We start from the raw sequence: 72089 nt of genomic DNA, 5'->3' as shown, positions 1-72089 counted from the left end.
TACTGTTTCAGACACTTTAGGATAGGGCTACAGGCACGTACTCGACTGTGGCGTTCATGATGCATGCGTATAATATCAGACAACGAAGATCCAAACTCCAAAGATCTACAAGGTATTTGAAATGGATCTGATAGAAAAATGGAGTGCGAACAGCACAAGTCTGAAAAGGAATAGTTCTCCTCGCCATAAGTGAGTTAATGTTGATATTCTTTTTTTTAGGACTGCTGTGAACTCTCAGACAGGAGTGCGCACAACGGCCGGGGGGCTGATCACAGGTAGGAAGCCCTGTCCAATTGCTATTACAAATGTTGTCCGATTGGGCAGCTCGAGTTCAAGTAGGGATTAGCCTTGCTGAAGACCATCCACTAGCCAGAAATGTCAATCTAAAAACAGCACACAACTCAGATCTTTGTGCTTTTAGGTTGTATTCCCGATTGTTGCATTTCCCAGATTCCTGCTGGACTGTTCCTGTCCACTATTATAACTGCATGTCATTATGTTGTATTAGTCACATAGAAGTTCGCTTGCAACAGGTAATGAAATGACTAACACCCTGTTTACTGTATAACATCTTTTGTCACAGTGTGCACACCGCTCACTGGGTTCATGGCCTTCTTTCCCAGTGACTTGGGCGTTTTGGCATCTATACAGAAAGCACTGGACATGTGAAATGTAAATGTCCGGCATATGCTTTTGTTGGCTCCCTTTCAGGGGCTGTCTTTCTTGAGATGTCTGCAAACTCTTGTGCGTGCCTTCCCTCTCTCTATGCCCAAATCTCTCTGTTTATGACTATGTTCTCAGTCTTATTTTTTATTTATTTAATTTTGTTGGTTTAAATTCAAACCTTTAAAATATTACACAAAACAACACAATCAACACAAACAAACATCATCATCCTCTGTCCCCACCTCCATTGTCATATTATTCCAGCTTGTTCAACATAAATGAATCATCTTAATTTTATTTAGGTCCTTCAGTCTGCTGCCGATCGAACATATTGACAAGCCGATTCATGGAATAATTAGCGCGGCGCAAGTGGGCAAAAACGTGCGAATCGCAGTGGAATAGCGAAATCGCAGTGAAAGTGCGAAAATCGCACGAAAAGCAGCGCACGTCGATTCATGGAAGTCCGTGCGCGAGAAAACCAGCGGATGTGTGATAAAAAGTGCGCCGCGCACGTTGGCGCACAGGCCATCTTAACAGCGTGCGCCAGGTCACAGCGAAAATCGCACAGGCCACAGCGAAATTCGCACATAGCGCGGCGCACGCAACAAAAGTAGGCGGAACACGGGCGTAACACTCGGAATGGGGAACAACTTGCAAAAACGTGGGCGTCACGGGGGAAGTACAGGGCACAAGTGCGCGGAACGCCCACACGCTCGCCTACAACACGTATTCATGGAATAGAATAGGGCAAAAAAGCGCACGCTCAAACCAGCGCACAGGCACAAACACGACCGCCACAAGAAAGCAGGCGGTAGCGTCTCTGCGGCTGTAAGAAATGTGCGCCAAAAGGTGCGCCAACAAATAGCACCCATATACTGCCATGATGAATGTCCTATACTGTGGCCCTCCTGGACAAATGACGTGCAAAGGGGTATCCACAAACACGGACACGCTGACAAAAAATACGTGTGCGTGTATACCGGGGTGCGTGGGAAGTCTCACACGCGATTTGGCCGGGTACGTGGATTTCAGGGGTGCGCGGGAAGTTCCACATGCGATTCCATCAGGGTAGGTGTATTTCAGGGGTGCGCGGGAAGTTCCACACGCGATTCCATCAGGGTACGTGTATTTCAGGGGTGCGCGGGAAGTCCCACACGCGATTACAGCAGGGTACGTGTATTTCAGGGGTGCGCGGGAAGTTCCACACGCGAATAGCCTGGGCGCGTGTATTTCAGGGGTGCGCGGGAAGTACCACACGCGAATAGCCTGAGCGCGTGTATTTCAGGGGTGCGCGGGAAGTTCCACACGCGAATAGCCTGGGCGCGTGTATTTCAGGGGTGCGCGGGAAGTCCCACACGCGATTACAGCAGGGTACGTGTATTTCAGGGGTGCGCGGGAATTTCCACACGCGAATAGCCTGGGCGCGTGTATTTCAGGGGTGCGCAGGAAGTCCCACACGCGATTACAGCAGGGTACGTGTATTTCAGGGGTGCGCGGGAATTTCCACACGCGAATAGCCTGGGCGCGTGTATTTCAGGGGTGCGCGGGAATTATCACACGCGATTTGGCTTGGTACGTGTATTACAGGGGTGCGTGGGAAGTTACACACGCGATTAGGCTGGGTGGGTCCTCACAGGTGTTCCCTGTACACCCTCCACGGCCCCTGCAGGCAGCCCACAAAACAGGGGACTACCCTGCACACCTGCTCATGTTTCCCACCACCCCCACCCCCCACCATCCAGGGGCACCCTCCACCAGGCCCCCACTCATGTCTCCCACCCCCCCCCACCCCCCCAGTCACCAGGGGCAGCCTCCACCAGGCCCCCACTCATGTCACCCACCACCCCCACCCCCCAGCACTGTGGGGCACCTGCCAGCAGGCCCCCACCCATGTCACCCACCACCCCCACCCCCCAGCCACCAGGGGCACCCTCCACCAGGCCCCCACCCATGTCACCCACCACCCCCACCCCCCAGCATCCAGGGGCAGCCCCCACCAGGCCCCCACTCATGTCCCCTATCACCCCCACCCCCCCGCCACCAGGGGCACCCTCCACCAGGCCCCCACTCATGTCTCCCACCACCCCCACCCCCCCAGTCACCAGGGGCACCCTCCACCAGGCCCCCACTCATGTCTCCCACCACCCCCACCCCCCAGCAGTGCAGGGGCAGCCTCCACCAGGCACCCACTCATGTCCCCTATCACCCCCACCCCCCCGCCACCAGGGGCACCCTCCACCAGGTCCCCACTCATGTCTCCCACCACCCCCACCCCCCACCATCCAGGGGCACCCTCCACCAGGCCCCCACTCATGTCTCCCACCACCCCCACCCCCCCAGTCACCAGGGGCAGCCTCCACCAGGCCCCCACTCATGTCTCCCACCAACCCCACCCCCCAGCACTGTGGGGCACCTGCCAGCAGGCCCCCACCCATGTCACCCACCACCCCCACCCCCCAGCCACCAGGGGCACCCTCCACCAGGCCCCCACCCATGTCACCCACCACCCCCACCCCCCAGCATCCAGGGGCAGCCCCCACCAGGCCCCCACTCATGTCCCCTATAACCCCCACCCCCCCGCCACCAGGGGCACCCTCCACCAGGCCCCCACTCATGTCTCCCACCACCCCCACCCCCCCAGTCACCAGGGGCAGCCTCCACCAGGCCCCCGCTCATGTCTCCCACCACCCCCACCCCCCACCATCCAGGGGCACCCTCCACCAGGCCCCCACTCATGTCTCCCACCACCCCCACCCCCCCAGTCACCAGGGGCAGCCTCCACCAGGCCCCCACTCATGTCTCCCACCACCCCCACCCCCCCAGTCACCAGGGGCACCCTCCACCAGGCCCCCACTCATGTCTCCCACCACCCCCACCCCCCACCATCCAGGGGCACCCTCCACCAGGCCCCCACTCATGTCTCCCACCACCCCCACCCCCCCAGTCACCAGGGGCAGCCTCCACCAGGCCCCCACTCATGTCTCCCACCAACCCCACCCCCCAGCACTGTGGGGCACCTGCCAGCAGGCCCCCACCCATGTCACCCACCACCCCCACCCCCCAGCCACCAGGGGCACCCTCCACCAGGCCCCCACCCATGTCACCCACCACCCCCACCCCCCAGCATCCAGGGGCAGCCCCCACCAGGCCCCCACTCATGTCCCCTATCACCCCCACCCCCCGCCACCAGGGGCACCCTCCACCAGGCCCCCACTCATGTCTCCCACCACCCCCACCCCCCCAGTCACCAGAGGCACCCTCCACCATGCCCCCACTCATGTCTCCCACCACCCCCAGCCCCCAGCAGTGCAGGGGCAGCCTCCACCAGGCACCCACTCATGTCCCCTATCACCCCCACCCCCCCGCCACCAGGGGCACCCTCCACCAGGCCCCCACTCATGTCTCCCACCACCCCCACCCCCCCAGTCACCAGGGGCACCCTCCACCAGGCCCCCACTCATGTCTCCCACCACCCCCACCCCCCCAGTCACCAGGGGCACCCTCCACCAGGCCCCCACTCATGTCTCCCACCCCCCCCACCCCCCACCATCCAGGGGCACCCTCCACCAGGCCCCCACTCATGTCTCCCACCACCCCACCCCCCCAGTCACCAGGGGCAGCCTCCACCAGGCCCCCACTCATGTCACCCACCACCCCCACCCCCCAGCACTGTGGGGCACCTGCCAGCAGGCCCCCACCCATGTCACCCACCACCCCCACCCCCCAGCCACCAGGGGCACCCTCCACCAGGTCCCCACTCATGTCTCCCACCACCCCGACCCCCCACCATCCAGGGGCACCCTCCACCAGGCCCCCACTCATGTCTCCCACCACCCCACCCCCCCCAGTCACCAGGGGCAGCCTCCACCAGGCCCCCACTCATGTCTCCCACCACCCCCACCCCCCGCCATCCAGGGGCACCCTCCACCAGGCCCCCACTCATGTCTCCCACCGCCCCCACCCCCCCAGTCACCAGGGGCAGCCTCCACCAGGCCCCCACTCATGTCTCCCACCACCCCCACCCCCCACCATCCAGGGGCACCCTCCACCAGGCCCCCACTCATGTCTCCCACCACCCCCACCCCCCAGTCACCAGGGGCAGCCTCCACCAGGCCCCCACTCATGTCTCCCACCACCCCCACCCCCAGCACTGTGGGGCACCTGCCAGCAGGCCCCCACCCATGTCACCCACCACCCCCACCCCCCAGCCACCAGGGGCACCCTCCACCAGGCCCCCACCCATGTCACCCACCACCCCCACCCCCCAGCATCCAGGGGCAGCCCCCACCAGGCCCCCACTCATGTCCCCTATCACCCCCACCCCCCCGCCACCAGGGGCACCCTCCACCAGGCCCCCACTCATGTCTCCCACCACCCCCAACCCCCAGTCACCAGGGGCAGCCTCCACCAGGCCCCCACTCATGTCTCCCACCACCCCCACCCCCCACCATCCAGGGGCACCCTCCACCAGGCCCCCACTCATGTCTCCCACCACCCCCACCCCCCCAGTCACCAGTGGCAGCCTCCACCAGGCCCCCACTCATGTCTCCCACCACCCCTACCCCCCCAGTCACCAGGGGCACCCTCCACCAGGCCCCCACTCATGTCTCCCACCACCCCCACCCCCCCAGTCACCAGGGGCACCCTCCACCAGGCCCCCACTCATGTCTCCCACCACCCCCACCCCCCACCATCCAGGGGCACCCTCCACCAGGCCCCCACTCATGTCTCCCACCACCCCCACCCCCCCAGTCACCAGGGGCACCCTCCACCAGGCCCCCACTCATGTCTCCCACCACCCCCACCCCCCCAGTCACCAGGGGCACCCTCCACCAGGCCCCCACTCATGTCTCCCACCACCCCCACCCACCAGCAGTGCAGGGGCAGCCTCCACCAGGCACCCACTCATGTCCCCTATCACCCCCACCCCCCCGCCACCAGGGGCACCCTCCACCAGGCCCCCACTCATGTCTCCCACCACCCCCACCCCCCCAGTCACCAGAGGCACCCTCCACCAGGCCCCCACTCATGTCCCCCTGCCCCCAGGTCCTGACGATACACAATCATGGCAGTAATGGGCAGCATACCCAGCACAAACACCCAGGCAAGGATTGCATCCACCCACATAGTGAATGCAATTACATGACACAACCCCAATGGCAAGTATGTAAATGAACACATGTCCGTCACACACACATACATAATGGCTGCAAGTGAATGTCAAAACCCATATCATGACATGTATGAAACCAAAGACAAAATAACACAAGTGGAAGTAAAAATAAAAAATGTATTAAAGATCAAAAATAAGTAAACAAATCAAACATACAACTATGTGGATAACAAAATAAATGGTCCATGTCGGAGAACACAAGTAAAAATCAAAAAAAGAAAAAGGAATACAAAAACAAATGTTGACCAAAGCAATATCAAGTAGAAGGAAAAGAATGAAAAACCATTTCCACATGGTGAACACAATAATGAAAAAAAGAAAATGTTCCTTCAAAAAACAAACTAAATACAGGAATGTACCAGGGTCACCAGGGGCAGCCTCCACCAGGCCCCCACTCATGTCTCCCACCAACCCCACCCCCCAGCACTGTGGGGCACCTGCCAGCAGGCCCCCACCCATGTCACCCACCACCCCCACCCCCCAGCCACCAGGGGCACCCTCCACCAGGCCCCCACCCATGTCACCCACCACCCCCACCCCCCAGCATTCAGGGGCAGCCCCCACCAGGCCCCCACTCATGTCCCCTATCACCCCCACCCTCCCATCACCAGGGGCACCCTCCACCAGGCCCCCACTCATGTCTCCCACCACCCCCACCCACCAGTCACCAGGGGCAGCCTCCACCAGGCCCCCGCTCATGTCTCCCACCACCCCCACCCCCCACCATCCAGGGGCACCCTCCACCAGGCCCCCACTCATGTCTCCCACCACCCCCACCCCCCCAGTCACCAGGGGCAGCCTCCACCAGGCCCCCACTCATGTCTCCCACCACCCCCACCCCCCCAATCACCAGGGGCACCCTCCACCAGGCCCCCACTCATGTCTCCCACCACCCCCACCCCCCACCATCCAGGGGCACCCTCCACCAGGCCCCCACTCATGTCTCCCACCACCCCCACCCCCCCAGTCACCAGGGGCAGCCTCCACCAGGCCCCCACTCATGTCTCCCACCAACCCCACCCCCCAGCACTGTGGGGCACCTGCCAGCAGGCCCCCACCCATGTCACCCACCACCCCCACCCCCCAGCATCCAGGGGCAGCCCCCACCAGGCCCCTACTCATGTCCCCTATCACCCCCACCCCCCCGCCACCAGGGGCACCCTCCACCAGGCCCCCACTCATGTCTCCCACCACCCCCAGCCCCCCAGTCACCAGAGGCACCCTCCACCAGGCCCCCACTCATGTCTCCCACCACCCCCACCCCCAGCAGTGCAGGGGCAGCCTCCACCAGGCACCCACTCATGTCCCCTATCACCCCCACCCCCCCGCCACCAGGGGCACCCTCCACCAGGCCCCCACTCATGTCTCCCACCACCCCCACCCCCCCAGTCACCAGGGGCACCCTCCACCAGGCCCCCACTCATGTCTCCCACCACCCCCACACCCCCAGTCACCAGGGGCACCCTCCAACAGGCCCCCACTCATGTCTCCCACCACCCCCACCCCCCACCATCCAGGGGCACCCTCCACCAGGCCCCCACTCATGTCTCCCACCACCCCACCCCCCCAGTCACCAGGGGCAGCCTCCACCAGGCCCCCACTCATGTCACCCACCACCCCCACCCCCCAGCACTGTGGGGCACCTGCCAGCAGGCCCCCACCCATGTCACCCACCACCCCCACCCCCCAGCCACCAGGGGCACCCTCCACCAGGCCCCCACTCATGTCTCCCACCACCCCCACCCCCCACCATCCAGGGGCACCCTCCACCAGGCCCCCACTCATGTCTCCCACCACCCTCCACCAGGCCCCCACTCATGTCTCCCACCACCCCCACCCCCCCAGTCACCAGGGGCAGCCTCCACCCATGTCTCCCACCACCCCCACCCCCCACCATCCAGGGGCACCCTCCACCAGGCCCCCACTCATGTCTCCCACCACCCCCACCCCCCCAGTCACCAGGGGCAGCCTCCACCAGGCTCCCACTCATGTCTCCCACCACCCCCACCCCCCAGCACTGTGGGGCACCTGCCAGCAGGCCCCCACCCATGTCACCCACCACCCCCACCCCCCAGCCACCAGGGGCACCCTCCACCAGGCCCCCACCCATGTCACCCACCACCCCCACCCCCCAGCATCCAGGGGCAGCCCCCACCAGGCCCCCACTCATGTCCCCTATCACCCCCACCCCCCCGCCACCAGGGGCACCCTCCACCAGGCCCCCACTCATGTCTCCCACCACCCCCAACCCCCAGTCACCAGGGGCAGCCTCCACCAGGCCCCCACTCATGTCTCCCACCACCCCCACCCCCCACCATCCAGGGGCACCCTCCACCAGGCCCCCACTCATGTCTCCCACCACCCCCACCCCCCCAGTCACCAGGGGCAGCCTCCACCAGGCCCCCACTCATGTCTCCCACCACCCCCACCCCCCCAGTCACCAGGGGCACCCTCCACCAGGCCCCCACTCATGTCTCCCACCACCCCCACCCCCCCAGTCACCAGGGGCACCCTCCACCAGGCCCCCACTCATGTCTCCCACCACCCCCACCCCCCACCATCCAGGGGCACCCTCCACCAGGCCCCCACTCATGTCTCCCACCACCCCCACCCCCCCAGTCACCAGGGGCACCCTCTACCAGGCCCCCACTCATGTCTCCCACCACCCCCACCCACCAGCAGTGCAGGGGCAGCCTCCACCAGGCACCCACTCATGTCCCCTATCACCCCCACCCCCCCGCCACCAGGGGCACCCTCCACCAGGCCCCCACTCATGTCTCCCACCACCCCCACCCCCCCAGTCACCAGAGGCACCCTCCACCAGGCCACCACTCATGTCCCCCTGCCCCCAGGTCCTGACGATACACAATCATGGCAGTAATGGGCAGCATACCCAGCACAAACACCCAGGCAAGGATTGCATCCACCCACATAGTGAATGCAATTACATGACACAACCCCAATGGCAAGTATGTAAATGAACACATGTCCGTCACACACACATACACAATGGCTGCAAGTGAATGTCAAAACCCATAACATGACATGTATGAAACCAAAGACAAAATAACACAAGTGGAAGTAAAAATAAAAAATGTATTAAAGATCAAAAATAAGTAAACAAATCAAACATACAACTATGTGGATAACAAAATAAATGGTCCATGTCGGAGAACAAAAGTAAAAATCAAAAAAAGAAAAAGGAATACAAAAACAAATGTTGTCCAAAGCAAAATCATGTGGAAGTAAAATAATGAAAAACCATTTCCTCATGGTGAAGACAATAATTAATAAAAAAAATGTTTCTTCAAAAAGCAAACTATATATACGAAAATTCCAGGGTCCATGAGCCCAACACCATAAATGAAACCTACTACTACCTAATGAAAATAATATATACAAAAAAGTGGCCATTGTCCGAGCGGTCCAAAATAATAAAAACAAATAAAGGAAACCTAACACTAACTAACTATATAACTATATACAAAGGCAGCGGGCAAGTCCTGCGGCTCACTTGTTGATGTTGCTGGCCAGGGCATCATCGAACTCCATGTCGATGTCCTGCAGGCGGGACTCTGTCCTGGCCCCGAGGTCTCGCAGGGATAACCCCATGTTCAGCTCAAACTCCCTGCGAGCTTCCTCGAGGCACTCAGCCCGCCTCAACGCCCGACGCATGGAGAACTCCGCCCTGACCATGGCGAGCCGCTCCTCTTCCGCCCGCTGCCGCTCCGCACCTATCCGCTGGACCAACTGCTCCCACACGGAAGACACCACCATCCCAGGGTTGCCCTGCCCTCCGGCCGATGCCTGCCCCTCTGATCTTGATGGCCCCGAGCCATGATGCCTCCCACGTCGAGCCCGCTGCTGCCTCCGACGCCACTGCCTCTGCCAGCACGACGGCATCCAGGCTGATGGAAACCACCGACGCCGTCGTGCACGTGCCCTGCCTGATGATGCTGTCACATCTTCCATCTGCTGGGGTCCAGTTGCTGTGTTGTCCACCCCTGCTGGACCTCCGACTCCCAACTGTGGCAGGGATGGGATCCCCACCGAGCTGGCTGCATTGGTCGGGGCAGGTCCACAGGGGGCCCTGGTGGCATCTGGGCTGGAAGACGGCAAGGAGAACGACTGGTGTATAGCCTGCACAGAGGAGGAGAGGGCCGCCACATTGGCCAACACATGCAGGAAACCCCCGAACATGTCCGATCCCAATTGGGCCACATCGGCACGGTGCACTTCGTGATGACGTGCGTGCTCCTCCCGGGAAGCACGCACGGCATCACGAATCACAGCCGTGCGCATCGCGACCCCAATCAGGACCTTCTCCGCACGGCCAGGGGTTCCCTCGTCCGCAGGTGGAGGGGAGTCAGGTGACATGGACATCCCCTCTACCTGCGGACGGGCCTGGGACGGGGCATCCCTGCTGGTGCATGGTGGTGCACTCACAGGGTCAGGGACAGCGACATGCACAGGCCCCTCCACGGTGACCTGTGCTGCCTCCTGCCCCTGGCCCTGGACTGCACCACTTGCACCAGCAGGGATGCCCCCACCAGGCCCCATGTGTGCCCCAGTGGCGGCCTCCTCCTCCTCTGTGCAAACCACCAACCTGGATGGCTCCTCACCGTCTCCCACCGTAGCAGGCCCCTGTGGGGGCTCACCCACCCCTTCCGCTGCAGCCGTGGGGGCATCCCCGCCGCCTTGCTCCACAGCGCCGTCTCCGCCCTCTTCTTCACTAGCCGCTGCATAGAGGGAGACAAAGAACACAAGCATCAGGGTACTGTACAATGGTCCCCTAGACAGGAAGCAATAGCAGATGACCACCACTGTCAAAGTACACTTCCATCATGTCCCTCCACAACACATGGGTCAGTCCAGGCAAAACACACACAGTAACAGGCATGCTGCATGCCATGGACATTTCCATGCATGTCCAATGGACTCTTGAAACATTCAATGATATGGAACTCACATGCATCATGGCTCATGCCTTTCACATGCACACACTTCACCTCAGTCACATCCATCTGGCCCCAAACACAACAAACACAGCGGATACAAGGGCAATTTGGCTGCTTCACTGAATCTGTGCATTGTCACACACATGTGTCATGCATCCATGGCATGCACAAGTCACAGACACGCAGGTCAGCCACACAGACATGGCTACCACATATGTACCTGGCATCAGCACCCATCCCTCACCCCCACCCATGTCCCGGTACAGAGACTGGCATGCTCTCATGTCCAAAATCTGCATAGGGGTCCCCATGCGGCATTTGAACACATGCAACAACCATGTGGGTCACACATCACTGGTTGCACATGCATTACCATGATGTCCATGCACACATACATGCATACATGGCCTATGGCACACATACAGGCAAGTATCATAGACCCAGCACACAGCAACATGCCCTGTGTCACACAGTAATGCTTGGACACTTACCGCTCAACTCCAGACGGGTCTCCCTCTCAAGGATCTGGGCGTGGAGCGCTGGGCGTACGCGTTCCAGGACCCTCATCTGGATGGAACTCATGCGGCCCCGGCCCCCCTCCACGAGGCGCCGGGCCTTCACAAGGGTCCTGGACCTCAAGTCCTCCCAGCGCTTCTTGATCTTCTGGACGTTGCGGGTTGCCACCCCCTCCGCGTTGATGGCAACCACACAGTCGGCCCAGATCCTCTCCCGTCCATCCTTGCTGGCGCGGGACGATCCAAAGAGGGCATCATACTGCCCCAGGACATGCTCCACCAGGACACCAACTTCGGTGGCAGTGAAGCTGGTGCCCCTCTGCCCCTCTGGCCTGGGGTTGCCACTGGTGCCAGATGTGGAAGTGCCCGACATGGCAACCCCAGAGGCAGGTGTGGGTGGGCAACTGGGTCCTGGGGCTGGGCTGTGGAGCGATGTTTTCCCAGTCTGGAGTCTTCAGTTCCAGCAGGGGTGGACACAGCAACTGGACCCCTGCAGATGGCTGATGTGCAGGCACCAAATGGCAGCAGGCAGGCAGGCAGGCAGCAGCAGATGGCACGTGGGAGGCTGCTCGGGGCACGGGGGGCAGTAACTCGGCCTTCTGGGCAGGAGCGTGGTCTTCCGTGTGTTTTCGCGTGGCCAGCTTGATACGGAGTGATTTGGCACGTGAAAATTCGGCACGTCAGCGTGAAATCCGAGGAAAGGCCCTTAGCGCATAAGCGCGTAAGCACGCATACGCGATTCTATTGGTCCAGAGTCCCTCAGCGCGTAAGCGCGTATGTGACGTGACCCGCACGGGTGTTCCCCACCCAGCACGTGATGACGGAGCACACGTGTAAATACTGCACGTCAGAGTGTCATCGCGTGTAATTGGACAAAAGTGCGCGTACACGCGATTGGCCTATGTACGTGTATTTCAGGGGTGCGCGGGCACTTACACACGCAAGTACGTCAGCGCACCTGTATCCCGTTGTGCGTGTGAATTTCCACACGCTATTGGACTGGGAACTGGATTCCAGGGGTGCGCGGGTCACACGCTCGCCTAGAACACGCGCAAAGCATGAATTTGCGCACTTTAACAATAACAAGCCAGACGCCAGGATGAACATACCGTTCCTAGCAGCAGTGGCAGTGGGCTACCAAAGGAGGAGGAGGAGGATAGTCAGGGCCAGAATATTCACACCCAGAACCAGCCTTTTCGGGATGCCTGATGACCAGGTGTATGGAAGGTACAGGTTTCCACCACACATAATACTGGACCTGGTGAGTGAGTGGGAGGATGACCTCACATCACCCACCCTGTGCTCCCAAACACTCAGCCCCCTGGAGTAGGTCCTCAATGTACTGCACTTCTTAGCCACTGGATCATTTCAGCGGACAAGTGCCATAGTGGGTGGGGTGTCACAGGCCACCCAGTCACGCTGCCTACACCAGGTCTTGAACATCATCACTGCACGCCCATCAGTCCGCAGGCACATATACCTGCCCAGAACACCTGCAGAAAGGCATGCTGCCGCCCTGGATTTTTACGGTGTGGCACGATTCCCCAAAGTGCTAGGTGCCATCGACTGCACCCATGTGGCTCTACGTCCCCCCAGGGCATCTGAGCACATCTATAGGAACCGCAAGCACTGGCATTCCATCAACGTGCAGGTAGTATGTAATGCCAAGGGAATCATCAGCTCAGTATATGCCATCTATCCCGGCTCCACCCACGACAGCTTCATTTACCGAATGTCCACCCTATGCCGGGACCTAGATGCTGGGCGGCATGGCGATACATGGCTGCTTGGTGAGTATGTATGCCACTGCACATGCATGCATGTTGGATACTGAGCAAGGTCACAACCCCACCAATGATACCAATCACCACCTCCACAGGGGACAGTGCCTACCCTCTCAGCCCCCACATGATGACGCCAATTCGGAACCCCACCACGCCACCCGAGGTAAGATATAACACAGCCCACATTACAACCCGGGGCATAGTGGAGCGCACATTCGGAGTGCTAAAGTCACGCTTTCGCTCCCTTGACCGTTCTGGCGGGCAGCTGTTATACGCTCCCCCAGTAGTGTGCAGGATCATAGTGGCAGCATGTGTCCTGCACAACGTTGCAACACGCCGGGGCCTGGCCGTGGACATGGTGGTGGCCCCACATCCCCAACCACATGCACAGCCGCTGCGCATGGGAGGGGAAAGGGCACGTGGGGAGGCAGCCCGTACACAGCTAGTGGCTAATTACTTCACATAGAAATCACACCCCTGTGGAGTGCACACTGCCCTGGCACATTCCATCTGACAATCAATGATGACTCAACCTGACACTGATCCTGAATGTCTGGAGAATGAACCGTGAATACCATATCAGCCTGAGATTGCTCACCTGGAAGTGTCACAATGTGTGCATCCCTACCCACACAGACACCACCAATGCAGTTTTGTGGAGTTACACATTCAAGCAGCTAAAAAGAATACCCACTTGCAAAATGCAACAAGAGGACAGTGCCATGTCAGCCAACCCAACCCCAGCACCGCCACACGACACACCGTGCCATGTCATGCTATTTGCAGGTAAACAAAGTAATCCCCACAACATGACACTAGTGTCACTATGTACAGTGTCCCTATTAGAAACCTGCAACACCTGAAATGCTCACAGCAATGCCGGACCAACTACATACTTGAGCACGTACTACCATTAACATGACATCACAAATTTTACATATTAGTAGTCTCACCACCTGGAAATGCCTGCACTCCCACCACCACCAACTGTGCAGTGTTGGCGCCATGTAGAGTTGTAGGTGCACTGCTGCCAACATGGACCCCATCTCCAGACTAGAGGTCCTTGTGTAGACATGAGGAAGGGACCTGCAAATTGGGAGGTAGACACAGAAGATGAGTTACACATCAATGCAACATGCAGTGTACAACACAACAGCAGTATGCACTAGGAATGTATACACAGTATTGACTACAGACTGCCCACACAGCTCATGGGAGTCCAACGTCACTGTGTAATTCACTGTCACTTGGGCACACCCTTTGCAAGCCCATGGAAACGGGAAGCAGGAGGGGTGTGTGTGACTCAAACCCAAGCATCTGAACCAAATACATTACAAGCCTGCATGTGCCCAGCCACAATGCAGCGTATGCCCACAGGAACCACGGAAGCCAACAAATCGTCCCAAAAAAATAGGGAATAAAATAAATAACAATAAAAATAAAAATAAGAAACAATCAAAAATGGCCATTGATGGGCCCGGGGGGGTTGGGGAGGCCACCCAGGAGGTCCGAGGACAGGATGCACACCAGAACCCACCTGCGTGGATCCTGGGAAAATAAAACACCTCCATGGGCTCATGGCCCACACGGCTACCCTATTGTGGGAGTATCACTGCTGTCGCTATTATCACCCTGTGCAGCTGCATCCGGAGGTGGTTGCACTATGGGAGGCAGCCCACGCAAGGCCCTAGTCTGCTCCTCCATGGCTGCAAGCATGCGGGTGTGGTAGGTCTGGTTCTGGAGGATGAGTGTGCGGAGGTCCCCATGCAACAACTCACGGGATGCCCGGACCTCCGCCCTCGTTGCCTGCATCTCAGCTGAGAGCGTACGGGTGAGACGCTCCAGCTGCTGTTCTGTCCTTTGGTGTGTTGAAGCCTCAAGCTCAACAAGAGTCGTCCTGAGGTGAAGGAGCTCCTGCCTCAGGGCTTCCCTGTGGCCCTGGGACTCAATGGAGATGGCCTCCTGCAGAGTCGCCAGTGCCGCCCGCCTGTCCCTGTTGGACCCCAACATGTCCTCCCTGTGTGACTGGCAGATGGAGTCGGTTGCCTGCTCTAGTCGCTCCATCAGCCTTTCTGGGGGGACAATGGAAATGGCCACCCTATCCATGGCCTGAGCCATCATCTCGGATGATGCAGCCTGTTGGGTTGCCATACCGTAAATGGATTGCTCCCATGCGGTATTGCCAGGTGTCGTACGGCCACCACGTCGGCGGGCACCACACCTGTCTGGGGCAAGGCGAACTGCGCCTTGCTGTGCCGGCACTGCCTGAGGCTGCAGGACTGCATTCCCCCTCTGATCTGCTGGCCCAGGAACAGGATCAGATGTCGCGGAGTGTGACCCTGCATCCGTAACCACCAAAGGCGTAGCTGTCAACACTGACATCCCCATGGAGGGTTCTGACCCTGGTGCAGGTGGGTGAGACAGAACAGAATCCCTCCCTGGAACACTCACCTGCGACGGCACGTAGATCTCATCCGAATCAACACCTGAGTACAGCTCGGGGGAGGTGCAGCCAGAGACACCCCTTGAGAGCACGACCTGCAGCACTTGTGGGTTCTCCCCCACCACCACACCACGTCCCTCACTGGTGGTTGGTCGGCCCTCGGACCCCTCCTGGGTCTGCACCATCTCCACAACCCCAGCAGTATCAGGTGCGTCTTCCCCTGCAAAGACATGAAAACAAAGAAATGGAAACAGGCATTAGCACCATGGCACACAATGAGGGCTGAGAAGCAAGAGAACCAGTACTTGATTGACACATGTCCCACATGACTAAAACCCTCCCATGCATGCACCCTCACTGCGTATGAAGTGCAGGCAAATGGCACACACTGATGACACCAAGATGGAAAATGAACACATTTTCTGCATGCTGCCTGGCAGTGGCATCACACATTGGCCTGTGATTGCCAGGTGAAACACACATGCCATCACACAGATGGCATGTACCATTGCTATTGAGTGAAGATGGAGAGGAGGGCAGCACCTATTCATTCAGTCCAGTTCCCGCATGTAATTGCTTTTCTAATTCTAACAGGTCAGATTTTTCACCTGGAGCTGCCATTCTGAAATGGTCCAATTGCACAGGGACATGTGTGTACAAATGATATCCAGGTAACAAAGTCACTCCACTTCACCATAGCCATGTCAGACATGTGACTAGTGGACAGCGACATGGCTAGTAAAAGTGGGGGAATGCAAACAATCTGACTGAATGAACAGTGAAAAATAAGCAACAATGTTGTGGCAAGGTGACACTTCAAGGGCAACTGGCGTGCAGTTGGGCTAGATGTCTACTGTTGGCAGAAGGGATACTGCTATGGCCAAATGCAGCTGCGCAGGAAGTATTGCATGAAGCACATGGCTGACCCATACGACTCAGGCGCACACACTCTCACCTGGCACACAAACAGAAGCCCTCACACACACACCATGCACATGGATGACACACACATGCATGTGCACTCACCGGACAATGCCTCGTAATCAGCCAGATCTCCCACGCCTTGGATCTGTTCCTCCGTGACGTAGGTCCCAGCGACTGACTCATGTGGAGTGAGTTCCATGTCTACTACTGGAGACCCACCTCCAGTCACTAGAGTTGCGGCATGACTTGAGGCCAGCTTACTCTTTGCCCTGCGCTTTAGGTCATTCCAGCGCTTATAGCAATCATTGGCTGTGCGCCTCACGATTCCAAGGAGACTTACGATGTCCGCAACGGTCTGCCAGTGTGCCTGGCGTTGTGCAGGTGTGGTCTTGGATCCTGCAACAATGACCATCTCGTTGTCATGTCCGGACACATACTCGACAAGTGCATTCAGTTCGTCATCCGTGAAGCTGGGCTTCCTGGACGGGCCGGACTGTGTAGCCGTGTCTGGGGCATCAGCCTGTGCCGGACGAGCACTCTTCCTCTTCCGCTTGGAAGGTGGTGGTGATCCTGAGTGTCCTGCGCCGCTCTGGACACTAGGGGCAGGAGCCCTGGTGGACTCTGTATCAGGAGTGTGGGATTGCACACTCAGCATGGGAGTTGGTGCAGGCATTGGCTCTAGTGTGATGGTGTCAGGGGGAATGTCAGCAGCATGGACTAGGACCGACACTGTCCTGGCTGGGTGTGTGAGGTCTGGGGTGGATGGAGCCGCAGCTGCCCCTGCAGCCTCTCCGCCCTGCCTCCTTGGTGCAGCAGATGACCTTGCTGCCCCAGATCCACGTGGCATGATGGCATCAACGTGCACCAGCGCACGTGTCGTAGCCCTGCTGACCTGGAAGTCAGCCATGGAGTCAGCCAGGTCTGGTGCCACAATGGGCTGGTCCAACAAGGGCTGAGCATGGATGGTGTCAGCCACATCAGCCTCAACGGGAGGGGGGAGGCGGGGATTATGGGTGCCCGTGACTGGTCCTCCACACATGGGGGGACAGGCTCACCCTGCAAGTTACGACCACGTCCCCTACCGGATCCACCACGGCCACCACTTGTGGCTCTTCCACCTTTGCCACCCTTACGGAATCCTCGCCTCCCAGCCATGGCACTGATGTTAATGTGCGTATGGGAGTGGATGTAGACTATTGTCCTGGGCAATTGGGGGTCAAAGGGGTTGGGTACCAGATGGTAATTGTACCCTAGTGCTCTAGCAAGGCTGAATGTAACCCCTGGGGAAAGATGACTTGTCACGCAACGCACAGGAGGCCCAAAAAAGGGAGATGATGTGCACGCAACCCCTCCTAGACCATGTGTGCAGAAAGAAAAACCTGCACTACGCTGTGGCACCCAGTAACACAAGAATGAACGTATGCGTGTCACACGCAGCCTAGAATGACCTCTGAAGGGGTAGGCTATACACGGGGCAAGCACAGATGTTAGATACGTGCGTGACTCACCGTCTGCCTGGTAAACGAGCGTGTAAAAGGAGCACGTTTGGTTGGCAACACCCCCGCCAAAAGAAGATTTGTACGCTGTCTGAGGAGACAGGACAACAGTAGAAGGGAACACTGTTTGAGGGAACAGGCCCAGGTAAACCAGTAAAAGAGAAAAAAGAGAAAAAGCTGTCAGAGGTAACAGGGAATACGAACTTGAAACGCCGTGAAGTAAATCGCGTGTGAAACGACAAGAAGTACAGAATTCACCCACTCGCTCTCCACGAAAAGCACGTACAAGGAAAACGTGTTCTACATGTACCTTTTATACAGGCCCACACGTCCAGCGTCACTTACGCGGCGTGTACGCGCTAGGGCCATTTCCACCAATTACATGCTTTGTCACTTCTGCGTGTAGGGCCATTTCCACCAATTACACGCTTTGTCACTTCTGCGTGTAGGGCCAATTCCACCAATCACACGCTTTGTCACTTCTGCGTGTAGGGCCATTTCCACCAATCACACGCGATTACACTCTGACGTGCAGTCTTTCCACGTGTGCTCTGTCATCACGTGCTGTGTGGGAAACACCTGTGCGGGTCACGTCACAGACGCGCTTACGCGCTGAGGGCCTTTCCTCGGTTTTCACGCTGACGTGCAGGATTTTCACGTGCCAAATCACTCCGTACCAAGCTGGCCACGCGTACGCACACGGAATACCACGCTCCTGCCCGGAAGGCCGAACTACTGCCCCCCAGAGCCCCAAGCACGCTCCCACCTGCTGCTGCCTGACTGCCTGCTGCCCCTGCACTGCTGGGGGGTGGGGGTGGTGGGAGACATGGGTAGGTGCCTGGTTGAGTCTGCCCCTGGTGGCTGGGGGGTGGGGTGGTGGGCGACATGAGTGGGGGCCTGGTGGAGGCTGCCCCTGCACTGATGGGGGGTGGGGGTGGTGGGTGACATGGGTGGGGGCCTGCTGGCAGGTGCCCCACAGTGCTGGAGGGTGGGGGTGGTGGGAGACATGGGTGGGGGCCTGGTGGAGGATGCCCCTGCACTGCTGGGGGGTGGGGGTGGTGGGTGACATGGGTGGGGGCCTGCTGGCAGGTGCCCCACAGTGCTGGGGGGTGGGGGTGGTGGGAGACATGGGTGGGGGCCTGGTGGAGGCTGCCCCTGGTGGCTGGGGGGTGGGGGGGGTGGGAGACATGAGTGGGGGCCTGGTGGAGGCTGCCCCTGCACTGCTGGGGGGTGGGGGTGGTGGGTGACATGGGTGGGGGCCTGCTGGCAGGTGCCCCACAGTGCTGGGGGGTGGGGGTGGTGGGTGACATGGGTGGGGGCCTGGTGGAGGCTGCCCCTGGTGGCTGGGGGGTGGGGGGGTGGGAGACATGAGTGGGGGCCTGGTGGAGGCTGCCCCTGCACTGCTGGGGGGTGGGGGTGGTGGGTGACATGGGTGGGGGCCTGCTGGCAGGTGCCCCACAGTGCTGGGGGGTGGGGGTGGTGGGTGACATGGGTGGGGGCCTGCTGGCAGGTGCCCCACAGTGCTGGGGGGTGGGGGTGGTGGGAGACATGGGTGGGGGCCTGGTGGAGGCTGCCCCTGGTGGCTGGGGGGTGGGGGGGTGGGAGACATGAGTGGGGGCCTGGTGGAGGCTGCCCCTGCACTGCTGGGGGTGGGGGTGGTGGGTGACATGGGTGGGGGCCTGCTGGCAGGTGCCCCACAGTGCTGGGGGGTGGGGGTGGTGGGAGACATGGGTGGGGGCCTGGTGGAGGCTGCCCCTGGTGGCTGGGGGGTGGGGGGGTGGGAGACATGAGTGGGGGCCTGGTGGAGGCTGCCCCTGCACTGCTGGGGGTGGGGGTGGTGGGTGACATGGGTGGGGGCCTGCTGGCAGGTGCCCCACAGTGCTGGGGGGTGGGGGTGGTGGGAGACATGGGTGGGGGCCTGGTGGAGGCTGCCCCTGGTGGCTGGGGGGTGGGGGGTGGGAGACATGAGTGGGGGCCTGGTGGAGGCTGCCCTGCACTGCTGGGGGGTGGGGGGGGTGGGAGACATGAGTGGGGGCCTGGTGGAGGCTGCCCTGCACTGCTGGGGGGTGGGGGTGGTGGGTGACATGGGTGGGGGCCTGGTGGAGGATGCCCCTGCACTGCTGGGGGGTGGGGGTGGTGGGAGACATGAGTCGGGCATGAGTGGGGGCCTGGTGGAGGATGCCCCTGCACTGCTGGGGGGTGGGGGTGGTGGGAGACATGGGTGGGGGCCTGGTGGAGGATGCCCCTGCACTGCTGGGGGGTGGGGGGGGTGGGAGACATGGGTGGGGGCCTGGTGGAGGCTGCCCCTGCACTGCTGGGGGGTGGGGGTGGTGGGAGACATGGGTGGGGGCCTGGTGGAGGCTGCCCCTGCACTGCTGGGGGGTGGGGGTGCAGGGGGACATGAGCAGGTGTGCAGGGTAGTCCCCTGTTTTGTGGGCTGCCTGCAGGGGCCGTGGAGGGTGTACAGGGAACACCTGTGAGGACCCACCCAGCCTAATCGCGTGTGTAACTTCCCACGCACCCCTGTAATACACGTACCAAGGCAAATCGCGTGTGAGAATTCCTGCGCACCCCTGAAATACACGCGCCCAGGCTATTCGCGAGTGGAACTTCACGCGCACCCCTGAAATACACGTAGCACGCTGGGAGACATGAGTGGGGGCCTGGTGGAGGGTGCCCCTGGTGGCGGGGGGGTGGGGGTGATAGGGGACATGAGTGTGGGCCTGGTGGAGGCTGCCCCTGCACTGCTGGGGGGTGGGGGTGGTGGGTGACATGGGTGGGGGCCTGGTGGAGGCTGCCCCTGCACTGCTGGGGGGTGGGGGTGGTGGGAGACATGGGTGGGGGCCTGTTGGAGGCTGCCCCTGGTGGCTGGGGGGTGGGGGTGGTGGGAGACATGAGTGGGGGCCTGGTGGAGGATGCCCCTGCACTGCTGGGGGGTGGGGGTGGTGGGTGACATGGGTGGGGGCCTGCTGGCAGGTGCCCCACAGTGCTGGGGGGTGGGGGTGGTGGGAGACATGGGTGGGGGCCTGGTGGAGGCTGCCCCTGGTGGCTGGGGGGTGGGGGTGGTGGGAGACATGAGTGGGGGCCTGGTGGAGGATGCCCCTGCACTGCTGGGGGGTGGGGGTGGTGGGAGACATGAGTCGGGCATGAGTGGGGGCCTGGTGGCGGGTGCCCCTGGTGGCCGGGGGGTGGGGGTGGTGGGAGACATGAGTGGGGGCCTGGTGGAGGCTGCCCCTGCACTGCTGGGGGGTGGGGGTGGGGGGTGACATGGGTGGGGGCCTGCTGGCAGGTGCCCCACAGTGCTGGGGGGTGGGGGTGGTGGGAGACATGGGTGGGGGCCTGGTGGAGGGTGCCCCTGGTGGCCGGGGGGTGGGGGTGGTGGGAGACATGAGTGGGGGCCTGGTGGAGGCTGCCCCTGCACTGCTGGGGGGTGGGGGTGGTGGGTGACATGGGTGGGGGCCTGCTGGCAGGTGCCCCACAGTGCTGGGGGGTGGGGGTGGTGGGAGACATGGGTGGGGGCCTGGTGGAGGCTGCCCCTGGTGGCTGGGGGGTGGGGGGGTGGGAGACATGAGTGGGGGCCTGGTGGGGGCTGCCCCTGGATGCTGGGGGGTGGGGGTGGTGGGAGACATGAGTCGGGCATGAGTGGGGGCCTGGTGGAGGATGCCCCTGCACTGCTGGGGGGTGGGGGTGGTGGGAGACATGGGTGGGGGCCTGGTGGAGGCTGCCCCTGCACTGCTGGCGGGTGGGGGTGCAGGGGGACATGAGCAGGTGTGCAGGGTAGTCCCCTGTCTTGTGGGCTGCCTGCAGGGGCCGTGGAGGGTGTACAGGGAACACCTGTGAGGACCCACCCAGCCTAATCGCGTGTGTAACTTCCCACGCACCCCTGTAATACACGTACCAAGCCAAATCGCGTGTGAGAATTCCCGCGCACCCCTGAAATACACGTACCCTGCTGAAATCGCGTGTAAAACTTCCCGCGCACCCCTGAAATGCATGCGCCCAGGCTATTCGCGTGTGGAACTTCCCGCGCACCCCTGAAATACACGCGCCCAGGCTATTCGCGAGTGGAACTTCCCGCGCACCCCTGAAATACAAGTAGCACGCTGGGAGACATGAGTGGGGGCCTGGTGGAGGGTGCCCCGGGTGGCGGGAGGGTGGGGGTGATAGGGGACATGAGTGTGGGCCTGGTGGAGGCTGCCCCTGCACTGCTGGGGGGTGGGGGTGGTGGGTGACATGGGTGGGGGCCTGGTGGAGGCTGCCCCTGCACTGCTGGGGGGTGGGGGTGGTGGGAGACATGGGTGGGGGCCTGGTGGAGGCTGCCCCTCGTGGCTGGGGGGTGGGGGTGGTGGGAGACATGAGTGGGGGCCTGGTGGAGGATGCCCCTGCACTGCTGGGGGGTGGGGGTGGTGGGTGACATGGGTGGGGGCCTGCTGGCAGGTGCCCCACAGTGCTGGGGGGTGGGGGTGGTGGGAGACATGGGTGGGGGCCTGGTGGAGGATGCCCCTGCACTGCTGGGGGGTGGGGGTGGTGGGAGACATGAGTGGGGGCCTGGTGGAGGATGCCCCTGCACTGCTGGGGGGTGGGGGTGGTGGGAGACATGAGTGGGGGCCTGGTGGAGGGTGCCCCTGGTGGCCGGGGGGTGGGGGTGGTGGGAGACATGAGTGGGGGCCTGGTGGAGGCTGCCCCTGCACTGCTGGGGGGTGGGGGTGGTGGGTGACATGGGTGGGGGCCTGCTGGCAGGTGCCCCACAGTGCTGGGGGGTGGGGGTGGTGGGAGACATGGGTGGGGGCCTGGTGGAGGGTGCCCCTGGTGGCCGGGGGGTGGGGGTGGTGGGAGACATGAGTGGGGGCCTGGTGGAGGCTGCCCCTGCACTGCTGGGGGGTGGGGGTGGTGGGTGACATGGGTGGGGGCCTGCTGGCAGGTGCCCCACAGTGCTGGGCGGTGGGGGTGGTGGGAGACATGGGTGGGGGCCTAGTGGAGGCTGCCCCTGGTGGCTGGGGGGTGGGGGGTGGGAGACATGAGTGGGGGCCTGGTGGGGGTTGCCCCTGGATGCTGGGGGGTGGGGGTGGTGGGTGACATGGGTGGGGGCCTGGTGGAGGGTGCCCCTGGTGGCTGGGGGGTGGGGGTGGTGGGTGACATGGGTGGGGGCCTGCTGGCAGGTGCCCCACAGTGCTGGGGGGTGGGGGTGGTGGGAGACATGAGTGGGGGCCTGGTGGAGGCTGCCCCTGGTGACTGGGGATGTGGGGGTGGTGGGAGACATGAGTGGGGGCCTGGTGGAGGGTGCCCCTGGATGGTGGGGGGTGGGGGGGGTGGGAGACATGGGTGGGGGCCTGGTGGAGGCTGCCCCTGCACTGCTGGGGGGTGGGGGTGGTGGGAGACATGGGTGGGGGCCTGGTGGAGGCTGCCACTGCACTGCTGGGGGGTGGGGGTGCAGGGGGACATGAGCAGGTGTGCAGGGTAGTCCCCTGTTTTGTGGGCTGCCTGCAGGGGCCGTGGAGGGTGTACAGGGAACACCTGTGAGGACCCACCCAGCCTAATCGCGTGTGTAACTTCCCACTCACCCCTGTAATACACGTACCAAGCCAAATCGCGTGTGAGAATTCCCGCGCACCCCTGAAATACACGTACCCTGCTGAAATCGCGTGTAAAACTTCCCGCGCACCCCTGAAATGCATGCGCCCAGGCTATTCGCGTGTGGAACTTCCCGCGCACCCCTGAAATACACGCGCCCAGGCTATTCGCGAGTGGAACTTCCCGCGCACCCCTGAAATACACGTAGCACGCTGGGAGACATGAGTGGGGGCCTGGTGGAGGGTGCCCCTGGTGGCGGGGGGGTGGGGGTGATAGGGGACATGAGTGTGGGCCTGGTGGAGGCTGCCCCTGCACTGCTGGGGGGTGGGGGTGTTGGGTGACATGGGTGGGGGCCTGGTGGAGGCTGCCCCTGCACTGCTGGGGGGTGGGGGTGGTGGGAGACATGGGTGGGGGCCTGGTGGAGGCTGCCCCTGGTGGCTGGGGGTTGGGGGTGGTGGGAGACATGAGTGGGGGCCTGGTGGAGGATGCCCCTGCACTGCTGGGGGATGGGGGTGGTGGGTGACATGGGTGGGGGCCTGCTGGCAGGTGCCCCACAGTGCTGCGGGGTGGGGGTGGTGGGAGACATGGGTGGGGGCCTGGTGGAGGATGCCCCTGCACTGCTGGGGGGTGGGGGTGGTGGGTGACATGGGTGGGGGCCTGCTGGCAGGTGCCCCACAGTGCTGGGGGGTGGGGGTGGTGGGTGACATGGGTGGGGGCCTGCTGGCAGGTGCCCCACAGTGCTGGAGGGTGGGGGTGGTGGTAGACATGGGTGGGGGCCTGGTGGAGGATGCCCCTGCACTGCTGGGGGGTGGGGGTGCAGGGGGACATGAGCAGGTGTGCAGGGTAGTCCCCTGTTTTGTGGGCTGCCTGCAGGGTCCGTGGAGGGTGTACAGGGAACACCTGTGAGGACCCACCCAGCCTAATCGCGTGTGTAGATTCCCACGCACCCCTGTAATACACGTACCAAGCCAAATCGCGTTTGAGAATTCCCGCGCACCCCTGAAATACACGTACCCTGCTGAAATCGCGTGTAAAACTTCCCGCGCACCCCTGAAATGCATGCGCCCAGGCTATTCGCGTGTGGAACTTCCCGCGCACCCCTGAAATACACGCGCCCAGGCTATTCGCGAGTGGAACTTCCCGCGCACCCCTGAAATACACGTAGCACGCTGGGAGACATGAGTGGGGGCCTGGTGGAGGGTGCCCCTGGTGGCGGGGGGTGGGGGTGATAGGGGACATGAGTGTGGGCCTGGTGGAGGCTGCCCCTGCACTGCTGGGGGGTGGGGGTGGTGGGTGACATGGGTGGGGGCCTGGTGGAGGCTGCCCCTGCACTGCTGGGGGGTGGGGGTGGTAGGAGACATGGGTGGGGGCCTGGTGGTGGGTCCCCCTGGTGGCTGGGGGGTGGGGGTGGTGGGTGACATGGGTGGGGGCCTGCTGGCAGGTGCCCCACAGTGCTGGGGGGTGGGGGTGGTGGGAGACATGAGTCGGGCATGAGTGGGGGCCTGGTGGAGGCTGCCCCTGGTGGCTGGGGGGTGGGGGTGGTGGGAGACATGAGTGGGGGCCTGGTGGAGGATGCCCCTGCATTGCTGGGGGGTGGGGGTGGTGGGTGACATGGGTGGGGGCCTGCTGGCAGGTGCCCCACAGTGCTGGGGGGTGGAGGGGGTGGGAGACATGGGTGGGGGCCTGGTGGAGGATGCCCCTGCACTGCTGGGGGGTGGGGGTGGTGGGTGACATGGGTTGGGGCCTGCTGGCAGGTGCCCCACAGTGCTGGGGGTGGGGGTGGTGGGAGACATGAGTGGGGGCCTGGTGGAGGCTGCCCCTGCACTGCTGGGGGGTGGGGGTGGTAGGAGACATGGGTGGGGGCCTGGTGGTGGGTGCCCCTGGTGGCTGGGGGGTGGGGGTGCAGGGGGTCATGAGCAGGTGTGCAGGGTAGTCCCCTGTTTTGTGGGCTGCCTGCAGGGGCCGTGGAGGGTGTACAGGAAACACCTGTGAGGACCCACACAGCCTAATCGCGTGTGATAATTCCCACGCACCCCTGTAATACACGTACCCAGCAAAATGGCGTGTGATAATTCCCACGCACCCCTGTAATTCACGTACCCTGCCAAATCGCGTGTGATAATTCCCGCGTACCCCTGTATTACACGTGCCCTGGCTAATCGCATGTAAGACTTCCCGCATACCCCTGTAATACACGTTCCCTGGACAATCGCGTGTTGAACTTCCCGCGTACCCCTGTAATACACGTTCCCTGGACTATCGCGTGTTGAACTTCCCGCGTACCCCTGTAATACACGTACCCTGGCTAATCGCGTGTAAAACTTCCCGCGTACTCCTGATATGAAGGTTGCCCGCTTTGCGTTCCTTGTTTGGCAGTCCTGTAAACTGGTCCAGGGTTAGCGCAGCCCTTTGCGATGATTTAGCGATGTTGATGGCTTTTCCTTGCGCGAGGGCGTTCTTGGGGGCGTTACTGGCGCTGCTGCAGTGTCGCTGCGATGCTCTGCGCCACGGCTGGTTTGGGAGCATGGAATCCATGAATACGCTGTGCGCGGAAATCGGTTTTAGCGCACGTGCCTGGCGCACACAATCGCACGCGGACACTCTGCGCCAGCCGCTTGCGACACTTTTCTGCGAAATTCTATGAATTACCCTGTAAATCTCTCTTCAATTGAGACCAAAAAGGAAGTTAAAGGCATAATTATGTTCATGTCAGAGCCGTTCCACATTCTCAACTACCATTCTTCCACACACACAGTCGGATGATCATCATTCCACCGGCCCAGGTGAATTGAACTTACATCTTTTAGTTCCGGGCAAAATAACACAAGATGTTTAAGTGATTCAACTTCTTTATCACAAAAACAGCAAGAGCGATTTGATCCTATGTTACAAGCCCAATGGCTGGACCGCCCTTTGGTTTTAAAAGCGTTTAAGCGGAACAGCATGAAGAGTCTTCGGGCTTACGAATTTGGAAATAGATGCAGATATTTGTGTAACACGTTAAAGCCTCTTGCATCAGCAGGTGAGTCGATCATAGCTCTAGCGGAAAAACACTCGCTACACGTGATCTCCCAATCGGCTCGCGAGATCTTCACTTTTGCTGTCGTAGGATTTGAATGGAGGGTTTCCAAGCTAATGTTGTATGCTAGCAAGAGATCTTCACAACGTTTTACCCATAGAGATACAATATCTGATCCACTCGAAGGCGCATTGTGCAGTATTTGAAATTGAAAAGTTCCTTCCTCCGCTCTGGATTTCCAAAATGAGGCCAACTGGTTTCAGCTGGTCCGAACATGCAACGAAATTAAGGCAAGTTCATACCTTATACAGCCTGTCGAAATTCCAATTGGTAGGCTTAAGGCTTTGGTCCAGAACATGTGCTCTAGCGATGCCCAATGATTAAATAAGCATCCAAAAGCGTTCTCCGCTCCGTATGTTGGGATCGGCGACACTTTCTGTTCATAGATGTTTTGCAGGGGTCGCATAGAAAATCGTCCGAACTTTCTATGTAACAGTAGACCCTGACATGCTAACTGACCACATTTCCTCTTTGATTCGACTATCCAAGGGTCATCACAAATGCTAGAGTTCAATGTCATTCCCAAATACTTTACGCTTTTTGATATACGTAGCAGGTCTTGGACCAAGTTTCCACACAAACTTTGACACCGTTGTCTTCTGTGTTGCTCTTAAATTCTGGAACACCAGTATTTCGCTTTTTGCTGCGTTGATTTTCAGATTGTTCGTGTTCACATACCTTTGGACTGCTTCAAGTTTATGTTGTAAACCGATCGGGGTTAAACCTAGGATAACTAAATCGTCGGCGTACAACATCCAACTTATCTGAGATAAGTGGAGCTTAGGTGGAAACGCCCTCACTGAATTTATTGCCTCGCCGATGTCTGAGATGAAAAGACAAAAAATTGCAGCTGCCAATGGGCAACCCTGTTTAACCCCCTTGTGCGTCTTGATCTGTGCAGACAGAGAACCTGACTGGTCTAAACGGATTACGATGGACGTATCCATATGAAGTTCTTTAATGGCCTCTAATAAGCCTGCAGGACAGCCCCACGACCCCAGCTTTTGCCAAAGTAACTCTCGATCGATCATATCGAAAGCACTGGAGAAATCTACAAAAGCAAGGTAGACTTTCGAATTTGCCCGCAAGGCTTCCATTTTCAGTAAATTTAAGACAAGCAGGTTCAACATATATCACGAAACCTGCCTGTCTTTCATCCACTCTTTGTGCTGACTGTGCCCAATTAATCCGTTTTCTTTGGAGCAAGGAGGCGTAAATCTTGCCTAAGACATCCAGCAATGCCACAGGTCGATAATTTTTAGGTAACATTCTGTTGCCTTTTTTGAAAATTGGGACAATTATCCCCGTTTTCCATGAGGTTGGCGACTGTTGATGCATATTAAATCTTGCAAATAGGTCGAAGCACAAATCAGTCCAGAGTTCGGGGAACTGTTTGATCATGAAATTCGACAACCCGTCGGGGCCAGGAGCCCTAGAGTTTTTAGCTTTCATGATAACCTCTCGAATATCCTCCCTCGCAAAATGTAAGTCCCATGGTGTTGGATGATGTACTGGAGAATTGGAAGCAGGGTTTTTATAATATAGTGATGTAAAATGCTGCACCCACTCGATTTCAGATACCAAGCACACTTGTAAAGCTTCCTGCGGTGTTTCCATGCAATTGATGATTCACCAAAACTCCCCACTGTTCTTGTTTGTTAGGGTCTTCAGCATGGCCTCTGCATCTTTCTGATTTAATAGGAATTTATGGCTTTTAATCCAGTTTTTGTAAGATTGTTTAGTCGCTCTGTTTCTTGACATTATTTCATTTGTAGGCCCTTGCTTATTTTTCCGAATTTCAGATCTCATCATTCTTTTACGCTGCATCACCATTAAGTCGAAGCAATGCTTCTTCTGAAATGACCAATTGTTTAGCCCAATGTTTTTAGCTTTGAATTGAGACAGTAAAGAGGCATATTCGATCTCCTCCGGGTTCGTCTTAAATAGGGTGCATATGTTCGACACACTCTTGAGCGGTTTGATTCCACCAGGACCTTTGTTCCCCATTTCTGACTTTGCTCAACTACTGAGTGCTGAAATTTTAACTCCAGCATTTCGTGATCGCTCTTTTCCATTGCACGAACTTTCAGAGAATTTACCCTGGCTTGCATAGCGTCCGATATGAAGATGTAATCAATCATTGACGATTGGCCATCCCGATGCCACGTGGACTTTGCCGGGATATCCCCTTGCGTACAACCATTTAACATTGATAGACCTCTTGCGTTCAACTCTTCCGACCAGTCTTTAGCCAGTTGTACTTTAGCAGGATGCTGTGGTTTAAAAATATCAATGTTTAAGTCACCACATACTATCATTCCGACCCCTCTGCTTGATTCAAGCAGGTTATCAATAATTGATGTTACTTCATCAATGAACGGGTAAGTCCCAGTCCATCAGTGATTCCAATACAGATTTATTACTTGAATCACATCCAGCGCCTTTAACGAGACATTGGTTTAACCTATCTCAGAGACTTGAATGTATGGCGTGTGGTTCTTAGAATTTAACAACCGATGGCCTGAAGACCGTTTGATCATAGTTAGAAGGCCAGCTATAGGTCGCCCCTTTTCTGCCTTAATAGCTGGGTTCAATGCGCATTCGAACTCTGAGATAACTGGCATTTCGCATATCCGTGTTTCTTGGAGACAAACTAGTTGCAGATCGTGAAGCCAGTAGTTGTTTAATAAATGCATAAAGCCACACGTATTTCATGAGGCAAAAGAACAGAGCTGTGCCGCGCTGGCCTTCGGGCATTAGCTGCGAGTTTTGGCATTCAGCGCCGTGGCCAGCCAATTCCAGTCTTGGATGTTTTCTTTGCCCAATAGGCTACCTGCTAGAGTAGAGGCACTCTCATTGACTAATCTGCCACTATTTATGGTAATTTTGTTTTTCTCCATTGGACTGGTTCTGAGCACCACCTCCTGCTCGACTGCCATCACCCTTTGGCATACGGGTACAGATGGCCCTGCTTTAGGGGCCGGCTCACTCCAGCGAAGCTGTCCCTTCATACTCTGTTCCATTGGCGCAATTTTTTGTGAACTATCGATGGAACTTAAGTTAGCCTCTTGAGTAACCAAGGCTGCACCTGATGCAGCATTCAGCTCCGATTTTTTTGCACCTTTCGGGTTCCATTATTTTGTAAGTATCGAACCCCAAGGACAATAAACAATCTTACAAAAACTGGATTAAAAGCCATAAATTCCTATTAAATCAGAAAGATGCAGAGGCCATGCTGAAGACCCTAACAAACAAGAACAGTGGGGAGTTTTGGCGAATCATCAATTGCATGGAAACACCGCAGGAAGCTTTACAAGTGTGCTTGGTATCTGAAATCGAGTGGGTGGAGCATTTTACATCACTATATTATGAAAACCCTGCTTCCAATATTGCATTTGCAATTATGCTGGAGTTAACGTGCAAAATCACCTTGTCATTACATGATTCGTCAGGGAATTCAACGATTTTTAAATCTTTAGAGCCTAATGATCGTAGGCGAGGTAATTGATGAAGCAGTCTTAATACATTTGATCGATTCAAAATTAGTTTGTCACCAGACTGCAATCTCTCCAACATCAATTTAATCGTCAGGGTAGAATCCAAAGGACGAGCTGTTTCATGTCTTTTCCTGCTATTCTGTTTTTTCTCTGACGCTTCCGGCTGTTGGTAATCGGCTTTCCATGAGTTAGATACACCAGCAGCCACGGAAGCCGCCGTAGGCTCCTCACTTTCGCCTTTGAAGTTTGCGCCATTCAGAGGAAGCTGACGCAGTTTACCACCTTCTCGGTACTTTGTTTGTGAGCTAATCCTCAAACATTCCCTTTTTTCTTGCAGGGTAATAAACATAGGGCTCCTAAGTAACAGTTCCCTGTTATTAGCCACTACTTAAGTCGGGATTATAGAGCAAATCCTATCTCCAATCGCTGCTGTTGTATTATTTAATGTAGCTTGTGGCTCCTTCGGCATAGACAGTTTAGGGATCGACATACTTGCTTCAACATTCTTAGAAGCGCTGTTCTCCCTCTGTCTAGTGGGCAAGGTAGGCGCTTTTATGATGATAGAAGCATCAAGAGGTAATTTCGTTGATTCGCATTTTTCGTCGACAAAGTCCTCATAGACTGATAATTCCAATAGCTTGTCTTGATCAGCCATTGCAGAATCACAGGGGTAACCATTGGCTACTTGCAAATTACTTACTGCCGATTCTGCTGGTGCCTTTTTGTTCTCCTTAGTTATTGCACCTAGTTTCAATTGAGTAGTGATCGCTTTATCAACAAATTGTAGCATATTAATATTGCGAAGAAATTTCCGAGCCCCTCTTTGTTGAGTCTTTTTATGACCTGGCATGTTATTTTGCTTTTTGGTTAGGGGTGGATTGCATTTTTTAACTTCCCCATTTGTTTTTTGTTGATCTTCGACATCTGGACCTCCAAAAATGGGGAACAAGTCTGCAGGCTTTACAATATCAACAGCCACCACTTTGTGTCCTGAGGCTTGGCCTCCCGCCTGTATTTGGAGAGATGAATCAGACGCGCTTTGGCAATCCAGCAAGGCGAGGTTTGTTGAATTTCTGGCTTGTAAAAATGCAGTATGAAATGAAGTTTCAAGTGTATTGTCCTGTCCAGCACCTTCGCCATGTAAATCACAAGTGTTTGTGAGACACTCGACATCAATTGCCATCTGGGGAAGAGGACCCATAGGATCCGAGTTGAAAGGACCACCAGATGCCAACAATGGGCTTTTAGAACTCGTATCAGTTTGGGCAGTGTTTCTCTCGAGTTGGCTTAACTGCGTTTGAGAGGATACGATCTCTACAGCCCTTACGGTATTAAGCGGAAGCGGCAATAAGGACGGCTGCTCTTTCATTGACATATGAGACGTATTGCTGGCTCCACATAACTCCCCGCCTCTTAGTTCCGTATCAGATTTACGAAAAAGAGACAGCGCTTCCTTTGCTACCTCTGCAAACAACTTTTTGTCGATCATGTCGTTACGTTTGCCATCATTAGCTGATTCAAGGCCTGCTAATAAGTTTTGATTTACCTCTTCTTGTTTGGTTCTATGCACGCCGTGCATTACCTCTAGATGTAAGAGTTTTGAGTTCATTAGGGGTAGTAAAGTCGTGACATCTTTCACGTTTTCATTTATTGTTTCATAAAGTTTAGTGAATGGTGCCAGAGAAATTGCTATCGCAGAAGTCAAGGCAATTAAGAGGTGTTTGAAGGCACATGTACACAAGGGGCCAGTCCCCCACTCTAACCTTCCCTTGTGTATCACCTGCAGCTTGACTAAAGCCTGCCCGTTCTCTTCTGACTTTCGGGAAGGGTCGCTCTACAAATGATGAGTCCCTGGAAGTTGATTCGTCTAGAGAGTCATCACTGTTTGAGTTTTGTAATGATTGATTTAGTTGGCACGTCCTTGAATGACAAATTGCTTTGTTATGGGATGACAGTCTTTTCTGCGAGTCAGCCACCTTTCCACCTGGTGAGTGCGCTGAATCGTCAGAGGACACGACCTCTAATGTCCTTGCTCTTTTATAGTTGCCGGACCCCCATATATCCTGATTGACATCAGTCACATTTTTGCACTGTCTTTTCTGTGGGATTTTTAAAGTCACATTGTGTTCGGGAGTAGACACAGATATACGTTTGCAAGTATGGGCTTTATTTAGTTCAATCAGATTTTGCAGCACCTTTGAAAACCACCTCTAAGGAGTTTCTTCTACCAGTATTAGTAGCAACATCCCCTTCCTCCCCCAGCCCGCGTCCACTTTGTAATATTGCAGCCTCATTAGACAATGTTGTCTTAGTGTAGGGGTCCATCGGGATTTGGGCTAGGGCTGTGTGGACTCTCTCCGGGGAAGCAACTACAAAAGCATCCTCGTGTTGTTGGGAGACGAACAGGTTTTCAATCAAGTGCGTACCAAGACTTATAGGCAGATCAGTGTTTTCGCTTACCTCCCTTTCTTCAGCACTGGGACTGACTGTTCCAGTAGAGTCAGTGTCCACACCATAGCCCAGAGCAGCGGAGAGCCCCACCGACTCGGCAGGGTTTCGCAGTCGACTGACCTGGTGCGCCTCTGCCAAATCCAGCTGATGCTGCAGTGCGGAGGAATCCTCGCCGTCAGGACCCAAGGCAGCCGCGGCCTCGCCACGCCCCCTAGCATCATCGGGCGCCTCTGAGGCCGCCATCGCAACTGCCGCCGCTGAATCGGCGTCCCCAAGCATCGATGCCGGGGCCCCCAGGGACGGCGGGCCCACTACACCCCGCCCGGACATCGGCATCAGTGGTATCATCACAGAACCTGCCCCAACCTCCACCAAAACGGGAACACCAACCACCACGGTACGATCGTTATCACTGACCGTGTTTTCTACATGTTCCGTGTTGATTGATGTTTGAGAGAGATTTGGGAGAAGGGGCAGAGTAGCAGAGATCGAGCATGCTTGTAAATTCACACAAAGTACAGTTGAATCGAGAGTTAATACTGAGGGCGCTGTTGGGGTAGCTTCAAAAACATCTTCTAGCATGACAGATGCCGGTTCCTCAGTTATATCTGTTATGGAGCCGCATGAGAAGTACTGGCTCACCTGTTGTCGTGCCCGCTTAACAGGATACTCATCTTGGGTGGCCATGCTTTTTGTTGAGCTCTAGTCCTGGAAGATGGAATGGCTGGATCCATCCTTCTTGGCTCACAGTGGGATGGCACCCCGCGCCACTCGCCATACAGCCAAACAGATTCTCCTCACCCTTGCTCCTCAGAGCTTACGCCGCAAGGGTGTGGGAGGCGGCCTTATGTGGGCTGACCCACTGATAGAGTTAAAGGCACACGCACCTCCAGGCACCTCCAGGTGCCACAGACTGGAGACTGGAAAACTCAGAGAATGGAGTAGTTTGGAGGGAGAAAGTCCAGTCCTTACTCACTCGCCACAGCCAAACAGATTCTCTTTGCCCTTGCTCCTCAGGGCTTACACCGCAAGGGCGTGGGAGGCGGCCTTATTTGGGCTGACCCACTGATAGAGTTAAAGGCACACGCACCTCCAGGCACCTCCAGGTGCCACAGACTGTAGACTGGAAAACTCAAAGAAAGGAGTAGTTTGGAGGGAGAAAGTCCAGTCCTTACTCACTTGCCACAGCCAAACAGATTCTCCTCGCCCTTGCTCCTCAGGGCTTACGCCGCAAGGGCGTGGGAGGCGGCCTTATGTGGGCTGACCCACTGATAGAGTTAAAGGCACATGCACCTCCAGGTGCCACAGACTGGAGACTGGAAAATTCAGAGAATGGAGTAGTTTGGAGGGAGAAAGTCCAGTCCTTACTCACTCGCCACAGCCAAACAGATTTTCCTCGCCTTCGCTCTTCAGGGCTTACGCCGCAAGGGTGTGGGAGGCGCCCTTATGTGGGCTGACCCACTGATAGAGTTAAAGGCACACGCACCTCCCGGTGCCACAGACTGGAGACTGGAAAACTCAGAGAATGGAGTAGTTTGGAGGGAGAAAGTCCAGTCCTTACTCACTCGCCACAGCCAAACAGATTCTCCTCGCCCGTGCTCCTCAGGGCTTACGCCGCAAGGGCGTGGGAGGCGGCCTTATGTGGGCTGACCCTCTGATAGAGTTAAAGGCACACGCACCTCCAGGTGCCACAGACTAGAAACTGGAAAACTCAGAGAATGGAGTAGTTTGGAGGGAGAAAGTCCAGTCCTTACTCACTCGCCACAGCCAAACAGATTCTCCTCGCCCTTGCTCCTCAGGGCTTTTTTTCTCAGTCTTCAACCTAATCTTTCTGCAGAAAGCGAGATCTGAGCAAATTGAAGTGGTATGTGGGTTGATTTCACTGGGCAAAGGCCACAAGCTCTCCCTCAATGGATCTGCTTGTGAAATAGGGTTGGTTTAATCTGTTATCCACTGCATAATCTACACAGTGTTTTAGACTTGTTCTGTTAAAATGTTTCTCTGCCTTGTTGGTATTAGCCATGAATGCCTGTTGATGTGCCATGACCCATTGTGTTGTCTTTTCCCTTCTCCAGGTGCCCTTGTCCTTCTCTCGCTGGCATACTTGACTCCGCTCTTTTACTACATTCCAAAAGCCGCTCTTGCCGCAGTCATTGTCTGTGCTGTGGCTCCCATGTTTGACATCTCCATATTCAGGACTCTCTGGAGGGTCAAGAGTAGGTATATGGGAAAATGCATTGGTGTGTCTGTCATAAGGCAGGGGGTGGGGGACATATAGAGCATGACTGCAAACAAACTGCTTTGCTCATCTACGCTGTCAACTTGTCTACCCTTTGAAGCAATTTAAGGTCCTACCTTCTCTCTAATTTTACACTGTCTGGCCTCGACTCTCAAAGTGTCCTTAATTAACAGTTGGTATGGGATGTGTGAGATTTATGACATCTCACACAAAGCTAAGAGCCTAGTTTCCTTATCTACAAAATTTAAATCTCCATCGCAGACACCACCCAAACTGGGCAAGGGATGTAGAACGTCCTCCAGAATGGAAACCATCTCATTCGGAACGTTACAGAGAAGTCATCTGTCTCTCAACTCAAATATACTATTAGCATAGGCGTTGCTGGGGGGAGGGAGGACTGAGGGGGTTATAGCCCAGAGTATTTTGGTTGTAGCCCCAGATAGAAGCCCAGGAGGTAAAACCAAAAGGCTAGCTAGCCCCAAGTCACGACAGTCTCAACATTAGCGGAGCCCCGGACCTATTCCAGACCTAGCAACACCCCAGGCTATTAGCATCGTGAAAAACATGCTGGGATGCTAATAGCAATACACTGCTCTAGGGGGTGGCATTTCTGGGCCTGGTAATGCTCAGGGTTTACGTTAAGGCCCTAGGCAAGCCACAGGGCATTACCTGTTCTGGTAATTACGGGATTATGACACCTTTTTTAGCACTGTTTAAATAGATTTTTGAAAGAAGATAAATTAAAGAATCAGCTCAAGCAGAATGGAATTAACGCAAAGTACTCGGGAACTGATCCGCTATATTGCACTTTTTCAGCAGTTGGTTTTGGTTGTTAATTGGGCAGATGAAATCATAGCAGCTATATTTTATGAAGGTGTTTGTGGTGACATTAAAGATGTAACGCCCCTTATGGTTCTCCTCTCTGTCACACCAGGTAACTTTACTTGAAGTTGTATTACAGATTGAGCAACAGCTTAGAGGCAAAAAGGGAGAGTGGAAAAGAAGATTATGACCTTGCGGGAACTGCCCATCCCACAAATGCCCACTCTCCTTACAACTTCTGAAGAAGCTCGGCAGATGGGGGCACTTCATGATCCATTCACGCCTTCAGAGCGACAGACGAGGAGGGAAAACTGTGCATGTATTGCCTGATGGCACAACATGATGTTCAAAACTGCCCGCAATTGCAGGGATACATTCCATCAGAGAGCGCAGCGTGTAGGTCGAGACACAGTGATATGTTGTCCATCGACCATCATTCCCACTTCCTTTTAGAAGTAACCTTCTTGCAAGTACACCAAAAGATTCCCCCACTAGCATTGCTGGACTAGGGAGCTTCCAGCGTGTTTATGGATACCCAGTTAGCGAGAACGTATGCAGTCCAGCAGGTAGCCAAATCAATGGCGGAAACCATTAGCAACGTAGATGGTAGTGCGCTTATATCAGGGTATATGACTATGCAGACAGTAGAGCTTCCCAAGGTTTGCACAGTAGGGCAATTTGAAAAGCTCCAATAAAAACCCATCAATTCCCCCAACGTTCCTATTTGTTCTGGGAACACACTGGCTTTGTAAGTACAATCCATGCAATGATTGGAAAAAAGGAATTTCTTAACTTCTCCGAAATCTGTGCCCAACATTGCATGTTGAGTCGGCAGTCTAGTTTCTACAATCGGGAAGAATTTGATGAGCACAAAACAAGTTACCATTCTGCATTCTGCATTTGCTATATGAAGATGGTCCTCATTACGACCCAGGCGGTAAGCAGAAAACGATGCCGGTAAATGAATACCGGCATCGTTTTCCGCTAGGTCCGATTATGACCCGCGAAAGTGCAATTAGCGACATCGTAGTTTACGGTGCCGCAAACAGCACCAAGGTCGCGCGCGTGCGACCCACCATGCCGTAAATACCGGCATGGTGCAAAGCTACGCAGATCACAAACCAAGCGGACATGCCCCTAACGCCTTAAGTACCTTACCGCCATGGCGCTAATTCCGCCATCGCGTACCAACCGTAAATGGCCATGTGCAGTGTTCCCAGCTGCCACAGGTGCACAGAATCAGCACAGGTGGAGGCAATACAGACTCTCCCAGTGCAAAAAGAGCACACCCCACCCCTACCAGCCCCAGTCACACTCCACAATGATACCAATAGGACTAGCAATGTTGGGGCTGGAGGACCTGATAGCAATGCGAGTGCTACAACAACAACAACAACAACAACAACAACAACAACAACAACAACAGGCTGCACAGAGGAGACGCAGGAGGAGAAGGAGGGCAAGGCAGGGCCAGCAAGCCCCACCAGCACAGCCAGTGGCACCACGCAGGCAGCCCCCAATCCCACGCATCAGAGCCAGTCCATTCAACCTCACCGCAGAGCAGATCCACACCCTGTACCGACTGGACCGGGACACCATCACCAACATTGTGCACATGATACACAACGACATTGTCAGCATGATAGAAACACCCACCGCCATCCCGCCCCTCCTGAAGGTAGTGTCCGTGCTCCACTTCCTGGCCACAGGCACCTACCAGCACACAGTGGGCCACTTGCATGGCCTATCCCAACCATTATTCTCACGTACACTGATCCAAATGCTCGATGCCCTCCTCAAGCACACAGGCGACCACATCTCATTGCCACGGTCTGCCCAGGAGATTGCCAACACCAAAGTGGGTTTCCATGCACTAGCTGGCATACCTGGTTGCATTGGTGCCATCGACTGCACCCATGTTGAATTGGTGGTCCCACATGCCATGGAGGTACCATACCGCAACCGTAAACTATTTCACTCAATCAACGTCAAATGGTCTGCGACTCCAACAGGATCTTCACACATTGTTGTGCCCGATTTCCCGGATCAACCCATGATTCAATGGTCCTTCAGAACTCCACAATACCACGCTACATGGAGCGACATGCAGGCCCAAGATCCTGCCTACTCGGTGAGTCTAATGTCATGAGCATGGAAATGCGAAGTGTGTAGGTGATCGACGTACCAATGCATATTTCACCTAGCAGAAAGGGGGGGGGTGATGCATACGTCACATGGCTGCGACTAGCAGTAGCCAGATCATACCCTGAGGCAGCACTCACGTCATCTGACAACTGTATACATGATGCCTGATCTAATCAGCCCTAATATGTGAATGAAAGTGTACCCCAACCATGACACAACCATCTGCAAGTGCATTGTACGAAATGTGACCACATTGACTCCAAAAGAACGCACCTACATGCACGTCACCAAACACCATCAACTGAAAGGGCTGTCCCCCATAACTGCGCACAAAGGAGGCACATGTCGGACAGGAACATCAATGCACCACTACACAGACAGCAAGACCCACAAACTGTCCCCATTGACACCAGTATTGTTCCCTGGGGTCATAATGAGCCAGACAGCAATGTTGCAATCATGTGAGCTTTGACCTCACAGGACACGTGCCAGGTCACATAAAATAACGGCCTGAACGGACACAGTGGATGGGCACTCACAAGGCAATTGTCCCCCCGCATTGTGTCTTGGCATGCAAAACAGTAAATGAGAGCCATGAACATATACCGGTTGCATAGTGTGAATCCATTAGCACAACTAAATTTGGTGCAAAGTAACAGTTGAATGCAAGGCATGGTGGCGCGTCATGTTCAGAAAGCAATCTCATTCCTGACACACACATTGTTGCCCATTTACAGGTGATGCAGGCTATCCCCTGAAGAGGTGGCTCCTTACACCAGTCCGGAAACCACAGAACCAGCATGAGGAGGACTTCAACCGTGCCCATGCACGTACCCGTGTGGTGATAGAGCAGGCCTTTGGCCTACTGAAGGCACGTTTCCGCTGCCTCAGCAGGTCTGGCGGGGCACTCCTGTACCGCCATGAGAAGGTTGCGAAGATCGTCATGGCATGTGTCATGCTACACAATATGTGCGTCAGACGTAACGTGCCTCTGCCCCCTGACGCAGAACTGCAACCACCTGATGATGAGGATGATGAGGGTGGGGATGGGGCAGCACCTCAAGGAGGCAGCGATGCACAGGAGGGGCGTGAAATGTGTTAGAATCTCATTGACCAATGCTTCTAGCACACACAGCGTGTGCGTGTAACATGTGGACGGTACTTGGGGCACTGTGTGTGTCTGGTATATGCACACTGTAGACTGTACAACAATAAAGCACACATACACAATGAGCAATGTCCACACATTTGGTTTGTGATAAAAGAAAAAGTGTATTGTGCTCCTGAAAAGTTATGACACACCCAATCCCCCCTCCCCCCTGAACACCCCAACACACCCAATCCCCCCTCCCCCTGAACACCCCAACACACCCAATCCCCCCTCCTCCCTGAACACCCCAACACACCCAATCCCCCTTCCCCCCTGAACACCCCAACACACCCAATCCCCCTCCCCCTCCCCCCAGAAATCCCTGCAAAGGAGTGCCAGTGCCCGTGGTGAAGTGGGTAATGTTTCAGTGGTCCACTGGGCGGGCACTATTGCCAGCCTCCTGTCCCGGAACCTGGGGCCCCCCTGCCTGTACTCCTCCGGGTCCCGGCTGACCTGCGGACGGGGCTGGATGGGGCCGAACTTGCAGCTGAGGAGGTACCGGCCTGCTCGGTACGCCGTGTGTCCATGATTGTCCGTATCAGTTCACTAATCATATTCCGCACTGCGGCCAGTTCTGTGCATATGTTCGTGCTTGCTGATTGGATGGCTGCCTTGATGCTCTCGGCACACCTCTCCATGCCTGAACTGGCACCTCCACAATCAGCAACATGCTGCGTTAGGAGTGACCCAAGTTGTTCTTGCCTCGCTGATATTTGGTCCAGCACCAGGCTGAAATCAGGCACAATGGGGGTTGCAATTGCAGGCCCAATAGGACTACTCCCCTCTTCCCCTACTCCCACTGGGCTTGGAGTGGCTGGCCATGAATTTCCTGGGGATTGCCCCTGTGTGTCCTGTCCATGCAGGTTACATGGGGACAGATGTGGGGAGGTAAGTTGGGTGTTGGGGGGACATTCCATGTCATCATCCACATTTGCCACATCGCTGTCAGAACAGGCTGCGATGGCTGCAGTCTCCCCGACTGTGCTGCTCCCCGCAGACACAATCCCATCAGTGGGCAGCAGTGGTAGTGTGTCTGCCTTGGGTGCCATCATGTCCCTTTCCTCGGGGGGAATTGCTGCACTGGGCTGTTTGGCAACAGGAACTCTGGCCTGCTGTGGGTTGGCCATGGGTCCAGCAGAGGTGGATGGTTGGTGGCCTCTTCCCTCGGTCCTGGGCTTCTTGGATGGGGTGGTGCCACTCTCGTCCCTGCCGGTGTCCGAGTGTGAGCCTGTGGTGGAGCAGAGGAGGGAAAGAGTTATTGATGGTTCAGCGGACATTGAGCAGGCATTGTGATGAGTGCCATGGTTTAGATGGATAGATGGTGGACTTTGTAGGCCGTGACATACAGGTTGTCTCCCTTTTGGGTGGGTTAAGCATGCAGGAATGTGCGTGCCTGCTGTAGAGTGTACATGCTGCATGTGTGCAGGGTGTGGGTCTTCTGCTGATGTGTTGCGTTTGCCATGTGGGGCGACATTGTGATTCACATGTAAGTGTGATTCAGGGTGTTTTGCAAGGCTGAATTGGTGGCACCTACCTGTGTCTCCTGATGTCGAGGCTCCTCTCTCCATGCCGCCGACACCCTCAATGCACTCCATGCTGATCAATGAGGCACATGTCTCCTCCCATGGCTGCATCTTCAGTGGGGAGTCTGCTCCACCGCCAGTTGCCAGTCCCAGGTTTCGGCTTGCTGACAGTATGCCCCTTACTCGGTTACTCGGAGCCGGAGGTCATCCCACCTTTTGCGGCACTGTCTGGCGGTGCGTGGGGTGGTACCTACGGCACTAACGCGTTGTGCCACGAGTTCCCATACTGCTTTTTTCCGGGCTATGGCTGGTCTCGTCATCTCTGATGAGAAGACGACGTCTGCCTTTTCCTGCAGCGTTTCTGCAAGCATAGTCAGTTCTTCGCGACTGAAGCGGTCCTGCCGCTGCCTGTCGCAGGCTTTTTTAACAACTTTTGGCATGGTTCGGTGAGGAAATGGGTGGGTAATGGGATTCACAGGGTTTCAGGGTCGATTGTAGTGTGGTTGGGTAGGATGGCAATGGATTGTGTTTTTAAAGATGGCCGCTGTGCTCTTTCCCATTCCGCCGCGATGACGCTACTTCCGGTTCCGCTTATTTACGGTGCCCGCTAATTACGGGGCCCGCTGATTGCGGGGCCCGCTGATTACGGGGCCCGCTGATTAAGTCGACAATGATGGGTGGCGGTAGGTCACCCTGCGTGGCGTTCGATGCCGGTAAGGCCTGTTTACACCTTGGCGTAGTTTACATTACCGCCATGGCGTAATGCTCGTGCGCGATGGGTCGGAATATGGTGCTCTTTACGCCATTGGTACATGGCGTAAACGATGATTACGCCATGGCGGTAATGTCGCATACTTACCGCCAGGGTCGTAATGAGGGCCGATGTGTTTTGTGAAAAGACAATTGAGGCATTGCCTATGCATCAACCATACGGTTGTGCCACTGATTTGATTACTAATTAACATATTCCCACATGGCCGCATTTATACCGAGCTAAGAAGCTACCTTCAGAAAAACATTATGAAGGGTTTTATTGGGCACCACACCTAGCCTGCTGAGGCACCTTTTTTTTCTATCCAGGATCCATGAGTTGTTAAGATTTTACATAACTACCACATATTGAACAATATCACTATTCAAAATAGGTACTCGTTCACGTTAATATCGGTTCTCATTGACCAGATTCGCCAGGCTCATTTCTTTAGGAAAATCGACCTGTGGCATGCCCACAAATCTCGTCCGGATTTGGCAAGGAAACAAGTGGAAGACGGAATATAACACATGTTTTGGCCACTTACAATATCAGGTCATGTCATTGGGTCTCTTCAATGCCCCAGCACCTGATTAACCAAGTCTTTAGAGATTTGTTGGAATCCTTTATTGTGGTTTACCTGGAAAACATCTTAATATTTTAAAGTAATCTTCAAGAACATACGCTGCAAGTACGTCAGGTGTTGTAAAGGCTAATCAAACACTGATTTATGCAAAACCTGAAAAATGTGCTTTGAACAGACCTTTCTCCTTCCTTGGGTTTACACTCTCCACTCAGGGGGTTTGAATGGACCCTTCAACGATCGAGGCAGTCCTACAATGAAAGATAACGTAGTCTGTGAAGGCTGTGCAAAATGTCCTAACTTTGCTCATTTTTATAGATGCCTTATCAAAGATGTTGCAAACCTCACTACACATTTGGTGTACTTGACCAACAACAAAGTCCCTTTCGTTTTGTCTCCATAACAGAAATATCCCTTCCAGATACTGAAACAATGTTTTACCTCCAATCCCGTATTTCAAAACCCAAATGAGTCTCTGCCTTTTATTGTGGAAACTGATGCATCAGGGCTAGCTGTTGGACCCATCCTGTTACACAAGGATGCAGAGACTGGGTGCCTCCTTCCCGTCGCATTCCTGCCAATCTCCACAATAATAGCATCTATTAAAGGGAGTGGTTGGTTATCCAGGAAGCCTTTATTCAATGGGGTCATTACCAGACGGGAGCATGGCATGTAGTGAGAGCATGAACCAACCGATCACAAGAGATTGGTTTCCCAGCACTATGAAGTGTGCTAATCATTGGTTGGCAAGAGGCATGGGTTTTTTACTCCTGGTTCCAGTTTCCTCTGGGTTATCGTCATGGGAAGGTGGAGACCCTCTTCAGACCTTCAGAGGATCTCCAAGATCTGTCAATAGGGGTGGAACCGACAGTTCCATCCGGACGATAGGGACAAGGGGACTCTGTGATAGCAATACTCCAGGCACAGAAGTCCATGGATTCAGGGGTATGGATTAACGTGGAGCCTGAGTCACTCGATATTGAATATCTTCTTATATCAAGATGGAAGGATCTTTATCACTAGTATATCACTATAAAAGATGGTGCCATGATTCCACATCAGAAATACTGCAGAGCTGGTACGTCCGTTTTAGTGGCCCAGGTGGAGGAAGATGGTGGCAACCTTTGCGTCCTAAACCTCTGCTTCACCAGTGGCACCATGGTGTAACCTCTTCATGGACTTTATTGAAGATTTGCCTCCACATAATGGCATGACCATAATCTGGGTGGTTGCAAACTACTGGTCTAAAATGGCCTACTTTGTTCTGTTAAAGTGTCTGCCAAAGGCACCAGAATTGGCAGAACAGTTCCTGGGAGAAGTTGTATGGTTGCACAGCTTGCTGTCAATCATTGTATCTGACTGAGATCCCTAATTCATTTCCAACATTTGTAATTCGTTGACTAGAGTAGCAGTGCGGGCCTGTAAGTCTCCTACTTTTCATCCACAGCTGGATAGGCTAGTGGAGCAGTACTGGTGCTGCTTTGCAATGCAGCAATAGACCTGGGCAAAATGTGCATCTCTGCAATTCAGAGGCTTCTCCCTGATTCCTTGCCTATGCTTTTCATTCCAAGGTGTTTCCAATGATGTGGGCTCCTTCATCGGTGCCTGATGGAGGCACAAGGCTTTGTACAGTTTGAGTGATGCAGCTTTTGGTAAGTCATGATCTACGGATAGCAATGTTCACCTACAAGGCATATGTACATTAGATAAGAAGCAACATGCAGGATCAACATTTAATACTGCTGGCAGAAAAACACAGAGTTCAAAATACATGAGAGAGTGGGGAAAAAGGGTCTCACTCTCTCCAGGTTAAAAAAAATCAAGTCCTGAAAATCCAGCAAAGTTGCTGGGGCTCTCTAAGGTGGAGGGAATTAGCACATTTCTGAGAATTCTCCCAAGCATTACCTTACCACCCTGCTGGAAGATGCATCCGGCATTCCCTGTGTCCTTGCTGCGCCCGCCATCTTCTGCATACTTCAAAGACACTAGATCTGCCTTCCATATCCCCAATTCAAAATAATGACAATTCTTAAAAGCAAATATAATGAAACAAAAAGCATAAAGCCATATACAACAGGTGCAAAACAATGTATTTAACTCTACAAGTTTCAACAAAATAAGATACAAAGTGGAGCCGTCGTTGGTGGTGGCTCCAAATATGGCTGCAGTTATAGATTGCTCTGTTCCTCAGGAGCAGATCGGGGGGTGGAGTGATCACAAGGCGGGTTACATGAGGTCGAGGGTGTGAGGAGTTGTATTATCCAGCTGGATAGATTTTGGATCAGTAGTTGGTGATATCCCCTGGAAGCTGGAGGGCTGGAGGCACAGCTGGGGTTTATTATCTTTTCTTGCTGGTGATGTACCTTTATGTGGCCTAGTAGGGGTGGTGTCATAGAAACACAAGATGATAAAAGCAGTGACTTTGTTCAGCCCTGCACAGACTGGCCGGCCGACCCTGTAGGTAATGGGCCGGGTTCCAAGTTAACAAGGGTTGCGGGTCGGGTCATTACCTACAGGGTTGGCCTGCCACTGAGGGGCATATCACCTCAATGCAGCCCTAAGGGCTTGCCAAAAAATTGTGAAAGCCCTTTGTAATATCTTCGTATGCCTAGGTTTCCCCGCCACCCTCGGCACTCAATTGTAGTTTGTGCAGGGCTGAAAAAAGTCACCTAGCACTCATGTAGTTTGCTACACGGATACTACTGAGTTTTTTTTTAAAAAAAAGGGAAAGTATTTTCTCTCCGTGATGGATGCCTCTGCATGGAGCCGCTCTTCCGTTTTGCAATGGTGGCCAAACAGAGCGGGGACAGGAGCTGCAGGAGCTGCGGTGGTGGGTCCCGCTGCTGCAGCAATCGGTTAAGTGGGATTGGGGGAGGGAGATCAAATAAAAGCAGGGTTGGTGGAGGGAAGAAAGCGGGCGGGTAATGAGCCATCAGGCGGCTTGGAACACGGGCTAATGCAAGAAGTGTCATTCCGTGCCTCCTGAATGGCTGGCTCTCCCACCCTGGGTGCTAATGGAAGGTGGATGCAGTGGAGAGGTCCCTTGCTTCCATTGAGGCTTGTTTAGATTGCAAGGAAGTGAGACAGTGGGCCACAGATGTGTGCCGGTCACCAACTTGATACCTGATTTACAGCTTTAGGGGGCAAGATGATTTGGGTTGAGGTTATCCTGAAAGCCACAGAGAAGATCAAAGAATTTATTGCACACTCTATCTCTTTCAGTCCAGGTTGGACTCTTCTGAAGAAAGACAAGGCTCAGCAAATGTTAAGGTTTTGGGAGTTCTAGGGACTGCCCTCAATATGGACCTTCAAATCCTGATGTCTAAAACCTTGGAAGCTAGCATTGATGAAACCCCACTCCACAAACAAGCCTCAACACTTCTGACACGAGTATCTTATTGTGAGAGAGCCCTGAATTAGGAGGCAGTGATTTTGCTGCTTAACGATGCAGGCAGCAGCAGAGTTGCAAGTGCAAAGCCCTTGGAGTTAGAGGAGAGCAGAATGTGTATCTTCTCAGAAGTAAGTGTGAACACGATGTCCAGGAGACATTAACTGGTGCTGGTCCAGAAAACCTTAGCTGGCGTTTTGGTTCCCACTTCTCAATGGTATCCAGCCAAATTGTAAGTGGTGTTTCAAAAGAGGAGAAGGATATTTACAGATTTTGAGGTGTTCCTGTACAGGGTGCGGAAAGAGTTGGGGTGATGGCAACTGAAAGACCTTCATGTACTTTCTGAAATTCGCTGCTAACGGCTGTATCTGTTCTTCGAGGGGATTGGTTCCTCCTACATATTCCATATCTATGACAGGCAATCACCACAGCTGTGCTGCTTCGGAACATTTTCGGCTCCTGCGTCAATGACATTGATACGCTGTCCTCGAGGGCCTCCGTCGGGCCGATGTCACCGGACGTTATAAGTAGGACGCACGACGCCCGTAGCCTCAGTTCCGTTTTTTCCGTGAACGTGTTCGATTCGGAGATCGCGGCGTGCCTCGGTTCTTCCGAGTTTCTATCGGTTCTTCGAACTTGGTTTTGTGAAGTTATTATCATGTCTTCGTCTTCTTCCACCCCGCAGTCGGAGTTTCAAGAAGTGTCGGGACTGCGGTTCGAAGATGTCGCTTACGGACCCGCTTAACGCCTGCCTCTGGTGCCTCGGTGAGGACCACGGTACTACGGATGACTGTGACGAATGCCAGTCGCTCACGTCGAAGGTCTTCTGGGAGCGGAAGAAGACGCTTTCTGTCGGCAGGGTTTCCAAAAAGCCCAGAAAGTCGAAATACGCTGGGCTTTCGACCGACGATTCGAGAGGCGACTCTCCGCATTGTCGGCGTAGGTCCAGGGGTCTCGGTCCTGGAGTGGTTCCCGCCATTCCTCTGCCTCCTCGAGGCACTCGCGGAAGCGCCGTCACCGGTCGCCTTCCTCGTCTGAGGACTCCGCCAGTCGGCGGGTTGCTTGTCCCAACAAGCATTCTTCTCCTGCAGAATGGGATGCATTTCGTAAGGAAATGATGGCGATTTTTGAATCGCTGGGCTCCGGTCCGTCCGCGTATTCGAAAGAAGCCGGTCGAGACTGTGCTAGGGCCACCGTTCGCACGCCTTCAGGCTTGGGTGGTCGGCACAATCATCGGGAGCCTTCGAGGTCCCGATCGGACAAAGTGGATCGATCTAGCCATGCCCGCTCCAGGTCCTGGTCCTCGACGCCCTCGAGACCGTCGGAGCCATGTCTGTCGAAGGGTTCCCTCGAGGCTCCGCCTCCGAGGAAGACATCGATGCCATTGACGCCAAGGTCATCGAAAGACACGCTCGGGGCTCCGCCCTCGAGGCCTGTGTCAGAGCCATCAGCGCCACACTCAACATCGACGCTGATTCAGTCGACGCCTTTCAAGGATGCTTTGTCGGAGGTACCCCGGATACCGGTGGGAACCCCGAAGAAGGCCTTGGCCAAGTCCAGAAATGTGTTTGTCCTTTATATTTCTGAGGTGGAGGAGGGGTCTGATGAAGTTTTGTTTCCTGATGAGGTTCCAGACGAACTATTGTCTGGTCATAGCCAGTTGGATGACCAGACGCCAGTGGTCTGGACACCTCTCCGGAGGTGGAGTTTGGTAGGACTGAGCCTGGCACTCACACCGAGTCTTCGTACCGGCGGCTCATGTCAAGGGTGTCAGAGTACTTGGGGTGGTCTGCGCCACCAGTGGATTTTCTGCAGGATGACCTGACAGATATCCTGGACCAAGGTCCACCAACTGACCCAGTTCTGCCATTCAATATGGCCTTTCAAAGAAGGGTGGCGGCTGCTTGGACTGCTCCGGAGAGTCTCCCGGCAGTGGGTAAGTCGTTGCCAGATAAATACCGCCCAGCCAGTGGCGAACCCAGCTACTTGTTCGTGCACCCTACTCTGGAGAGTTTGGTGGTGCAGGCGGCTGCGGCCCCGGCTAAACAGGCGCCGTACCCTACTATCCCTCCTGATAGGGACGACAAGCGTTTTGACGGTTGGGTGAAGAAATTGTTTTCTTCAGGGGGTATGGCTTTGAAAGCAGTCAACTCTGTATGTGCCTTAGCACGTTTCACTCACACTCTGTGGAATTGTTTCGTTGGCAGCTGAACATATTCCCGAAGGGGAGGAACTGGATGGCTTTCTTGCTCTTGTACAGGGTGGCAAGGATGCCATGTGTGAATCTGTTCAGTCGGGTCTGGACGTGGCAGACTGTGTCAGCCGGTCCATGGCGGCGAGCACCGTAATGCACGATTTGAGTGGTTGCGGAAGTCGGGGTTTGCTCCGGATGTACAAGCCCGACTTCTCAACATGCCCTTTGATGGTGACCATTTTTTTGGCAGCAAGGCTGACGAGAGTCTTGAGAGGTTGCAGACCTCGAAGGCTGCAGCAAAGTCATTGAATGCTGCAGATCGCCAACCTCTGCCTTTTCGTCCTAGGGGACAGCAATGGAGGAGAGATTCCTTTCGATATTACTCGACCTTTGGTAAATCGAGGGGAGTTGCAAGTCAAAGAGGCCAACGTAGGAGTACCAGAGGTGGAGAACGGGGTACTTGAGGTGCCAAGGCCACTCGATCAGTTGCCTCTTTGCCCTCAGGCACTGCTGCAGCCGCTTCAGCTCAGTCATGAGGCCATGTCCCATGGTTCGCTGGTTGGGGGGAAGGCTGACGCAGCATCCTGTAGTATGGCATGCCATTACTTCAGATAAGTGGGATCTGGAGATCATAACCCACGGCTGCTGTCTTCCTTTTCGGCAGAGGCCTCACGACAATCCACCAGGGAATCTCTCTTTGAAGAGTCCGGATCTGCTCCGTGCGCAGGAAATCGAATCCCTGCTGGAGAAAGGCACCATAGAACTTGTGCCTCTACAGGAGAGGAACAAGGGATGGTATTCCCCATGTTTTTTGATTGCGAAGAAAGACGGGGGATTGAGACCCATCATGGACTTGTGTGGTTTGAACAAGCTCATCAGGAAGGACAAGTTCAAGATGGTGACTCTTTCTCATGTCCTCCATCCCCTTCAACTTCAGGACTGGCTGGTGTCTCTCAACCTCAAGGATGCTTATTTTCATGTGCCGATCCATCCCAAGCACAAGAAGTACCTGAGGTTCGCGGTTGGCGACTCGTGCTTTCAGTTTCGGGTCCTGCCGTTCGGATTGACCTCCGCCCCGAGGGTTTTCAACAAGCTCATGGTGGTGGTGGCAGCGTATCTCAGGAAAGGGGGGATTCACGTCTACCCCTACCTGGACAATTGGTTGATCAGGGCGCGCTCTCCCGAGCAAGTCCTGGATCATCTGTCAGTCACCTGCCACTCCCTTCGCAGGCTGGGCTTCTCCCTCAATTTAAAGAAGTCCCACTTGACGCCAACACAGCGGCTCCAGTACATCGGAGCAGTGCTCGACACATCCCTGAGGCAGTATTTCCCTCCCCAGGTGAGAGCTCATCACATTCTGCAGATGGTGCACAAGTTTTAACTTGCCCAGAGTCTCCCGGCGTTCGAGTTCTTGAGGTTGCTCCGCCTCATGGCATTCTGCATTCTTCTGGTGCCAGAGGCACGGCTGCGGATGAGATCTCTGCAGTGGGCTCTCAAGAGGCAGTGGTCACAGTCCTCCGGCAGGATGTCGGATCCCGTTCAGGTGCAGCCCTCGGTCGCACTGGACCTTCTGTGGTGGGCCGTCGAAGGCAATCTGATGAAGGGGGTTCTGTTTTGGCTACCCTGGCCGGAGGTGACGATCATGACGGATGCATCCCTCACGGGATGGGGAGCTCATGCCAACGAGTTGACAGTCAGCGGTCGTTGGTCTCTGTCGGAGTCCAGACTCCATATCAATCTGTTGGAGCTGAGAGCCGTCAGGCTTGCCCTGAAGGCTTTTCTGCCGACTGTGCGAGCGAAGAATGCCCTGATTCTGACTGAAAACACAGTGGCCATGCACTACCTCAACAAAAAGGGGGGCAGGGTCACTTCCTCTGTGCAGAGAGGCGATGCAACTCTGGTTCTGGGCCATCCAGCAGGAAATTTAGATCTCGGCAGTTCATCTGGCCGGAGACGAAAACGAGACGGTGGACGCTCTGAGCAGGCAGAGCACGATCTCTCACGAGTGGGAGCTGGCTCAGGAGATTCTCCTGGAGATCTTCACCCTTTGGGGGACCCCACAAGTGGATCTCTTCGCCACCAGTGTCAACCGGAAGTGCGAAAGGTTCTGCTCGTGGGAATTTCCACCAAGAGGAGCCTTAAAGCACGTGTTCGTGGTGGAGTGGTCCTTCCCACTGCTGTACGCGCTTCCTCCAGTCACGTCATTCCGCAAGTGCTGCGGAGGTTACGGAGGTTCGGTTCCCGAATGATCCTCATTGCTCCAGCATGGGCCCGGAGAACGTGGTATCCGGACCTTCTCGACTTGTCCATCTGCCCTCCACGCCGTCTTCCCTACTGAGACGATCTGCTTTCACGGGAGGGGGGGTCAGGTTCTCCATCCAGAGGTCAGTTCTCTCAACCTTCACGCTTGGATTCTGAAAGGTTGGGGTATAAGGATTGGGACCTCCCTGAAGACGGGATGGAGGTGTTGCTTTCGGCCAGGCGGCCTGCAACGAAGTCCCTGTACCGTTGCCGTTGGAGGAAGTTCTGCGACTGGTGCAGGGTTAAGAATGTGGATCCTTTTTCATGTGACATTCCTGTGGTTCTGTCTTTTTTGCTTTCGTTAGCCCACAAGGGCCTGCAAGTGGGTACCATTAAAGGTTACCTGGCGGCGCTATCTATAGTTAAGCGCTCGTCTGAGGAGTGTTCTTATTTTAAAATTCCTTTTAATTTCTCAGTTTCTGAAAGGGCTCATTAATCTGTTTCCACTGTCACCTTTCCAGGTGCCCGGTTGGGATTTGAACCTGGTTCTAAAATTCCTAATGGGTGCTCCATTTGAGCATTCTTGTCCTTTGAGACTGTTAACCCTTACAACTGTATTTTTAGTTGCGGTTACTTCCGCTCGCAGAGTGAGTGAATTGCAGGCACTTTCTGTTAAGCCACCCTTCACAGTGTTTCATAAGGACAGGGTTGTCCTTAGGGTTCATCTTCTTTTCTCCCAAAAGTTGTGCCGGAATTTCATTTAAGCCAGAAGGTCATTCTTCCGGTGTTCTAGCCTCCTCCACATCCTGGTAAGGAAGAGGAGAGGCTACACAGATTGGATCCTAGGAGAGCTATACGTTTCTACATCTCACGCCTGTCCCGGGTCAGAGTGGATGATCAGCTCTTTATTGGATATGCTGGAAGGCGTTTGGGACAAGCTGTTACTAAGCAGACTTTGTCTAGATGGATTATATTGGCAATTTCTGAATGTTACCACTTGGCGGGTAAGGACCCTCCGGTAGGCTTACGGGCCCATTCTACAAGGAGCGTGGCTGCCTCTACTGCTCTGCAGAGGGGTGTTCCCATTCGTAACATTTGTGAAGCAGCCACATGGGCTTCGGTCCATACTTTTGTAAAGCACTACTCCCTAGATTCCATCCATGGGCAGGATCTGGCCTTTGGCAGATCCTCTATTCTGCAATTTAATTGGGCTTTCTAAATTTCTAAATTCTAAATTCTTTTCCCTCCTCCATACGTTGATACTGCTTTGGGAGTCTGTCATAGAATACGTCGGAGGAACCAATCCCCTCGAAGAACAAGTTACTTTCTTACCTGGTAATGTTCTATCGATGGGATGTTTCGACGACGTATTCCATATCGTACCCTCCCAGCCTGCCCTCCTACAGAATTTCTTATGCGATTGCAGCTTACGTTTCCGCAAGGCTTTCTGTGGTCATACTGGCAGAAGATTAGTGCCACACTTTCTGGGGAAAAACTACAACTGAGGCTACGGGCGTCCTGCGTCCTACTTAGAACATCCGGTGACGTCGGCTCGACGGAGGCCCTCGAGGACAGCGTATCGACCTCATCGACGCAGGACGCAGACGCCGAAAATGTTCCCAAACAACACAGCTGTGGTGATTACCTGTCATAGATATGGAATACGTCGTCTGACGTATGCATGTCCCAGGGCCTCCCTTGATGGATAAGTGCTGCAGTTTTAGAGCGGTCTTTACCACATCACTTAACCATCGGAAGAACGTTACCAGGTAAGAAAGTAACTTGTTCTTTTAGAATAGCTGGTACCCGTTTCTGAAACGAGTTCTCCAACCCGCATTTCCATGTTCCCCTATATTCTATGAAAGCTTATGGTTAATCAGTGCAGGTTTTCATTATGGACCCAACTTTTCTTGTTAATGGCTTCTAATTGCGAGTCAGCCTAATGAAAAGATTTGAAACGGGAGAAAGGGAAAGTAACTCCTCCATTTTTTTAAATTTATTTTAAAAGCCTTTGATGATGCACTTACGTTTGTATTATTAGCATAGAAGCAATCCTACAGGAACCATGGACTTTTAAGAGAATGAAAAAGCGCTGATCACCAAAACTGCCTTGCATTTATTTCATTATTTGAAAAGGAACATAGAGCCTCATCAGGGGTGGGGCGGAGTGGCAGAAATGCAGCAATAACGCTATTACCACCACATTACCGCTCTGCCCAATCCCGAGTTTGGTAGGAAAGTGGGAGGTTTCCCTCCAGCGTTTTGCTGGAGGTAAAAAATCTCCACTATCTGCTCATTTGCAGTGATATTACTGCAGGGCTAATAACGCCGGCGGTAATAGTGCTGTTACTGCCCCATAGAGTCCTATGGACTCTACAAAAAATGGGGAGTAACGGCCTTACCACAACTCTGGATCAAGCGCTAATATCGCTGAACCGAGTTGTGGTAACGCTATTTGAGTTGGTGGTATCCTGGTGCATTTACCGCTGGGATACCGCCAAAGCCATGATGAGGCCCCTAGTGTCTTACAGTGGTTGGAACATTTCCGTGGTGGGTGCTGTAAATTAGCAGAGCAATTAATTAATGGATGAAGCAGGTGGTGGAGGGGGGATGAGGGATGTTGATGGAAAACATTGAATAGGGCTGGTACAGACATAGGGTACATACATGCACTGTATAGTTAAACAATGTACAGTATGTACACAGAACCTTCTATTGATGAATGAGATATGCATGAAGGATGAGCAGAGATGCACATGCATGTCCCAGGGCCTCCCTTGATGGATAAGTGCTGCAGTTTTAGAGCGGTCTTTACCACATCACTTAACCACATCACTGTTGGAAAGCACTTAAGGTTAGGCAGGTTTAGGGGCCGCAGTTGTGGGGGAGCCACAGTGGTTGGAGATGAAGTTGAGGGGGGCTTGGGATTGCAGTGAGTGGAAGTGGGCATAGCTGGAGATGTGATGAGTCTAATCTGGGAGGGCTAGCCCATAAATAGGTGCAAAGAATAGAAGACGACGTTGGAAAAGGGAGTGATTTATCATTTTCAGAATAGCAAACTAGCAAAAATTGTGGAAACTCCTTTCTTTATATAATGTTTGCTACTGCAGTATTTCGTATCATTTTTCTGTAATTAATGCATATTACTATTAACCAGTTTATTTGATCTCAATGTATGACCTTGGAATTAGGAAAGACTGAGCCGGCCCAGACAGGGTTCAAGCTGCAAGTTGATTATACAACACTGCATTGAATCTGTCTGGTAAAATATGGTTACACTAAAGCTCTAGCACACCTGGTACTAAAAGAGCTACATATACTGTGAGAAGTTTGCTAAACACTGAGTTTGAATTGCCAATTGTCAACTAGATTTGTGGTTGTTTATTTGTATCCTGCATTTATGTTGTTCTTTTGTGTGCTCTAGGGGTGGTCGGGGGGACACAGGCTACCCAAAGGGGGATCACTTGAACCTCTATGGGGGTACTGATAGTTATTTTCTTGTTTTCCTTCCACTCCAAGAAATGGACCTGGTTCCGCTTTGCTTCACGTTCCTCCTCTGTTTCTGGGAGGTGCAGTACGGCATCATAGCCGGGGTGATCGTCTCGGGCATCCTCGTCCTGTACCCCGTCGCCAGACCCCAGATCAAGGTGGGCATCAGGCATTTCTTTGGTATTCCCAGATACTGCTTGTGTGCATTATTATGTAAATGGAGGTGAAAGGGATGGGCCTCAACATGTGATCCTGGGTGCTGCTCCTAAAACACAGGCTGTGTTCCTTCCCCAAAGATCTCTTGCCTGTCACGAAATATGTATGTTCTTTACATCAAGCAAAAAGACATATTTTAATACAAAAAGTGTGCCGTTGTATATAGTTGTCTATATATTAATTTTTATCCTGAACAAAGAAATGAAATGGAAGATAAGAACTTCTGATCTTGTTCAAGGGACACACTGTAAGAATCCAAAATCTGGATCATCCTTCCTTAGTTGGTCTCAGCCGTGATATTCTTGCTCTTTTGCTCCAATTTAGGTAAAATTATGTTTAGAATTTTCTTTTAGTTTTTTTTTTTAAAACTTTTTTTATTAAACAGCTTGGCAGCAGAACACAGGCGAACAATACCCAAGGTAAGCACAAGGTAGGAACAGTTAAACCAATACAGGCATACAGACAGTGCATCTAGCATTAACATTTTCCATCAAGGATGCATACAGTGTAAACGCAGTATAAGAGAGCCCTTGGCTCAGGATAGATCACCCACATGGGTGGGTGTAGTAGTTGGGGAAGTTGTATCAGGTGTCACACTTAAATCTGACATATAGGAGCGAAACTGGATCCAGACATCCCTAGGCCTCGAGTGGGCTGGTTGTAGACAGGTCCACGCCTCCTCAGTGTCTGAGGGCCATGTAAGAGCCCTGAGCCATTGCGCATGCGTGGGGGGGTGCGGGGCAAAGCCAGGAAAGCAGAATAGCTCGTACCGCAAGGAGCATGCAAAGGCCGGCCAGTTTCCTGGAATTTCGGGGTAGCTCTGGAAAGTCATGGAATAGGCCCTTCTTTGGGGAGGGATCGATAGGTTGATAAAGTATAGCAGATACTGTTGTGAACACCGTCTCCCAAAATTGGGAGAGGCAGGGGCAGTCCCAGATCATGTGCATATAGTCGGCGCCATCCTGCCCACACCTGGGGCATCTTGGGGAGTGATCCCCAAGCATGCGATGTAACCTGCTCGGGGTATAATGAAACCTATGCAACACTTTTAGTTGAATCAATTTAAAACGGGAATTGAAAGATACCTGGTGTCTACGGGCACACATGTGAGTCCAGCGCTCATCCGTCACCTCCACCCTGAGGTCCCCCTCCCACGCCCGCCTCAGCCCAGTGAATTTCGGAGTGGTTCTGGATTGCATCATTGTGTATAGCCTAGATATTTTCCCTCTGGTAGGTGTGGGGGGAAGTCAGTTCCTCGATAGCGGGATCATCCGGTGGCATTGCCGGAAACATGGGGTAGTGTCTTTTAAGGGTTTTACGTAGAGCTGAATACTGAAGCCAAGCACTCGGACCACCTCTCAAGGGCAGCGGCAGGTCAGGCCACTCAACAAAGCTGCCCTGCTCGAATACGTCACGGAGCAACTCGTATCCCGCCTCAGCCCATCTGAGTGCAGTCGACGGCGGTACTCGTGGGATCCCTGGGAGAAAGTTCCATAGTGGGAGATTGTATCATCTAGCAATTTCCACGTTTTTGTTAGCGCCAGGAAGGTGCAAGCCACCGGATTCGGTGTATCCCGTACAAGAGGAATGGGCTGTATCACCAGGGAGCGGATGTCTCGGTCGCTGACCGCCAGCCTTTCAAGTCTAACATGTGGGGGAGGGTCTGCTGTGTTAAACCAGTAGGACGTGTATTGGATTTGCGAGACCAACCAGTATTTAAGAAAATCGGGGGCCCCAAAGCCACCGTCAGCCATCCGGGTGGACAAGGTCCCGAGCTTGAGCCTGACCGAGCCCGAGTGCCACAGAAAAGAGTTGATGCTGCGTGTCAATGCTTGGAAGAAACCCTCGCCCGGCCATAGGGGAACGTTGGTGAACCTGTATAGTAGTTGGGGTATTACTATCATTTTTAACAACCCTATTCTACCCGCTAGGGAGATCGGCAATTTGCTCCATGCCAAAGTCTTAGTCACCAGATGCGCAAGGTAGTTATGGTAGTTATCCTCGAGGGTCGTCTCAAACTGACGTGTTATTTCAATCCCCAGATATGTGAACTTCGACTGCGCCCACAAGAACCCCATGGTGTCAGGAGGGGGAAGGGTGCATTCCGTGAGCCGAAAGAGCGTAGATTTTGTGCAGTTCACCTTGAGGCCTGAGATGTACCCGAAGTGGATAACATCTTTCATTATTGGAGGTAAATTAGTGGAGGGGGACCGCACAAGAAGGAGTGCATCATCGGCGTAGAGGGATACAATATCGGCTTGACCCGCCGAGGGAAGTCCTCTGTGTGAGTGAAGTTGTCGAAGCATGTCGGCAAAAGGTTCTATCGCTAAAGCGAAGATCAGAGGAGAGAACGGACAGCTCTGTCTCGTTCCCCTGGCAATATTAAAGAATGGGGAGCATCTGTCCTCCGTGCGGACACAGGCCACAGGCCCTGAGTAAAGTACCTTAACCCAGGAACGAAAAGCCGGCCCGAATTTGCATTGTTCGAGCACCCGCCAGAGGTATCTCCAAGAAACTGAGTCGAACGCCTTCTGCATGTCGAGGGTTGCGGCGACCGCTTGCACATTGGGGCTGATCCTGCTGATTATGTTGAAGAGCCGTCTAATGTTCAGAGCGGTGGAGCGGCCTGGAATGAACCCCGCCTGATCTGGGTGTATGATGGATGGCATACAGGGGGCAAGCCTGGTCGCTAGCATTTTGGCAAACATTTTTGTGTCACAGTTTGAGGGAAAGTGGGCGATATGAGCTGCACTGGGTGGCAGGTTTACTAAGTTTAAGCAGTACCGTAATTGTGGCTTCGCGGAGTGATGAGGGGAGTGTGCCTGCCTCTACCGATTCCTCCCAGAGAGCTATTAGGTGAGGGAGTAAGAGAGTCTTATAACATTTATAGAATTCAACCGGGATGCCATCAGAGCCGGGTGCCTTCCCCGAGGAGAGAGAGTCTATGGCCTCCGTAAACTCTTCCGGGGTGAGTGGAGAGTCAAGGGAACCAGCGGTCTCGGGAGAGAGGACCGTTAGGGGGAGAGCCGTAAGATAGGAGTCCACCTCCGCCTCCGTGGCCTCGTCCGAATTGGAGTACAGGGCTTCGTAAAAGGCGAAGAACTCCGAGTTGATGGCCTGTGACGTGGTGGCTAAGGAGCCATCCGAACGAACAATCCCAGGTATATGTGGATCACCCAGCTTGTGACGGACGAGTCTAGCAAGGAAACGGCCAGGGCGCTCGCCCTCTCCGTATCTCCTCTCCAGGCCGGGGCTATCCCGAAATGTTTGTTCCCGTTCCGCCAGGGAGCAAAACACATCCAGTTCCACTCCTATAGCTGCAATGGACGCAGGGGTTGAGGACCGCGAGCACTGGGCCTCCAGGGTCGACAGTTTGGTTTCACTGACAGCGATATCCCTTCCAATTGTTCTGAGTATGCCACTCTCTTTGGACAGTGCTATGCCCCTAATATATGCCTTAAAGGCCTCCCATAGGGTGGCCTGGGAGGATACCAAGTCCTTGTTTATTTCGAAATACTCCTCAATGGCTACCTCAAGCTCCGATCTGAACAGAGGGTCGAGGAGAGAATGGGGTTTCATCCTCCAGCGTCTGGTACGATCACCGTCCAGTCCCCAACCCATGGTGATGGTCACCGGGGAGGGGTCAGATACAGTCCTAGGGAGGATCGTTAATTGTACCACATTTTTGATCAATACATCAGAGATTACACACCTATCGATCCGGGAATAGGAATCATGAACTGAAGAGTAAAAGGAATAGACACGGGAATCAGGGTAGAGCAGTCTCCATGCGTCTACAACCGCAAGGCGGGGGAGGGATGACAGTGTAGCATAGGCTGCCCTGGTAAGTTGGCGGGGCCTGGACCCAGATCTGTCAAGGTCTGTATCAAAAATGGTGTTGAAGTCACCACTCCAGAGGATAGGAACCAAAGGGAAACCATCTAGGAGGGATGTGAGGTGTGTGAAGAACTCCGGGTCGTCAATGTTGGGGCCATAGATGTTCAGCAAGATCACCTCCCTATTCTGGAGTGTAGCATGTAGTAGTACAGATGTACCCTGAGGGTCTATTTGTGAGTGTAAATTTAAGGCTCTTATGAATAATAGTCATAACCCCACGGCTTTGAGTAGAAAAGTTGGTGAAGTATCTCTGGGGGCCCCAGTTTCTGGCAAATCTCAAACAATGTTCAGAACGCGCATGTGTCTCTTGTAAGAAAAGGATCTTGGATCCATGCCGCTCCGCTTGCAGCTGTATCTGTCTCATTTTTTTAAAATTGCCCAGACCCCTCACATTCCAGCTCATGAAGGTTAGATTGTTCTCCGTCAGAGGAGCGGTGACGCTCATATCTCCGGGATAATGATGTCCAGTGGGCCGATGTAGCGTCCCTGTAGCCTCATTAACACTGCATTACCCTGTGGTCCGACCTCGCTGCCAATGCCAAACTTTTTTATAACAAAACCCCCATCCCAACCCACCCTCACCCACATCCCTCCCCCAACAAGAGGAATGACAACCCCAACACCCCTTAACCAAATCCAAACTAGTGGCATCAACGCCTGGGGGCCTGTGGGCCGGACTGATGACGCCGCTCCGGGACTGTGGCAGATCCAGCGAGAACATGGTGCCTACAATGATGCTTCGGACGTAACTTGACAACTATAATTGGCATGATTTACCTTGGCACAGTCATGCAGAGTAATCCTACTGACAATTGTTGAGAGGTACAAGTGTGGTATATTCTTGGCGTCGGGGGGGAAAGCCGGTGGCGGCGCCTCCCCAACGGGCACGCCGAGTAGTTATAGTGGAATGGCCTTGGGAGGAAAGTCAGCCTGGGAAATCATCGTCGATAAACCTGGAGGCCTCCTCCGGAATCGTGAAGAATGATACCTGATTGTTGTGCTCCACTCGCAGCTTAGCGGGGTATAACATGGAGTACTTGACTCCGTGATCCCTAAGCCTTCTTTTCACAGCCAAGAAAGTCTTACGCTCCCACTGGACAGCCACCGAGAAGTCAGGGTATAGGTGTATCCTTGCTCCATCCAGTAGAAGTTCACCTTTGAGTCTTGAGGCTCTGAGGAGGGCATCGCGGTCCCGGAAGTTAAGGACACGAGCTATAATGGGTCGCAGAGGTGCACCCGGCTTGGGTTTAGGCATCAGGGCCCGGTGTGCCCGCCCTATTGCAAACTGAGGAGAGAGCTTAGGTGAATCCAGAAGCAACAGTAATGTGCGTTCCACAAAGTCTTCCATCGGCTCTCCGATGCCACTCTCAGGGACCCCAATGATACGGAGGTTGTTACGCCTCGAGCGAGATTCCAAGTCCTCATTTTTCTTCTCCACCTCGAGGACGCGGTTGGATAGAGCCGTGACCTCTGAATGCAGCGCCCCCAGACCATCCTCGGCGGAGCTCACCCTGGTTTCGACCTCCAACACTCGACTGTCAGTCCTCTCAATGTGGGCCTTGATAGAGGAGATAGTGCCATTCATGTCATCTAACTTCGAGTGGAGCGTGGTAAAACCCTCACGGATAAAGTCCATCATGTTCTGAGATTCCGAGACAGCAGCGGTTGAGGTAGTGGCAGGGGCCTGCTCGGAGACCTCCTCAGCAGGGCCGACCGGAGTCTTCGTAAACTTGTTTATGGAGCTCTGTTTTTTCCCTGTCCCTTTAGTCATTGTGGGGGTGATGTGACTCAGGAGAAAAGAGGGGGAGCCGGTGGTGTCCCTCGCCTCCGCGGACAGGGTCAACGAAGTGCAGCCCCCAGGGGATCAAGGCCTTGATGGCAGTGGCTGGCAGGGTACAACCGAAGCAGCTCCGGGGAGCCCGAAGTCCGGCGCCCTGGAAGGAGGAGAGGCGGGGGCAAGGCAAATCTTCGGGTGTCGCAAGGTGTCTGGTGCCGGGCGGCGGGGCCGGATAACGTGGACCACAGGGGATCCCAACAGGCCGCGGCCAGGCCGCCAGGGGTCCAGGCCCCTCCAAGCGCAGACAAGAGTCTAGTGCGGTCCGCGAGAGGTTCACAGCACCTCGCTCGGCGGGAGCAGGTCGTCCTCTATCGAGTGCAGATGGTGACCCCCGCGTAACCACGCATCAATTTGTCCCCCTCTCCGCTTCAGGGAGGCCAGGGGTTAGCAGCATCCCCAACCCCCATGTACCTTACGGGCGCCAAGGGTCCGGAAACCCAGCCCACGACAGCGGGGGAGCACAGCACCTGGCGTCCGTTGGTGTGCCGCAGCTCTACCCCGAGCGCTGGAATCTCGTTGAAAAAGGGGGGGGGCCCAGCGATGGAGACAGCAGGGTGAAGGCCGATATGAGAGTCGATGAGGGCCTGAGTAGAAGCCGCCCAGCTTGGTTACAGTTCTAGTATCTGCGGTGCTCCGCGCCGGCGCCGTACGGCCCAAGCAATCGCGTGGTTCGCTCCCGGACATCTACTCAGAGGTGTTCCACCGCCACACGGGCCTCCACAGGGGTGGTGGGGCGCTACGGTACCGAGGGCCTGGACCGTCTGACTCTCCCCGAGTGCTGGATTTTGGCGCGCAGATTCGCGGCCGATGGGGGATGGTCATGGCAGTTCCCGATTACAGGGTTACCGGCGCCGATTTTCTTCAGGATTTGGACCAATTGGTCCCTGGTCCAGCAGCTCGCGAATCGTAGCAGTCTGGTACAAGTTGTAGATCGTAAATGCCCAAGATCAGGATAGAGCGATCTGCCTGCCACGGAGCTCATGTTTCAGGCGGCCATCTTGTTTGGCGCACAACAGTGCCCCGAATTTTCTTTTAGTTTGTAATAACTGAATGTTTACCTGTGTGATGTCGAAAAAGTCGAAATAAATTGCTACTGAGAGAACAGGTTATGGCATCTCAATATCCAAAGAAAAAATCACTCTAGAATCTAACTATACTCCCAAGAGGATGGCCAACGCAAACCGCAAGGAATAGCAGTCCAAAATAACGCAAAGTCCATTCAAGGGTTAATAAAAATATATATACTTTAAAGACCTGATGCAATAACTAAATAGACAAAACTGCAAAAAACCACCCCTGTAGAAAGGCCACATAAATGCAGGATAGCTAAATGCAGCACTCTGGGTAATGAGACCGGGAGAGAAAATGCATTGTTCAAAAAGGATATGTTTCTGAGTTGCAAAAAAGAGACACATGTTTGGCAGTACTTATGTTTGCGAAAAAGTTTTCTCTCCGTTGAAATTGCATAAATACAGTCTAAGGACAAGACTCACTGACCACCCTCTCCATGCTATTCTAAGAGTAGGCACAGCGTCACTGCACTGGAGCCTGATATCCAGAAAATGGCATCTGAGAAACGCTGAAATGTTTCTCACTGAATGTGCGAAATGTTTAAGCGCACTGTCTTCCTCCTAAATGATTTGACTGCTTTGTCTACTATTGCCAATATGTGTAGTACAATATTTAAGTTTGAAATACAACTAAAGACTGGTACACCTCAAAAAGGTTATTTTTTTCCATGTGTTTAATAATAATTGGGCGTTGAAAAAATCTCCTGCCACGCAGGAGCCTACCGCCCCTCCCAAATGTACTTGTTGGCCCACTACAGGCAGCATGTAAGGTGCATTCGGACCTCTGGCAAAATCAGTTGTGTACCCCTGCTCTAGCCAAAGACTGCCAAAAAGTGGCAACTTCGAAGTCTTGCCGACATTATTGCTAGTCCGAAACATCCACAATACAGTACCAAAATGACCCAAAATGCATTGTTGAATGCCAGACATCACCATGTTTGCCTCATTTTTCCATCCAGCATACGCAAAGTGTATTTAGACCGTTGCACTAAACGCATAAAGAAAAAGCGTATGTGCAAAGGACGTTTAAAAGTGAGCATTAAACATCTGCAGGGTGCTGTGCAATGTTGGGCAGAGCCCTGAAGTGGTTAGAGGGAGCTGGAGACTAGGGCTGTATCGCATCATCCAATTGGAAAGTGAGATTTACCACGTGATCCTCGGCGCGCACACATCCCAGCTTTCGCTATCCCCGTACCACTGCTATTTCACCAAAGGCCGCTCACCTCACCTCAGCACTTAGTAAACGGGGAGCATTCGAGGGATAGGAGATTTGCCCAGGTAACATGTTGAAGGAGAGGCAGGGAGAACAGGGTGAAGTAGAGCGGCTGTGGCTGCCTTTCTGGGCGATGATGATCTCAACATTAGGAAGGGCTCTCGTTCAGGGCTGTGTCCGGGGAGTGGCCTGGTGTGGCACGTGCTACACCTGGAATCTGATTGGCCACCCCAGATGCCACCCCATTATCCTAAACTATGATCATTATGGGGGTGTGTGCTCATACTTGGGTCAGTGCATGAAGCATCTGGGAACGTCTGGATAGCCAGCCAGCCAGCCAGGCAGCACGCAGGGACAACACTGAGTCGGATGAGTACAAATAGGAAATGTACTTAATTGCTTGGGTCTCAGGTAGAAGGTTACGCGGGTGAGATGGGGTTAGGCACCCTTCTACCACACCAACGGTCATCTCCAGAATTCCCTGCACTCGTCATTCTGCATTCCCTCTGGCCTTCCTAAGATAGCTGACTGTTGCCAAGCACTCAGGGGTTAAGGAGTGTTGCCCCCACCGTTGTGGGGGCGGAGCCATGCTACGGCGGGAGGACAGGGAGAGCGGGGCTTTCTGGGTAAGGCGCGAGAAGCGCCAGTTCGTGTTAAGCAGTGGATGAACAAAGAAGCATCCAATAATCTCCGTGTGCGCGTCCTCCTTTCCGTGGCCCATACGGGCCAACACTGGCGACAAGGTCGTTCCCGTATGCTCACAGAGCCTTTCTTTCGGCAGTCCGCCGCTCCTCCGTGGCCCTCCGCCACCCTCCGCGCCACAAGCGCGTTCGAAAGTATCCCTGCTTGGCAATCTGCCAATTGCTTGCTCTGGGAGCGTCCAGGCCTCCCCCTCCGGCCTCTCCACCTCCGACACGGGAGGCAGCCCCCCCCCTCCTTCTTCACTCGTCCTACAACACTCCAAGAGTGCCGTCGTTGATTGCTGGCAGTCTGCCTGACACCACGCTGTGAGGCCACAGGTACCGCGCAGTGCAACATTGGCCATCTGCTGCGACCCCCCCCCCCCACGTCGCGTGCCGGCGAGGTCTCCCAAGGCACTCGAAAAGCCAATAAAGACACGTGACAGGGTTGGAGTGGGCCACCCCCCCCCATAACACTCGACCTCCCAGGCAGGCCAAGCTCCGCTAGCCTGCCCATAACAGGCACAAGGGACACACGCTTTCCGGTATCATGAGCACGCCGGCCTCCGCTTCAGGTTCCAACTCAGGGTCGCCTACCACGGCTCATGTCGTACAGCCGATTCAACTGCGACTACCACCACCTTTCACCATGACCCCACAAGCCAAGAAGGGGCCCAGATCGACTGATTGGATGGAAGATTTCCAACATTACGTCAGGGGGTCTGGTGATGGAAACTCCCCCAATATCAGGGACATCTTCCTCAATCTAGTAGGAGGCGAAATAAAGACTGTGGTCAAGACCATCCCTGCAGCTGAACAGAACACCTTCAAGGACTTAATAAAGGCTCTAGACAAACTCCTCATCATAGAAGTCAATCGCGACTACGAACGCTACCTTTTCAACAAGTGCACCCAAATGCCACAGGAGACAGTTGACGAATTCATAACCCGCCTAAGAGTAAAAGGTGCAAATTGCCAATTTGACGCATTTTCGCTGGAGGAAGCCATAAGATTGAGGGTCATTGAAGGCTGCCTATCCCCTGCTCTCAAGAAACAGCTCCTGAAAAAACCCCTCTCCATTCAGGAAGTGAGCGACCTCGCTCGAATACATGAGAGGGTCGATGCCCAAGCTACATCCATGGCCAATCCGAGCAACCCCAAGCATGACACAGCGGAACTGGTGGCAACCATACAACAAGCTCGTCCAGGTGATAGGGGGCCACAGTCGTACAGAACTCAATCCATCCAAACTCCCCGCCTACAGAGACAGTGCTATCGTTGTGGGATGTCTTTTCCGCATGCAGGCTCATGCCCAGCGCTGTCTCAACGATGCACGAACTGCGGAAGAGAAGGACATTTTCACTAGGTGTGCCGGGAAGGTGTACCATTTCCGCCGGCGAGACCCCAAACGCCTGTCAGGCCACTTTTCTGTCCACCACCTCCAAGACACTTTCAACCCAGATATTACCAACAAAGCAAAGGACAGAGGCGGTACGTCAGGGCCATTGATGAATACCATACGCCGGGGTACCCACCACAGCCAGAGCAGGCTGATCGGACCAGATACTTCACGGACGAATATGACCATCCACCAGAGGAATATGGGCCTGAGACTCTCTACCAGGAGGAGCAGGGAGCCGCATATGACATGCCATATGACCTATACGACCAGGACGAGTTTGTCAACCTCATACTTGACACTGAAGAGGCCAGAGAAGCCCTGAAAACCCCCATCAAAATGGGAAACAGACAATTTCAATTCATGATTGACTCAGGCGCTACTGTCAACATTATGGGCGAACAGGACTATGCCGTACTACCGAACCCACCCGCACTTGAACAGTCTCGCTCAAGGATATTTCAGTGGGGTGCCACCACCCCCCTACCGACGGTAGGATGTTTCACACAACGCCTTCTCCTGAATGGCCGGAAAGTGGACACAACTATACACATTATCCTGTCACTTGCCAGAAGCCGGTGCCTGCTCAGCTACCACACGGCTTCCCGCCTGGGGCTAATAGAAATACACGTGAGGGCGGGAGACTCCATCACTGCGACCTCCGAGAGCGCAAACGCGAGGGACGCAGTTGGCACCATCGCATGCTACCAGCCGCAGAACCTGGTCACACAGGCTGACATCACAAGGGACTTCCCCAACCTCTGTATGGGGCTGGGCAAACTCAGGGCCCCTCCCATCCGGCTCCACATCGACACATCGGTGAGGCCGGTACCACAACATCCCCGGAGAGTAGGGTTTCACCTGCAAGCGGCAGTATCAGACGCACTCCACCAACTGCTGTCTGATGGCATCATTGAACCAGCCACAGGTCCGACACCATGGGTTTCCCCACTCGTGGTTGTACCCAAAGAAGGGGGAAAGATCCGTTTGTGCGTGGACATGAGGGTGGCAAACACCGCCATTCAGCGCGAGAGGCATCTGGGCCCCTGCATTGAGGACATGATCGTGCAACTGAACAACGCCCGAATGTTCTTCAAACTCGACCTCAACAAAGGATACCATCAGCTGGAGCTGCATCCGGAATCCAGACCCATCACGACCTTCGCGACCCACGACGGTCTCTACAGGTATCGGCGTCTGAACTTCGGCATCTCATCAGCCGCGGAAATCTTTCAAGAGGCCATCCGGCAGGTGATCAGACCCATCAAGGGCACACTGAACCACAGTGACGACATCCTCGTTTTTGGATCATCGAAAGAGTCTCACGACAAAGCCCTACTCGCCACATGTACAGCACTCCAGGAGGCAGGCCTCACCCTCAATATTGCAAAGTGCCGTTTCAGCAAGACAAAGCTGAAATATTTTGGACACATCTTTTCCAGCGAAGGAATGATGCCGGATCCCGATAAGGTTGACACTATCACTAACCTGGAAGAACCGCGACAAGTTGCAGACGTCCGCTCGTTTCTCGGCATGGCTGGCTACTGTGCGAGGTACATACCGCACTACGCGTCCCTTACTGACCCTCTACGGAAACTCCTCCAGAAAGAAACGGTGTTTGAATGGACCCCTGCGTGTCTCCAGGCTTTTTCCAACATCAAGCGGGCCCTGATGGAGGCGCACCGCCTAGCCTACTTCAATCCCTCATGGCACACTGAAATAGTGGTGGACGCGAGCCCGGTGGGCCTTGGTGCCATCCTAGCCCAAACCAGCGGGGCGGATGTCCACCCGAGACACGTTGTCACCTACGTCAGCAGGGCCCTGTCCACCCCAGAACTGGCCTACTCCCAGGCGGAAAAAGAGAGCTTAGCCGCCGTCTGGGCGTGCGAACATTTCCATGACTTCATCATAGGGAAAAAGTTCACGTTAATCACGGACCACCAGGCCCTGCTATCGCTTTTTGGCAACCCGCACACCAAGATGCCCCCCAGAATAGAGCGGTGGGGAATCCGTTTACAGGAATATGACTACGACATCGTGCATCGTCCCGGGGGTGGCCTTAACCCCGCTGACTACCTGTCACGACACCCAGTTGGGGCCCCACTAACCCGCGAAGGAGACATTGCCTACGTACGATACATAGCGTCAAACTCGCTACCACCGGCGCTGTCCCTGGAGAGAGTTGCTGCTGCATCAGCAGCTGACCCCACCATGGCACTCGCCATCAGCCTCACATCGCCCAATAAATGGAGGGATCACCATAGAGCAATGCTGGCACACCCAGGAGTGTGCAAACAAGAAATTGAAAGGCTGGCCAGAGTACACAGCGAACTGGCCGTCAAGGACAACGACATCCTCCTCAGAGGGTGCAGGATCGTCATCCCCACCACGCTCAGGAATGAGGTGGTAAGCACGGCCCATGAGGGACATAGAGGAGCGGAGAACACCAAAAGACAGCTGAGGTGCCATGTCTGGTTCCTGTTTCTAGACGCGGCAGTAGAAGAATGGGTGAAGAACTGCCATGCCTGCCAGTGCACAGCTCCTGCGGAACATCCACCCCCGCTCCAACACACACAGATACCCGAACGACCGTGGGAACGTGTAGCCATGGACTTCTATGGGCCCACGGAGGAGGGTGACTACCTCCTGCTCCTAATAGACGAACACTCCCGTTTCCCGATCGTCAAAACAGTCACCACCACCACATTCCCTCAAGTAGCAGCGGCAATAGAGGAAGTGTTCAGCGTTGGGGGATCCCCAAAATAGTCAAATCCGACAATGGGCCCCCGTTCAGTGGGTATGAATTTGGAACACTAGCAGAACACCTAGGGTTTGAACATACAAAGATAACCCCTCGCCACCCTCAAGCGAACGGGATGGCTGAACGATTCATGGCGTCGATCAAGAAAACAAGACAAAGAGCCAGAGTAGAAGCAGTGGATCCACACCAGGCACTGTGCCGACTCCTACGGGACTACAGAAACACTCCTCACGAAGCCACCAACAAGACACCTGCCGAGCTAATGTTTCGCTACAAAGTACGAACCCGCATACCGTGCAACCCATCCGATGAGGAGCTGCCTGACATGGACGTGCTCCGAAGGGACGCAGAAGCCAAGGAGAGAGCGAGACGGGAGACTGACGCTCGCCGCCATGCGGTGATACAAGACTTCCACATTGGAGACGAAGTACTCGTCCATCAACCAACGCCCAGAAAGACAGATCTGCGGTTTGCTCCAAGCCCCATGAGAGTAACCGCAGTGAAAGGCACGATGGTGACGGCCGAGGATCAAAGCAGAGCTGTCACCAGGAACTGTCAACAATTTAGACACTACACCAGACGAGAGGGAACAGAGCCGCTCCAGCGATCGGCCTCTCCAGAACCGCGAGAGTCGCGGGATGACTTGTGGGTTCCTCCAAGGAGGAGACCCAGGAAGGACAAGCAGAGATGTGCAAGCCACGGAACTGCAAGAGGCAGGTGACCAAGAGGAGAGGCCACGGAGAACTGTAAGGAAGCCTATGAGACTTGTTGAAGAATGTTGATTTCCATGTTTGAATATATTGTTCGGGGGTGATGTTGCCAAGCACTCAGGGGTTAAGGAGTGCTGCCCCCACCATTGTGGGGGCGGAGCCATGCTACGGCGGGAGGACAGGGAGAGCGGGGCTTTCTGGGTAAGGCGCGAGAAGCGCCAGTTCGTGTTAAGCAGTGGATGAATAAAGAAGCATCCAATAATCTCCGTGTGCGCATCCTCCTTTCCGTGGCCCATACGGGCCAACACTGGCGACGAGGTCGTTCCCGTGCGCTCACGGAGCCTTCCTTTCGGCAGTCCGCCGCTCCTCCGTGGCCACACGGGCAGCAAGGAAAGAATTCACCTGGCACACAAACATGCCAGGCACCACAGTGCCCCACGTGGGCCACCCCACTGCTCTTGTTGAAGATATGTGCCGTTTGTTATAAATGTGGATGTTTCGCTTTTCTCTCAAGGGCTGCCCATTTGCTTCCTCCACAGACCACCTACCGGGAGTGCCTTGTAGTGCAGCCCCAGAGTGGACTGAGCTTCCTGGCAATTGAACATATCCGAGAAACCATCCATCAGGGAGCCCTGGCAGGTAATGTTGGCTCTGCTTTAACTTGAATTCATAGTGTGGAGAACACCACAAAGGGACAAAGAAAAGCAGCATTGGAGGCGTCTCATTTCTGTGGGTACTGTGGTCTCCTAGTGCTCTGACTCACACATTCACCCCACCCATCCATCATTCCTCATCCCCAACATCCCTTTCAAGGTTATGAAGCTTCCATTATATACATCATGATTGCAAATGTTCTAGGTCCAGTTTACTGACATGTTTAACTACGGTTTAATCCATATGTAGGACAAATGTGCTTTCAAATTCACTATTTGCACCACATTTTCCCAAATCTTCAGGTTTTCAGAAATAAATTCATGTACCTGCGTCATTTCTGAGGTTCTATACGTGACTCAAAGGAGAGGACAATAGATGTTTTCAAATATTTACAAATTACATTAAGGTGCCGTAAATGTTTGTGAAGGACCTGTGTGCACATATATTTTTGTTTTGTATCCTGGAATAGCGAAGACGGGTTAGCATCCGAAATGCATTGGCTATAGGACACTTATGAAGAAATAAAAGGACTGAGTCATTATTACAATGCCAATGGATAGGGTAACCACATTCACTTAAGGATGACGATCCCAGAGGAAGCGTTCAGAAATTTCCGGGATAACCGTGCTGTGGGCTTGCGGCAATCCCTACACTCGCAGGCCAGGCGCCTTTACAAAAGTCAACCCCGTTAGGGACCGCCCTAAGGGGAATAAAGGTCCTGGTGGCCCAGACCTCCCCATATAGATAAAGGACCTAGGCCCTTTAAAGGGCAGACAAAATATACCTATAAACATGGCAGCCTGCATAATTTGTATAAGCGTCTGGAATTATGGGCTAGTTGTGACATCACATCTGACCTGTAATAAGAAAATGACATCACAACTGCTGCATAATCCGCCATTACGCTTCAGTTGAGATGTCACAATGCCCGCTGCTTGAGCCAGTAAAGGCCAGAAGTCCAGCTGTCACTGCAGCAGTTAATTAAAGCCGTTACAAGTTGTTCAAATATCTTGCTTGTTAAATAGTTTTCTGTGACACTTTTACAGTATTTAATTGCCAAGGAACTATTTATGGTAGAATTTTTAATTTGTGTACTGCCGAAGTTTAACTTATCTTAAAGTAGAAAATGAAAACGTGTTTTCAATGCATTTTATTAAAACGTTTAAACTATGGTTCTGCAGCACATTCAAAGCTGCATATTAGCTTTTTAAATCCAAACAGATTCTACATTGATTATAAGGATCAGCAAATGGCTGATCTCTTACATTATATTAAGCAAGAGGCCAGGTATTAAAGGGGATGACAGTGTGTGGCCATGCATTATAAGTTATAAAGTACCCACTACTGAACATTATAAGGATGTTGCAAGTCATGTCGGAGTTCTGTGACATCATAAAGGCCTCTGATCTCTGAACTCCTCGGTCACTTGCAATAGCCTTATAACCCATGGTAAGGGTTACTGTATCCTATATATAATCACTATACAGGCCAATTTAGAACAAATTATACAAATCAGGGGGCCCTTTAAGGGAACTGACGGTTAGTTTTTTTTCCGGTGGAGACGGTAGCGCCCCTGCACTCGACTCCCCTCGCGTTGGTTCAGGAACCACTCCTGCATCTAGAAGGAGTGGCACGTGAGTTAGGCCAAGGACTACCCAATCTGGGCACTGCCTCAAATCATAAAGAACATGACAATAGCATACATCCCTGGCAAGCCTTGGGTGTTGGATATTTAACATCTTTGATAAACCCATTAAAATCAGAAATTGACATTGCTTAAAGTTGGGAAGTGTGTTTGAGCTAATCGTGCAGCTTAGCCTGCAAGTCATTCCATTTGTATGTTGCTAGTTTCACTAGATCGTAACAAGATCAGGCCTGTCTCAGTTAAGCCCGGGCTACTGCGCCTCTCTTTCACCGTGAGGGGGTGCCCTGACCTTACATTTACTCTCCGTTGAAGGATGATTCTGAAATGGGGTAGTATTAAAAAGCCTTGTGCTGCTTCTTTTGTTGAACTGGATGTCAGGAAAACGGAGGGAGAAGGTTTCACTGCCAAAACTAAGCAATGAGAGGGGAGTATCATGGTGAAGTGGGCTTTTCTGATGGGAGTCAAGGAGTCCCCAGGGCAGTTTGTAGCCATTCTTGGTGCACACTAGAATACACGCCGTCTTGCAAAGTCCCTCCCAAACTACACCTTTCTACACCTTTGTGTCGTGCTACAAAACCTCTCGTCAATGTCAATAAAACATTGCTATACAAATTAGGCTGGTTTCATTACATCCTTATTCAAGGACTTTACAGAAGAAATCTAATGTTAACGGCTATTGCTGCCGAAGTAAAAGCTTCTTCTGTCACCTGCTGTTAGTAAAGGCCTTGCCTGAATTGAGTTTCAAACTGTCTGTGCTGGCACACTGCAGTGTGACCAGCCTGCCGGGGTCGGCTGGCACACTGACCACTGCCCCTGTCTTGCAGGCGTTCTGTTCGTACCACCTCAATTGTTTTTCGCAAGGGGCAGTACTAGACTAACCATATGAATTATTTTCAAATAGGTTATCATTCCAAGATGGACAGTCTGGTACTTGTAGTCTTTCAATAATATCTCTATGAGAGTGGGAAAGGGGACACATAACATCAATGTGTTCCTGTCTGCTATGCATTAAATCACAGAGCATTTCTGGAATATAACTGTGATCCGAGATCTCTATATTTGCTAAACAAGTCTGTGATAAAAGGGTGGCATGTGTGAATCTCTAAATACATAACCGACGCATGGCTTGGTGCTCACATCACTGTTCACAGCACTCAACCTAACATTAAAATGTGCGTAACCATGAACCATGCATACTCATTCGCAAAAAAGCAGCAGGCTCATGCTTTATCTGAGAGAGCTGCCATTAGCATCTCTTATTCGTGCCTCCCTACAGCCAGTGAAAATCATGGTGTGGTGTGTTTAGAAAGGACGTTTGGCCTAGTGGATATACAATTTGAGGCAACTTCTTTGTCTTTATGTTCTCTTTAGTATGGCTTTATTACACTATCAAATACCATTGAAGCACAACACAGTTCATAATCTATTCATTAAAACACCACTTACATAAAATACTGTTAAAAAATCCACGCACGCTACAATCGTATATAATCAGATTTCATGATGGCTTTCTCTACAAGCCGGAAGTAGCTAGAACGTTCCACAATATCCAAATCCTTCAAAGGCAGAGAACTTCTGTTTGTGCATGGATTAATATAAGCACAGATGCCAGAGTGAACAAGCTTCACGAAGATGCAGATGCAATAATCAGGTGTTGATACCTCGCATGGTGTAGGCCCTTTACAGGGCTTAATCAACATCTTCTTGCGCCGTCTTCTTTTCCAAGCCCCGGCTAAATAATTAGAAGAGCAATGCACTGCCAATCCATCTGTAGACAGGCTACATACTAGTATTGCCTCCCCCGTGGTTCTTATTTGCTTTTCCCTCAAGAGTGGAGAGTGGTTTTAAGTATTGTTTCCTGAGGTCTAGATGGTATGGGGCAAATGAAAATAAAGTGGATGCAAGTTTCTATCCAGTTCGAGCAGAATGGACACACAGGGCTAACATTACTGTTCCATTTATTGTGGGGTGCAGCCACTGGAAGTATCCCCAGTCGCAATTTCATAACTAGCGCTCACGTGTGCTTCGAAGACGCATCACCCAGATAACCCTCATATCCAAATCTTTGCTTTATGTTCCAAAATCTGGTTGACTGGCTCGAGCTGCCAATGTTGTGAAGGATTTCTGCCTCTCCTTTGATATTCTAGGCATTCTTAATCGCCTTTTTCCTGATTGCACTCATACTGGTAGGGCTGTACCCATATTCACTCAGCCCTATGCTACGCAATTCCCTCTTAATGTGCATGAACCAGGGCAGCATCCTCCCACCCTCCTGGCCCATTCTATCTACAATGGCTTGCCTTTATGTATTCAAAGGTTCAGACGACAAACCACAAGCCCAACAGCACACTGGTCTTGCTCTGCCGAACGTCTCAATACATTGCACGTCGGTGTCTAAGAAAATTGGAAGATTGGGCACACTACTGGGAAGGCCAAGGATACTCTTCAGAAATCTGTTTTCAGTGTTCCAGAGCTTCGCACAACTAGTGTGACCCCACAGTTCGGCCCCATGTAGGGCAGCTTGCCTCGCCTGTGCTGAATATGCCTCAAGAGACACCTTGACCGCCTCATTGTCCTGTTCCCCGGTAAATCTCGCTAGTGCCCCACTGTATCCTGACAATTCTACTCCTGCTCTAGCCACGTGTCCCTACCACTTACAATCCTCTCTCATCTTCATGCCTACATTTTGATAGGAGTCAACTTGCTCAAGAGCCCCTTCCCTTATTTTCAGGCTTGGCGTCCTTTTTGCCCTTTGCCTGGAGTTCAGTAGCTTTGTTTTAGCAACATTAATGACTAGCCCATTTGCTTTGCAGAAACCAGTGAAAGCATTAAGTTGTACTTTTCACCACACTGGAGTTAGGGAAAGTAACACTGCATCATCTACAAACATCAGTATTGGGGCTCTTTTATCTTCAGCTAACACAG

At 53.9% G+C, this 72089-nt stretch overlaps 1 long non-coding RNA gene across 1 annotated transcript; it reads left to right on the top strand.

Moving 5' to 3' along the window:
- Positions 1–34680: 34680 nt before the first annotated feature.
- On the top strand, positions 34681–67506 carry LOC138581947 (uncharacterized). Its single transcript, XR_011304897.1, has 3 exons — positions 34681–34773; positions 53113–53240; positions 67405–67506. It is a non-coding gene; the product is annotated as an uncharacterized lncRNA (long non-coding RNA).
- The last annotated feature ends 4583 nt before the right edge of the window (positions 67507–72089 follow it).

Source organism: Ambystoma mexicanum, chromosome 3q, assembly GCF_040938575.1.
Source record: "Ambystoma mexicanum isolate Mex_15411 chromosome 3q, UKY_AmexF1_1, whole genome shotgun sequence".
NCBI lineage: Eukaryota > Metazoa > Chordata > Amphibia > Caudata > Ambystomatidae > Ambystoma > Ambystoma mexicanum.
Note: the sequence above shows the minus strand (reverse complement) of the source record. Positions and strands in the feature narration are given on the sequence as shown.